The 72,089-nt window shown below is 45.3% G+C and overlaps 1 long non-coding RNA gene across 1 annotated transcript; it reads left to right on the top strand.

Moving 5' to 3' along the window:
• Positions 1–17,849: 17,849 nt before the first annotated feature.
• LOC131512291 (uncharacterized) lies at positions 17,850–42,447 on the top strand. The gene is made up of 3 exons (XR_009262071.1): positions 17,850–18,178; positions 39,257–39,359; positions 42,313–42,447. It is a non-coding gene; the product is annotated as an uncharacterized LOC131512291 (long non-coding RNA).
• The last annotated feature ends 29,642 nt before the right edge of the window (positions 42,448–72,089 follow it).

The following is a 72,089-nucleotide window of genomic DNA, read 5'->3' as shown; positions in this document are numbered from 1 at the left end:
GCCTGCTGGGCTCAGAAGGGACCCCCCCTGCCCAGCTCTCGGGGGACAGCAGTGGGTGGTGGGTGGTCCTTCTAGTTGGAATGCTCCCACCGAACAGATGGGGCTCTCGGAGCTGTTTGAAGGTGGCAGCTTGATGTATATTAACTGGCAAACTGCTCATCCTGTAGGGGCGGCCTGGAAGGAGGCCCACAGTTGTGAGTGGGCGAAGGGGGCCGCAGGGGAAGTTGGCAAGCGGGGTGGCATGGTGTGGGCGGAGGCGAAGGCAGTGCTGTGGGCTGTGGGCAGGACGCACACAGAGGTGAGGAGGTGAGACAGCTCAGCAGCAAAGCCAGCCTGGCCCAGCTCCTTGCCAAGGAAGCACGCCGGGTAACATTTGCTTCCCTGGTCTCCTAGAAACAGCGTCACGGGAGCCTGAATCAGAGTGTGGTGCCCTAAGGAGGCCATGCAGCCCCTTTGCTGCAATCTGCAGACAGGAAACCGTGGCCTAAGATGGAGAGAGGCTTGTCCAAGTTGCTCAGTAACCTCTCTTCATCCTGGTCAATGCTCATAGCAGTCTCTAGAAATACATCCAAGCATTCAGACCTCATTTTGCTCTTTTAAAGAGTTTTAAAAGTATGATGATCAACACAAAAGAAGTTTTGAAAGGAAAAAAAAATCATCCAATACCCTAATTACGATCATTTCGTGCTTTCATTTTCAGGCTTTTAAAAATATGTGTTTTTTTTGTTGTTTTTTTTTATGTAGTTGCAATCACAGAGGAGAGAAAATTCTGCTTTTTCGTTTAATGGAGTCATTTTTCCTCATGTTGCAGTCTTCACAGTTGTCACAAAAAAACCACACACTGTAGTTGGACAGTAAATCAAATTTCCAGGACACAGAAATGAACACAGGCAATTTGACTGTTTTGAGTTATGACTTCCTTGGTGACCTGTTAGTGTCTGTCTGGTGTCCTTCCTGTCCTAGAAGGACAGACCAATTTTACAAGAAAGAATCTATCGCCAAAATGAGAAATGGGACCTGGCAAGAAACTGCCTGGGTTTGCCTGGACCCCCAGGCATGACCAGGGTTTTATGTCCTGCTAGAATGGGATAGGACCTAGGCGTGAGTCTCTTTTTCAAAAACTTTCCAGATTCTTAACATGCGGCCAGGATGGACAACCCCCGGTGTAACAGGCAAATCCTTAGAAAAATCCTCACCCGTGTCACATAGAGGATAAGGGCAGATTAATTAGAATCCTGTCCTATAAGAGAGTTGAGACTTTGTCATCTGCACAGTGTGACAGCTGCAATTTGAATAAGACAGATTTAAAATGTTTGGCATAATATGGCTGAGAATGACGGGAGGGTTGTCTGATGGGAAGGGAATGAAGATGACGGAGGGAGGTCTGGGAGTGTGGTTTCAAAGGGGTGGGTGGTGGCCTACAGGATTTATTCCCCGCCCACAAGAGGACTTTGATGGCTTTCTGGTTCTGAGGATCCACAACAGTTGCAAGACCTGGTTGGCATTGTCCAGTGAACTAAGTATGCATAAGAGCCATCTCGGCTGGGCCCATGGTGGACACCCTGGACCACCCTCCTGAACCGGGACCGGCAGGAGCCTTCCAGGCTGCTGGGGAAGTGGGCTCCGGGCACAGAAGACTCCGATCCTCAAATGTTTGTCTCTTGTCAGTGAGCAAGGAATGACGGCCACCTCTGGCACTTCCATCTCTCTTTGGTTCCGTTTTTTGAAATTGTCTCCAAAGTCTTCCTTCCTTCTGGTTTGGAAAGCTTTGCCAAGACTGATTTGGCACGTTCAACTTCCCTAGTCAATGCCGTGAGCTCTGGGGTTTCCCTGGTACTCTGGGTCTCCGTCATCTCGTGGCCTCCTGCCTCAAGCGGCTGGAGGAGAGAAAGGAAATCAGATCAATTCAGCAAGCACCGTTTGAGCATCTACTCCAAGCCATGAACAGGGATTGGCACCAGCCCCAGGTAGATGAGTGAGCAAAGTCTTTGTCCCTCCTCAGTTGTGTGTCAGACTGCACTACATCCCTGGTGGTCACGAAGGGATGGGAGCACACGGGAGAGGGCAATTCATTCTGTCCCAGGGCTCAGCAGTCTCTACAGTGAGGAGAGGGCATTTGAGCTGTACTTTAAAAGAAATTGTTCCAGAAATCAGTTATTGTGTAACAAACACACCAATTCTTAGTGGCTTAAAATAACAATTGGGTATATTCTCTCAAGGTTCTGTGGGTTGGCTGGGCTCCCTGGGGAAGGGGGGGGGTCATTTGAGGTCTCATATGTGGTGGCAGGTTGCAACTGGGGTTGGAGCCATTCAAAAGCTCAACCGGTCGAGGCCCCCCAAATGGCTCCATCACTCACATGCCTGGCATCTTGTCTGAGATGGCTGGAACAGCCTGGGCAGACAGGATCTCTCTCTCTACATGATACTCCTACGTGGCCGAGCTTCCTCACAGCATAGCATACTCAGAGTACTCAAACTTATCACATGACCCCCGACTTCTCTCAGAGCATCATTCCAATAGACCCAGGGAGAAAACTCAAGGTCTTTCCTGAGCTAACCTTGGGAAGAACACAACGTCATTTCTACTGCACTCTGTTGACCAGGCCAGATCCCAAATGGAGGACTACATGAGAGCCTGATGACCAGGAGGCATGGCTTCCTGGGGAGACGCTTTTGAATCTAGCTGCTACAGAGGATAGGATTTCAACATTCAAGATGGGAGGAGGACCAGATCCTTGGCAGAAGGGACCACAAGAGCAAGCACAGGAATATGTGGGGAACAACAAGTGGTTTTAGTTTTGATCATTTCATATCTAAAGCAAAGACCAGAAAGGTAGATAGAGGTCCAAGCACAGAGGAATGTGGACTTCATTTTACAGGCAATAGGGAGCCACTGCATATTGCAGGGTTGGGAAATCCACATGATTAGATCGGTGCTTCGTTTTGAGCACTCTTGTCGCAGTCTGGAGGACGATTTGGAAAATGGCGGAATTTCTGGGGGGAAAGAGACCACTCAGAAACTGAATGCAACAGGCCAGGTGGGAAAATAGGAGAGTTCTCCCAGGGCAGGGCCGTGGGGCTCAGTGGGACAAGGGGAGCGGATGGATGCAAGGGATGGTTCGGAAACAGAATTAACACACTGGAGCAATTGATCACGTGTGGAAAATGAGGAAGAGGAGGAGACGGAGATTCCAGACCAGGTGACCAGTAGGAAAGAGGGCTGAAAGCTCTAACAAATCTGCAATCCTGCAGGTGGCAAAGTGGGGGCTTCGGAAAGGATGGGGCGCCTGGAAAGCTTTGTTACTCTAGGGATGTAAGAATCTCCTGGGAAACTTATTAAAATGAAGTTACTAGATTTTAAGAGCCTGGGTCATGTGCTGCAGGGAAATTACAGGGGGTGGAGACTGTTCTCCAGGTTTTTTTGTTTGTTTATTTTTTAACGAAGTCTCTTTTGGCCTAGAAGTCAGAGTGCAAGGGACTAAGGGAAAAATGAGGGTAAGAATAAAAGTGTCAAAAACTACTCTTTCCCAGCCACGTGGGGAGGGAAGAGACTGGGAGACAAAAGACCAGCTCCAGGAAGGGTACTTGTCCCCATGAGGGGAGCCTGAAGAGGAGGGAGATGAAGGGAAGACAGAAAAGGAGAGTGGGAAAGAGGGAAGACAATAGCTGAGCTTATCGGTAAAGACCAGGGTCTGTTGAAATCTGGCTTCTAATCCTGATTGTCCGTCACTAGCTGTGTGACCTTGGGCAAGTGACCGTCTCTCTGAACTCAGTTTTTTGTCTGTACCGTGAGGATGACGGCATTTACCCAGGGCTCTGGGGGGAATGAGCCCCGGGGCAGGGTTCCTGGTCTCGCTCAGAGGACGTTAGTCTTGCTGCTGCTGAGGATGGAACAAGGGAGCCCATGTGACAGCACGAATAATGACATCGGACACTGGAGAGCAAAAGGGGCCACCTTTTTAAAAGCTCTATTAGAAAGATTTCAAACGTGCACAAAGTAGGGAGACTAACATAATGAACACCCAGATTTAGTTAATTCCTAACCTTTTGTCACACTTGCTTCAAGGATTGTTTTTTGTTGTGGCTGAGATATTTTAAAACAAGCCCCAGGTCTCCTATCGTTTCACTCTTTTATGTATAGAAAACACAGTGCTTGAAACATTTCTTACATGGTTGCAATGTAATTACACACCTAAGAAACAGGCATTCACTCGTTGGTAGCCCCTAATGTCCAGTCCACAGTCAGGTTTCCCCAGTGTGTAAAAAAAATGATTTGGGGGCACCTGGGCAGCTTAATCGGTTAAGCGTCCAACTCCTCGTTTCAGCTCAGGTCATGATCTCACGGTTTGTGTGTTTGAGCCCCAGATCAGGTTCTGTGCTGACAGCATGGAGCTTGCTTGGGATTCTCTCTCTTCCTCTCTCTACCCCTCTCCTGCTCACACTCTCCGTCTCCCCCCAAATAAACTTCAAGACAATGGTTTAATTCAAGACCCAAAGTATACACATGCACTGGACCTTTTAGGTCTTTAAAGTCTCAATCTAGAACAGTCCTTCCACCCCCTTTTGAAAGCCACTGAATTATTGGAAATGTGAAATGAGTCAGTTGCTTGGCAGAATGAGTCACAATGTGGATTTGTCTGGTTGCTTCCCTGCAGCACCACTCGACTTGTTTCTCTATCCCTTGAAATGTCTTTGACTAGAGATTAACGTGAAAGGCTCGATTAGGATCAACTTTTTCAGGGCAAGCACAATTCATGGGTGTACTTCGTGCTTCATAGATAACACCTCACATGGCAGAGACCGCGGCCTTGGCTACTCTTTAGAACCAGCTGGGGCACTTTGTCAACATCTCCGTGCATAGGCTGCACCCAGACCTTTTAAATCATAACGAGTGTGGATGGATCTGGGCATCAGTACGTGTTAAAGCTTCCCCAGGTGATGCCAATGTGCAGGTGAGGCCCAGCCCCTGTGTTTCATCTCATCAGGAGGTACACGTGTTGTTCGCTCTTTCCTAGTGATCTAAGATGGAACAGTGGGGGTCAGGTGCAGGCAGCCTTCCCTGTCCATGTAAAGTGCTCCATTAACATACCCTCTGATCGTTTCAGCCACTGATAATTTTCACCTGAACCAAAGGGGATTGCAAAAAGGGGACTTTCTAATTCTGTATTCCATGCACAGTTTTGTTTTGTTTTGCTAGAATACTTCCATCAAAAAATGAATTCTCCCTTATCCACCTGGGCTATTGTGTCTACCCCAAAATATAATCCATCTAGGCAAGGGAAGGCAAATGGTCAATCTTAAGAATGATCACCTCTCTTCGGAGACCATTTGCAAGAGATGAGGGTTGAAGATGCAAGCACCCTCCGAGGTGGAGATCAGGAGAGAGGAGGTGGGGTTCACACTGTAACAGGAGGTCAGGTCACCTCAGGGAGTGAAGGAGGCAGGGAGAGGAGAGAAGCTTTTGGGAATGCGGCAGGCAGTTAACCTTCGCGGAAAGGAGTGCTGAGAGGACAAGGGTCCAGCTGGGATTAGAGTGTGAGCTTGTGTTAGGATTTCTACAGCCAAGTTCAGCAGTGGAAGGGGATTCAGCCGGGGCGGCCAGCACTGGGGCTGGCGAGGTGGGTGCTGAAGGACAAGGGGGTGCCGGAATCAGGATGCCGGCAAGACCTTCGCTATAGCGGCACCCGTGATTTCTCCGTCGGTGCCTATGGCTCCCCATGGCTGGACCTCTGCTTATTCAGGTCTTGTGTCACACGCTATCTCCTGCAGAAGCCACCCCTGACTTTCTAGGCGAGGAAGCCCCGTCTCCCGGCAGGCCCCTCTTCTGTGCCCCCACAGCCTCTGGACCGCCCCATCCCAGCCTGTGTTGGCAGCAATGCAATGATTTGTGTGGTCGTGTCCCTTCTTTGGCCCTAAGTTCTGGTGGAAGGGTGTGGAGACACAACATGAGCTATGACGGGAGGGAGCCGTTGACAGAGGCAGTGGGAAGAGAAAGGACTTCTCAGGACCCCAAAAGTCGTTATCCATCTGGATAACTGGGTAACACACACAACCCGAGCTTTCACATTTTCAAACCTGGGTCAGATCAGCCCCTCTGAGAGTTTCCAACACACTTGGGATCAAGCCTGCCACGGGCCTGTTCGTGGCCCCCAAAATTCATGTTGAAATCCTACCGCCCAGTGTGAGGGTACTGGGAGGTGGGGCCTTTGGAAGCTGCTTAGGTGGAGCCCTCGTGAAGGGGATTCGTGTTCTCATAAATGAGGCCCCACAGAGCTCCTGCCCCTATCCCCCACATGAGGGCACATTGAGAAGTCTGTGACCCAGGAGAGGAAACTCACCGGACCATGTCGGCACCCTGGTCTCAGCCAGACAGCCTCCAGAACAGCGAGAAATACGTTTCTGTTGTTTACAAGCCGCCCAGCCTGCAGTATTTTGTCAAAGCGGTGCTAAGACACACCTCCAATCCTCCTCATGGCTCAAGAGGCTCTATAGGACCTGCTGCCACGGTCGCCCTCGTTCCCTCTGTTCCTCGCGCACGAGCCACCACAGCACGTGGCACCTACTGGCCCCTCTGCCCAGAGCGTCTTCCTGCAGGCACCAGCCGGTCTCCCTCACTTCATCGGGTCTCTGCTCCAGTATCCTATTTTCAGAGAAACCCTCCCGGATCACCCCGTCTCTCGTTCTCTGTCTGCCCTTCCCTACTCTGTTCCCCTTTGCAGCCCCGGTCATCCCTTGACGCTGTATCCCCACACTCCGTTGCTCTTTGTTTCCCGCCTGTGTCCCGGCCTAGAACCTTACTGCCATGATGATAGTGTCTGCTTCTTGTCACTATGTTCTCAGCACCCAGAACAGTGCCCGATTTGAGGCTGATGTCCGAAATTTATTGTCGAATGCATGTCTATATACAAAGTGCTTTTGTAAGGCAAAGAAAAATCGAAACTAGGGGGTGGGGATACATGCTTGTCCGTATTCCCCCACACCTCCTGGCCGCCCACAGGATGAAGCACGAAGCCTCAGAGAGGCAGGACCGGGACAGGAAGCAGGACCAATATCCTCGGCACAGAGAACAGAGCCAGGGATGTGTCCCGAGGGAACTGAAGAAATAAGGCATAAAGACGTGCGCAGCCATGGGAAAGGACTGGTGGCCCAGGGCGTCAGACGCAACACATTCTTCCAGTCAGCAGCGTGGGGCCCTGTTGTGGTCCAGCTGCTGTGCCCTGCACAGGGACACCGGAGGAAGAAGATGCAAGCCTTCTCCTCAAGTAGATCACAGAATTGACGGGGTAGGGGGGGATGGGTGGGCGGAAATCGGCAAGTAAAACCAGGTGTGACTGGTGCTAGAGGCCACGCGGTACAGGTTAAGAAGAGGGATCTAGAGCCTGACTGAAGAAACCCAGATTCTGGCTCTGCCGCTTAACTAGCTGAGTGATGGTGAGCAAACTAGATACCCTCGCGCTCTGTTTCCCCATCTATATAATATAGTGCCTCCCCTACGGGAGAATAATGACGCCTATTTCATAGCCTATTTCATATCTGTGTTGTATGCATACACACCCCTATACATACTACGTATATATGCACACATATATACACACGTATATAGGCCTTAGAGTGATGGTTCAGAGGAAGTACTATATAAATGTTAGCTGTTATTATATTAAGAGACTTGCGTAGGGAGCTGGTGAGGTTATACAGTGAGGAAGGGGCAATGCTATCTGGGGTCAGAAGGAGGCAGAAAAAGCTCACAGAGCTGAAGGCGAGGGGAGGTCTTTGAGCCGAAGCCTTAGAGGTGAGTAAATTGGCTCCCGACGGAGGGCACTGTGTGAGAGGACTCGGGATGGGGGGCTTCCAGAGCACTTGCTCTTACGTGAAACATCAGTTCAGAGGAGACACGGGTATGACAGAATGTCACCGACCAGACCAGAGGGTCTGGAGAGAAGCAGAGTGCAGGACTTGACATGGCCTCAGGCCCCCCCGCCCCCATTGCGGGGGTCCTGCCTGCCGCTGCCAGCCCGTCCAGGGAAGTGGCCACAGGATGGCTCTATGTCTCCAGAATAAGCCAGGGCCATTTGTGATTTTTTTTTTAAAGGAAGAAATACAATTTGCTGGTGCTGGAGAAGACATTAATTTTGTTATGTGGGCTGCATGAGTCATCCAGAAACAAAGCAAGAGATGTAAGTACAGTTTCCACAACCTTCTGTGTGTCATTTTGTGCCTGCCCAGGCCTGGTCATTACTTCGGGCAGCTCAGATCTCTCCCCTGGGAAGGTCCAATACTGGAGCCCTTTCTGCTGGAGAACTGGGTTCTAGACCTCCTGGGTTTACACCATACCTCAGTCCATTTTGCAAGCCCAAAAATGGGTGGGGGGAGGAAAAAAACACCCGCCTCCCTCTGCTCTGCAGTGGGATTTGGGAGACAGCTAGGTATGTGCCCCTTCCTTGGCTTTTTCTCATTTGACCTTGGGCATGTCCCAGGATTCCTCGAGTTGTCAGATTTCTCATCTGAAAGTGGGGTGCAGGAGCCCTAATCGGGGCCATTTTGGGGATGACACGTGACAATACCAGACAAATCCCTACGGGAGACGTGCTGGGTGAACCCTCATTCTGCCTCTTCAAGTAAGTGAGAGCAGGAAGACAGGGCTCTTCAGCTGTGCTTTCTTGAAGCCCCTAGGCCAGCTCCTTCCCCTTTTTGAACCCCAGTATGGGATCTGTAGGAAGTTCTTATCTGCCAGCACTTCCAGCCTAAAATTCTGTAACTGGGGCAAGAACAAACTTGCTTGAAGGGAACATAAAGGATGTGTGTGTGTGTGTGTGTGTGTGTGTGTGTGTGTGTGTGTGCGCGCGCGCGCACGCGCGCTCTCAGCCAGTTACAGAGTTGAACAGGGCCCCCCAGTGGGGGCCACATCAATCTGGGTTGTTGGTTCCAGTGGCCAGGCAGTACTATTTGCATTGACAGTGTGGTTATTTATTTGGGGTCGAGTCACAGGTAGAGGCTGGAGAGAACTCGAAGGGCCCTTCAAGCCATGAGGCTTCCTCAGCCCCTTGTGGGAAGAAGAGGGAGGACATTAGCTGTGTCTCTGAGCAGGACTCGCCTAGAAGGAACGCCCTACCCCCAGGAATAAAGTATCAACCTTCTTTCAGGCCCACGTCAAATTCGGCCTTCTCTAAGAGGTAGGCAGCCTGGCCTCTCAGGAAAAAACATGTGTTTTGAACTTAGGTTGTTGTCCTAGTTCTGCCTCTTACTGGCCATGTAACTTGGGGTAAGTGATTTCACCTTTCGGCCCCTCAGTTTCTCCAGCTATAAAACGGGCACGGCATCAGTCCCATTCCTCACAGAGTCGTGTAGCTTAAATGAGATAAGGGAAGTACCTTGCACACATTAGATGCCCAACAAATGGCAACCGTAATAAGCCTCTCTAGGCCCCTTGCGGTTGCAAAGTCTGTTCTCCGTATTTATTTCCACAGTAGTTGCTCTGTGCCATTAGAGGCTCAAAACTATTCATGGATCTGCCTTCACCTCCTGGTGAGTTAGAAGCTTCTAGGGAATGAGTACTGCTTCACATCCACGTCTGATTTCCCAGAGTGCCTGGCACAGAGTAGCTGTTCAATTAAAGCATCCTGAATCAAATGGAAGACAAACTTGAAGAGAAGAAATAGCATTTCTTTCTTTGCCAGCCTCCCTCCTACCGGCCAGCCAGGTGCCTGAGAGCATGTGTGACGGCACAGGCCTGGCCCTTAGAACAGAATGTGCCAGGGAACCCAGGTCAGGGAACAAAACTAAGCAGTGGGGGAGAGGCAGGCCAGCTGCAACATGCCCAGGGGCCTATCTTCTGCCTCCGAGGCAGTAAATCACCAAGTGAAGCGTCCCACCCGCCAGACCCTGCTTAGGCCAGATCTGCTGTTCTGCTCGTCATTCGTAACGGAAGCCGCCAGCAGAACATCACAGTTAATTGCAAAGAAGGGTGAGTCACACCAAGCAGCCTGAAAGGAGAGGGTACTTGCTGTAAAAGGACAGAAAGATCAGCCAGAAGGCTGCTGAAGACCAGCTCTGGTGTCTGGGGAGCCACAGGGCTTTTGGGGAGGAAGGGAGTCGTGATCCTGCGTACTCTACCCCCATTACGTGTCAGGGACTGCACATAGGTGATCGGTCTTATGGAGATTTTTAAAATACAAGAAGAAAGTGCAAACACTAAGGTGGATGTCTGTACCCAGGATTATTTAAACCTCAGGACGATGGGTCAAGCGAGAGACCTCAGCCTTATTTACAGATGTGAAAACAGACCTGTCGATTTTGTGCTTTGCCCACAGTCACAGTGGTAGGAACCCGAGCCCTCTGCCACCTGAGCCCATCTCGCTTTTCTGCAACGTGGTCTGGCTCTGTCTCCACGGACCTCTAGTATCCCCGAAACTCGTCTTGCAGCCCAGGTTCAACCACTTCCAGCAAGGAGATCTCGCCGCCTGGAACGCAACCTAGTCCTAGTGAATACCTAGCGCTTAGGTAAGTGTGCGCATGCGTAGGCTCTAGGCCCTAGGCCCTTTACAAACGGACTCCTAGCCCTGACAGGAGCCCCAGGAGGGAAGTACCAGGATTTCCTTCACTTTGCAGAGGAGGACAGAGAGGTTCAGAAACTTGCTAAGGTCATACGCCTGTTGATAGAGCGGAGACTTGACCCGGGTGGCTGCAACCCCTCCACCCCCACTCCAGGGCACACCCCCAGCCCGCTTTGCCGCTGCGTTGCTGTTTAAAAGATTTTCCTTACTCTGACGCAAGTCTGCTCCCCTAGAATGTCTACACGCGGGTTGTAAGTTTTGTCCTCTGGTGCAGGCCAGCCCCTCTTAGACGCAACGTTTTTTGAACCGCCCACTTCGCTCTGCCCCACCATCTGAACCTAATCTCGTTCCTGTTCTGATCTCCCTCCATTTTCTGCTGTCAATGCGCCTCGGTGGTGCTCACCAGAGCTTCTAGACCACCCCTGGGGCCTTGTCTTTTCTGAGCTTCCAGTTGTCCTCGAGGCTCTACACTGGGCGTCCTGACAGCTAATCAGAACAGTGATTCACAGCAGGAACTTGGTGTTCGCCCGGGGCCCAGAAGCAGAAAGGCAGTACAGTCAGCCTCCTGCCCCTGCTGTGGCCCAACACCCACCCCAGTGGGAGTCCCCTAGAGTCCAAAGTTGTGACAGGCTTTGTGCAGCAACTCCAGGACAGGGTTGTAGTCATTGTCCTTTTAGGGTCCCCGGTGGGGTGGGGGGTGCCGGCAAGGATTATGCGGGTTGGGTGGGGTGCTATAGAGGAACTACAAAGCCGACGGGGCTAAGTCAAGTGTTCTCTATGCCTACAAGCCTACCACCTCCCCGCCCCCCAGCCCGGAGGCAAGGAAGCCCCAACAGGAGAGAGAGGGCCTCAATTTTCAGCTGGAGACCCCAGGCAGCTCCAGTTGGACCCACTGTCCCTGGGGGCAGCTCCAGTTGGACCCATTGTCCCTGGGAGGGGGGGGGTGCTATCAGAGGTTCCTGTAGGAGCTGCAATCTGCATTTCATTTTAGGGACTTATAGCTGCTTTGTTCTTTTCCCCTTTGTTTTCCCAGAGTTGCCTTTGGTGTAAATGTTTCTTTTAAAAATTTCTCAATAACGCCAAGGAGAGAAGGCGTCCTCCCCCAGCCCTGTTCTATCCTGATGACTCCTAAGCCGCAGAGACTAGGCAGCCACACCCTCCCCCACCCCAAGCAGAAGGTGAGCTAGAAAGAGCTGCAGGAGAGAGGGGAAGGGGAGGGATTACCAAGCCCCTTTTAAGAGCTAGGTGCTCCCTGTGCATCAGACTTTATTCTCCCCCACGCCCTGCAGGTAAACTTGATTTTTCTCATTTCGTTTCTCTGATGAGGAAAGGCTGAGGCTCGGAGGGGTTGAATCACTTGGATGACCCCCAGCTGGCTAAGTGGCAGCATCAAGACTGGAGCTCAGGTTTCACCCCAAAGCCTCTCTCACCTCCACGGTGTGCCTGGGCTCAAAGGGGAGAGGCAGGACCACTCCAGCTCTTTGGCTCAGCGTTGACTCCCCCAGGAGCCCTTCTTTTCTCATCCCTTAGAGAACCATGTGTTCTATGTCTATGGGCTCATCTCCTCCCGGGCGGATATATGAGAAAGCATCCTCAGAAGACATGCCAGTGGGAGAAAGAAAACAAAATGTTGTTTCTGGAGGACCTGGCCCAACTAGTCAGATAGGCCCATTGGCCGGGCTCTTTTCTCAAGACCCCGGGGAAGGGCACACATGATGGGAAGCTGTCAGTAGGCATGGGTGTTCGACTGAACCAGGCACACATCTCCAGGTTCATGTGCAGGAGGGAGTACTGTCCGGGGAGCCCTCTACAGGTGGAGTTAAGTGTGGCCCATGCCCCTAGTCACTCTGTGTGTGTCTGCTCAGCCAAGCCAATGGGGTCTGAGTGTGTGAGACTCGCAGAATGACACCACCGTGAGATGACAGAACTGGGGGGGCCGCTGGGACTATGCCATCCAACCAACCTCCGTATGTAGCAACACATGAGGAAGTGAAGTCACACAGCTGGGCCACCCAACCTGCTCCAGATTCCAAGGGTCTCAGGAGCAGCCTATTCCTTTCCCAGGGGCTTCACAGCTTGAGTGTCAGCCACATCACCTGGTTCTCAATCAGACTATTCCAGAAGAGGCCAGGAATTCACATTTTAGCCGCCTCCCCCAGGCAATTCTAATGCACCTTAGAGTTGAGCCTGGTGGCTAGGCCAGGATTAAACAAACTTCAATTTTTGGGGTGTTTCACTAAGCTGGGCTAAGGGTTTGGACTTAACCTGACTTTATCTACCTTCCTCTGGCCTCACCCACAGGACGTGGAACGCAGAGGAGGGTGGTCCTGCCTGTGGGTAAGTAGGCTGGATGAGGTACAAAAGGTTGAGAAGTAAGGGTCACCTTTAAAAGGGTCTATACACCCTAGCTCAACACAATCCCCACTAGCCACATCACTCCTTTAGGCCACCTGCCTGGAAATCTAAAGTGTGCCCCTTGGAATAGAGTGGCAAGGATCTTTCCAGACTGTCCACGGAACTGGGCTCTAGGTCCGGCTCTGGTACTCACCGTGGAACCCCGAGGAACCGAGAGACGTCCCCACACGGGCCTCGTTTTCTCAGGTATAACGAGAGCTCACACTGATGGTCTCCTGCCCTTTCTTGCTCCCACCTTCCGGAGTCCTGGGACTCATCAGTGGTAGACCTGTCTTAATCGGCTGGCGTCCTCTCATACAGGACCTGGGATGTGGTCCTTAATCGAGGTTTATTATCAGAAGAAATTAATGTGGAGGTTTAAGCAGGACTTGTGGGAATTTGTTTTGGTTGGAGACTGACTCAGGGGCCATAGGCAGAAAAGATGTTCTCCTGGGGGACGTGTTACATGAACAGCTAATTTAAAAGCAGTGTCTCAGAACCTTGTCTTCTCCCAGACACGTGGCCCTGTGCAAGCATGTGCTGAACCAGCCTATGGCAAGGTCTCCCCATCGAGTGTGGGGACCATTCCAGAATTCAAGGCAGACCCTGGTGCATGCAGGATGCTGCTGGGTGCTCACGGGCTAACTGAAGACCACAAAGTCTGTAGCTGCCTCCCCAGGTGAAGGAACTCCAGTGGGTTTTATTTAAGACCGAACCACCCCCCAGCTCTGCATCCCTAGCTCTGGGACCCACCAGAGGGGAATCACTAAACGGCTCAACACTGCAATATGCTCTCCAACTACGCAGTAACATGGGGATTTACTTCCTCTGTATTCTTTTGGGTCTTCTCCGAATTCTCTGCCTTGAAAGTAGAGTTACCTTAGACTCAGAAAATAGTCCATATTTTAAAGAACTTGTTTTCAAATGAGGGAGACCCCACTCAGATAAAGACAGTGGCTTGTAACCACCCAATCGTGAAATAGGTCAAGAAAACCACCGTCTTCCTCCTTTCTCACACAGCCATGCTCTACTCCAGCTACTGACTGAAAACTTGACACTGAGCAAATGTGTCAAAATGTGCGGAGAGCTCAGAGTAGGAGATCTTGCTCTCACCCCAGGGCCTAGCCCGTGGGTCAGGCCTATGTCGCAGCTGCACCAGCCGTATCTGGAAGGCAAAGGAAAGACCTCACTGTGCACTGAGTTGGGTGGCTCACATCTAGAGTACCTGGGAGTCAGTGATAGCACATTGCAATCCCCTGGAGCTCACACACACCTGTGAACCGAAATCCTTGGCAAAGCAGAGCTGCGAGGGATACCTGCACATGGCAAAGGAAGATTCTTGGGGCTGTGCCTGCATTAACCCACCAAGGCACCCATGTTGTGCTCTTCTCAAACTAGTAACAAGGCCCCAATATCCAGGACTCTTTGATGAGTTAAAACTCTTATGGTCACAGGGTCAGCCATACTAATAGCTAGCACATTGCACACTTCCATGCTGGTTGATAAATAGCCTACTGGCCCAGCTGCTCAGGACCCTGTCCATAGTTTGGCTGGAGTCCTGTGCACCCTAGCTCTTATGCTAAGGCTAAGGTCCGTTTTCATTGCTGGCATGGATGTCTGTCCTCAGAGTCCCGCTGGACACCACCTTAGCTTCCCCAGGTATCCAGAAGACCAACCTATGTGTTGCTTATTCTTGACCCCCGGGAAACCCCAGGCAGTTACCTCATGGGAGTTACTTTGGTATTCACCAAACTGTTGGCCCATGAGCCAGCCTGCTACAGCTCTCCTTTTTGTATCTCTCCTGGCAGAAATGGGCCCAACCCAGCTGACCCCTGAGTCTGCAGCTGGACATCACCAGCCAGTGTTCTCTGGAGTCCTCCTTAGATGGCAGCCCATTGCACAAAATGCAGCCTCTGAGAGACTTGGGTTCTGGGAGAACTCGGGTTCAGGAAGAGAAAGAGGGAGTTTCCATTCTTACGCTTATATACATGGGAGTTTTGCTAGTGTAAGGAATAGAGGTCCGTTCACACTAGCTCAAATAAAGAGGATTTATGTAGAAGATAAAAGGGACCTTCAAGGAAATCTAGGCACGGGTATCATATTAAGGTCTTGCCTCCATAATTCTCAAGCTTTATTAGGTGACTGTATTCAAGGCAACTCTGGTTTCTGAGAAGCAGTTGTCCAAGGACGTTCCCTCTACCTCGGGAGTTGCAAGCACCAGTACCTACATTTGCCAGGCAGGTAGCATGAGCCTGAGGCTGGCCAGATGGCGCATAGTAGGGCCTGGTGGAGGCTGGTAGATGGGAGAACACGTGGCTCCCATAGACAGGCAGCTGCACCCCGGCTCCAGCTTACTGTAGCTGTGCAAGTCCTGGGTTACAGAGTCTGGCTGTGTTTTTACGTGAACTCTCCCAAATTTTAAAGACTGATAACAGATTCACAAAAATGTGGATCATGATGTGGTCCTACGCCATGACTGTCCTCTTCCTGCCGATTGTGCACCTTTCCAACCGCTCTGCCATTGACCTGACTGGTCCTTTACCAGCCGGTGAGTTCTTTTTTAGTTGCTACTCAGGATCCTACAAAAAGAAAGCTAACTGGCCTGGCTCAACCTTTTGGATCAGATCAGGCCATGCCTTTAGGTCAAGTGCCTACTCCTGCCTCATCCAACCAGCTGTGGCCAGCCAGCAAGAGGGGATCCGGGGACAAAATGTGGTCTCTCGGCCACGAGGGCTTATGGACAGACCGGTTCCCCTGTACACAGGCTGAAGCTGGGGGTGCCCCACAAACATGTCGAGGACACACGTGTTACCTCAGTCCGCAAACAGTCTGTATTTGTCGGGGTTCTCTAGAGAAAAAGAATACACACACACACATACACACAGACAAATTTATCTTAAGGAACTGGCTCATGCAATTGTGGGGGCTAGCAAGTTCAAAATAGGGTGAGCCAGCAGGCTGGAAACTCAGGCAGAAGTTAATGCTGCGGTCCTTTTTTTTTTTTTTTTAATGCTTATTTTTGAGAGAGAAGGAGCGCACGGGAGAGAGGGGGACAGAGGATCCGAAGCAGACTCTGTGCTGACAGCAGAGAGCTGCATGTGGAGCTTGAACTCATGAACTCGTGAGGTCACGACCTGAGCTGAGATCAGCCGCTCAAGGGACTGAGCCACCCAGGAGCCCCACCGCTATGGTCTTAAGGCAGAATTTCTTCTTCTCCAGGAAACCACTGGTTTCTCCCCGTAAGGCCTTCCACTGATTGGATGAGTCACCTTCTTAACTTAAGGGTAACTGATCACAGGTGTTCACCACATCCACAAATTACCATCATGGCAACACGTGGAGTAGTGTTTGATTACACACGTGGGCGCTGTAAGCTCGCCACGTTAACACTAAAGACCAATCACGGTCCCATAAGGGGGAGGCTTCTCCCAATTTACAGATGGAACAAGAGAGGCTTCGAGAAGTCAAGTAATATGCCCGTGGGCGGAGGAGTGGTGTGGGTCAGAGTCAAGTTCTGTCCTTGGTTCTGTGTAGCTCCAAAGCCCACCCCTTAACTCCCGTAGCCTCTGCCTCTCGGGTCAGAAATCTGAACAAATCGGAGCCGGCTATGCAGACTACTTTGCAAGAAGGGCTTTGGGGGGGAAGTATTTCAGCTTCCTTCTGAGGTAGCGTTTGCTTCTCCTTCTTGCCTTTCTTCCCATGGCTCCTCAGATTGCTCCTAGCCTCCACACCAAACTGGCCAAGTGGTTTCCTTGCCTACTAGTAAAATGATAAAGACAATTTAAACTGCTCTCTTCCTCTCTTGAAAGAGCTTTCTTCCCATCAGTTAGAAGTGGGAGGAAGAACGAACGAAAACAGGTCAGCATTTGTAGCTTTTTAAGCTGCTTTTCAATAATAAGGGAGAGGCAAAGAAACCCTCAGGGATGGGCATGAATCGCGTGAAAGATATTTCTTCTGGGAGAAAAACCTCTGCTTCTCGTGGCGGGGCGGGGCGGGGCGGGGGGGGGGGGGGAGGGAGGGGCGGGGCTCATTTATGTATTTAATCAGCTTGTTGGAATACCTTCTCCAGTAAGAGATTTTGAGTTGGAGTGGCCCTGAAGCTGGAGCCTACTGTTTGTTTAGTGGGTGCTGTGCTAATAATGGGGTGATAACAGAGACGACACTTGTACACGTGCATGTTTCAGGACTCAAAAGGCATGGACTCATGCAGTGTAGACATGCCCCCATTTCACTGTAGGGTTTCTCTCGTCCCGGGGTCCTGCGTTCCCAGCAGGCATGCCAAGAGAAATCTCTGGTGCCTTTGGGAGATGGGAGATGCTGCATTCTTGATTCATAAAAATTCCTAGAATGTAGAAGCCAGAAGGATCCTGCACCCAACTCTTTTTTTTTTTTTTTTTTTTACAGATGAGGAAACTGAGGCCCAGAGAGGTGAGTTACTAACATGTACTGACTGGGAGCTGCACCGCAGGATAGACTGGTCTTCCCTTCCTGTAAAATTCTCCTGTCAGACCTGCTTTGGGCTGGCAGAGAAGAATTTGCACCCTGGGCCTCCAGGGGCAGGCAGCAAGCTCTATAAAAAGGACGATCTGTGTGTTTATTCTGCCTCCTGTTATCTTTGGCGTGGCTTTGCATGCCAATCCTTAACCCTTTACAGAGCCCTGGGCAGAGTCTCCACAGTAAATTAGGATAACAGCAAGGCAAACCCTCAGAAGAGCAGGAACTATGGAAAGTTCTTAAGAGAGTGTATAAAAGGAGGTGAACAATGGAGACTGAGGAGGAGTCAGAGGGAGAACTGGGGGGGGGAGGGACAAGAAGGCCATTTTTCAGGGCTCCCCCCCCCCCCCATGCAGAACAGCATTTCTGACAGATTTTCCTTATTTGTCTCTGAAGGGGATTTCGGATCATTCAAGATGGACTCAAGCGGTTGCCAAGGCAACAGTTTTACAGTCGTCACTGCCATGGAAACCCTTTCTGTGGCATAATATAAATATTTTCCTTTAAGAATGAGACGGGGAGGTGAGTGGGTGACAAGTTATTTTCTAATGCTCACGGGCTGCGGCCAGAGCCTTCGGTGGATGGGAGGAAGGAGAGGACCAAATTAGCTCAGATTCTATATAATTCACAGAACAGCCTGGTGTTATTTGTTTGTTTTTAGATATAAGAGCCAAAGAGATGGAGGTGGGGGGAGCAAAAAATGTCGACAAAAATAGTCCATAGTCCTGAAGTGGAGAGAGGTAAGAATTTCCCCTTCTTTCTTCTTTTTCTCAGGGACAGTCTATAAGGCTAGATCCTCAACAGAAGTGGTGAAGACAATTTAAAGTTTCCAAAGCCTCCTCTTCCACCTCAAACCTTCTCCAATGTAGGATGAAGCCTTAGGGGACGGTACAGGAGGACCAGAGACTTCTAGAGAACAGTGGCTCAGGAAGTGACCCAAGAGAAGGGACATTCTTTGCCCTCCTGTGCTATTTCGGAAGTTAGAGCCACAGAAATGCTGCTTACATTTGCTACCTTGGGCATGTCCCCACACTCACAGGATATTGTGGCCACACGGTCACCACACTCCGGTTTCTCCGAAGAGTCACCTTGGTGGAGAAACGGGACCACATGCTCTCCGAGGTACCTTCCAATGCAAAATTCTAGGAGTCCCTGGTCCTGCCCTTGAGGATTTATGATTGTCGGGGTCATTAGTGCTGTATTCAAAGATGCTCTGATTTTATTATTCTGATTGCCCGTCATTTTAATTGAGTGGCAGAATGAGCCCTGAGAACAGCAGCTGTGGGCCGGCTGGAGCCACCTGTGCTGGTCCCTCTATCTTCCCTTCCTCCTAGAACACGAATGTCAAGGCCTCTGCCTGGCTCTCCTCCAGGTGGTTTCTGTTGTGGGAGATTTACTGGCTTTAGTGGTCAGAGAGCTTATAGTGAACAGGCTCACAGGGCACCATCAGGCTGCAGTGATGCTGGGGCTGAAAGCAGGAAGCACCATGACTCCTTAAAGCTTGCCGGCTGCAAGAGGAGAAGGATAGTAGTGGTTCTCTAGTCAGGAAGCATTTGGGGAGGGGCCTGGCCCTGCAGCTGACCTTGCAGCTGCCCTGCAAGATCAAAGGGCAAAGAGGAAGGATGGCTTTGCATGGACACTCGCGCTGCAGCAAGATGAAGAAATTAGCCTAAGAATGTTCAGAACTGCCATTCTCTTTATCTCCAGCTTCTGGGGGTTGTGCCTGGGAGTGTGCTCAGTTGTGTGGTGTTAGGATGGGGGTTTTCATCCCCTCAGCCCCGGGTTCCTATCTGCAGCAGGGGAGTAGCACAACTGATGGAGAAGACGATAACCAAATCTATGAAATGATTTCAGGTTTAGAAATGGGCCATGGGGGGCGCCTGGGTGGCTCAGTCGGTTGAGTGTCCGACTTCAGCTCAGGTCATGATCTCACAGTTTGTGGGTTCGAGCCCCGCATCGAGCTCTGTGCTGACAGCTCAGAGCCTGGAGCCCACTTCGGATTCTGTGTCTCCCCCTCTCTCTGCCCCTCCCCTGCTCATGCTCTGTCTCTCTCTGTCTCAAAAATAAATAGAAACATTAAAAAAAAAAATTAGAAATGGGCCATGGATATTTAGCAATGCTCAGAGTGCCGAGGAACCCTCATGGCAAGAACGAGGGAACGTTAGAATATATGTAAAAGAAAGACCACCTCTTTCATCGCGTAGTAAAACAAAGCACCATGTCTGCTCCAGGACAGGGCTGACTTTGTTTTAAAGAAATCATCAGGTAGGCTCATGGATGATGGATCCTTGGCAAGATTTTTTTTTTTCCTTGCTGTGAAAACAGCTTTTATTGCTGTTTAGGGTTTATATAACGAACACATGGTCTTTGAAATAATTTGAACAGCAGACAAAAGGATAAGAAAAAATTTAAAAATGACTTGAAATCCCACCACCCAGAGATGATCCCATTAACCATTTGGTGACAATATTTTGCATATACGTAAGTGTTGTGCACACACACACGTATCATCTGACATAAGTGAGACTATTTCATGCATGCTGTTTTTATTTTGGAGAATTTTTTTTAATGCAGTCTTTTGCTCTCTGACCTCCCTTTTCCCTTCTGCCTTCCTCTTCTCCTACATCAACTTCCTTCCCATTGCAGGTAACCCTTGATAACCAGCTTGTATACCAGGCCCTAGGCTAGCCACCAGGGAAGGGGGAAAATATGAAAAAATATACTCTACAAAACTCCCTAAGTCTTCTGATAGAGATCTAACTCCAACTCCTTCTTTTATCAACTGAGTTCCTGGTAAATTGTTGTTTTTATTTATTTTCCTTTTGTTTGGATTTTAACTGGTTTTTGTTGGCCACTGAAAAAAAATATCATCAAATATATGGTTATTATATCCCCACGGATTCTTCTATTTCTATCAGATAGATTCCAGTGGGAGGGAGGGAAGAGTATGCATATTTTTTTTTTTTATTTTAAAAGATAGAGCAGGGGTTCCTGGGTGGTTCCATCGATTGAGTGGCTGACTCTTAATTTGGGCTCATGACATGATCTCACAGTTGGCGAGTTCTAGCCCCATGTCAGGCTCTGTGCTGACAGTGCAGAGCCTGCTTGGGATTATTTTTCTCCCTCTCTCTCGGCCCCTCCTCAACTTGTGCCTTCTCTCTCTGTCTCTCTCTCCCTCTCTCTGCCTTCCCCTGTGCACATGTGCTTGCTCTCTCTCCCTCAAAAGAAATATATATTTTTTAAAAAGATAGAGCAAAGTTGATCTCCAAAAGGGTTACTATCCCATTCCTACTGACAATGAAAGATAGCATTTGTAGGGGGAGCCTCACCCCTAACCTTCTCATAAGTAGTAGCTGTTTTCCTTCTCTTCTACTTTCTCCCATTCTGGTGGGGCTAAGGCGGTATCTCATAATTTTTAAATATTGTATTTCTCTGATTTTTAGGGGTGCTGGGCATATGTTCACATGTCTACTGGCCACTTTGTGTTTCTGTAAATTGCTGTCTCACAGATTTTGCTGCTTCTCTGTACTTTTCAAAACGTTTTTTAATTTGAAATAACTTGAAACTCAGAAGAGCTAAGGATACCACTGGGGATGTCAGCCTTGATCACTTGGCTTAGGTGGGGTCTGCCAAGTTTCTCCCCCACAAGGTTACTATTTTCCCCCAAGTTAAGGGTTTCTTTTGACCTCAGCTGAGCCACAGTGCTCAGCTCTCAAGTCAAAGCTAAGTATGGTAACTGACACAGGAGAAGTCCCTGCCAGTTGTAGACAAAGACCAGTCATGGACAGGTAATGATGTTGTAAAGTCTGCTGGCTTCCCTACTCGCTGCTATAGTGAGAATAATTGAAGATGCCTCTTGAGTGCTTCCTACGTGCCATGAAGAGCCTCTGGTGTCTTTTTGTTCATTGATTTCAAGTAAGTCTGTCCCAATCCTTAGCAGTGTTCTTTTTATCCATAATTAATTTTATAAATCAAAGTAACATGTGTTCGTAACTTCAAAGTCAGATGACATTAAAAGGTCCATGTTGGAAACACCAGTCTCTTTGCCATTCTTTGTAACCCTCCCATCCTCCAGTCCCGATCCCTGGAGGCAACTACCCACAACTGTCAGCTAGCTCTTCTAGAATTTGCCTCCAGTTCTCCCTTAATTCTTTATCTAACTTTAGCCACTTCCTATACTTCCTACTTTGGTAGGTAAGGATTTAGCTCTTCTATATGAACACTCCTTCCCGTTTCCTTCACTATCTCCCAAACATGTTTACACTGCAATGTTTTGGTAAATTTACACTCCATATTTCATTATTTTGGCTAAGCAAATATTTTTCACCATTGCTCCAGGTAGCAAGTTAGATTATGTTTCCATTCTTGTATGGCCCTTGGTTTTTTTCTTAGCTTTTATAATTAATTTGTTTTGCATTTGTCTGTTTTACTACAATCTACTTTCCCCGTCAAATGTTCTGTCATCCCGAATTATCCAAGTCAGTCAAAGTTCTTCTAAAGTTCTTATGGTCTTATTTCGTGATGTGTTATCATTTCTTATGTGTCTTGTATTGCCTGTTTCCTCCAATTTCCTTTTGTTTTCTGAAGGTTTTGTCTCTCCCATGTTAGAAACATTCCTTATGTGTCCTATCTTGGGCTATCTATTCCTTTAAAAAAAATTTTTTTTAAATGTTTATTCATTTTTGACAGAGAGTGCAAGCAGGGGAGGGGCAGAGAGAGAGGGAAACACAGAATCTGAAACAGGCTAAGGACTCTGAGCTGTCTGTCAGCACAGAACCTGACATGGGGCTCAAACTCACAAACCTTGAGATCATGACCTGAGTTGAAGTCGGTCACCCAATGTACTGAGCCACTCAGGTGCCCCTATCTATTCCTTTTAAGAGCAAAGCACTGTAAAGCCACTAGGAAGTTCCATGGTATGTGGATAGAGCCTGTCAATTGGTTGACTTTTCCTTAGGATTTTCAAACACTGAGCCAGATTTTTCACTAGGATAGTTGCAAATTTCAGTTTTGTGGCCGTGTGGAATGGGGAAGGACATGGGGTCCCAACACACTGTATGCAGACTTTCAAACAACAGCTCTTGTTTTCAAACCAGAGCCTAATCCTTCTTGTGAAGCAGGGCGTCCAAATCCTGAGCCTCTCAGCAGTCTGTAGGTTCTATCTAATGTCAGAATTTTCTATGACAGACTCTTAAGTTATAATTTGTTGTTTTTTTTTTCTGCTAAGTCAGAGGATGCTTTCAGTCCATCAAAACTTCATTTAGATGTCATGTCTACTGCTTCTTCTGTACATCCTTATATCCATTTTTATTCCTTTACTATCATTTTGGCGACATTTGGGTAGGGCAAAGAAATGAACACCTGTGGCCAATCAGCTTTTTAAAACTGAAATTCATCACATGAGTTCTAAAAACACTGAGCCTCAAAAAAGAAAACAATCGGGTTTTGATTCCTTTCTCCCAGAAAGCTCCTTGCCACTTACACAAACCTGTCTGTTTACTTCTCAAGGAGATAATTTCCCTAGACCAAAAGCTATGAGTGAGAAGACTTTAGCAACTCAAAGACATATACTGTTATACTGACAAATGGAGGGGATTGGGTGGGTGAGATGGGGAGAAAACGAGATGTTGGCAGGCACTGGATGTAAGGGAGCTAAGGAAGCAGTGAGAGATTACATAGACTAGAGGAGATGAGAGGAACAAAGAGGTCAGTACCAAAATCTCTCCTACTTTCTATTCTTACGATCACTGTCCTAATGTACTCTTATATTGTCTTATACCTGTACTGTCACAATAGTCTCCCAACAGGTGACTCTCCCTGCACTCTTGGCTCCCATAAATCCATTCTCCATATGATGTGTCACTCCCTTATTTAAAATCCTTTATTGGCTTCCATTGTCCTCAGGATGAGGTCCAGGTCACTCCCATGACAAACAAGGCCTTCTGTTAACCTGGCCCCTGTTTGCCTTTCCAGGCTTATCTTTCTCTACTTTTTGCCATGAACTCCTTAGAGCTTTTTCTTACCCGATTCTGCTCATGTTTTCTCTTCATCTTAGGATGCTCCTTGACTGGTTAATGCCTGTTCATTCTCTAAGATGCTCAGACATTGCTCACTTCCTTCGGGACATCTATTCCTGGGTTGCATGCTCCCCATTGGACACTCATAACAACCATTGCCTACATGTCCACGCTTGTGCGCGCGTGCGTGTGTGTGTGCATGCGTGTGTGCATGTATTAAAATGGTCATTTGTTTACTATGTGCTTCCAAGCCTGTGGGGGTTCTCGAGGGGAAAAACTGGATGTTAGTCTTTGAGTTTCCTCTCTCACTTAAAGTGCCTTGTGCATAATAAGCACAGTATTGAATGAATGAATGAGTGAATGAATTAATGCATTCTGGAAAGAGTCATCTAAGTGGGGTGCCTAAAAAAAAAAAAAAAAAACCTTTCAATCGGGGCTTGTCTATAGGTGTTCAGCCCTAAGTTGTAAAGTCAAACATGAAGAAACTTGCTGAATAAAATATTTCCATATCTTATTCCAAAATAAATTTCTGATGGGTCAAAGACTTAAAAAGAGAGAAAGAGCCATAAAAATACTAGAAGAAACCATGTGAGAATTTTGTATATTGGAATGGAGAATATTCTTCTAACCAGGAAATAATATCTAGAAAACTTAATTCTGATGGTTCATCTATATGCTTTTTTTAAATTGCTTGAGAAAAAAAAAATGCCATAAAGAGAACAGACTAACTGGGAAAACCATTTGCAGCATGCATAACAAAGGGCTAATTTCCTTATAATAGAGTTACTACAATGATAAAACTTATAATCCAATAGAAAAATAGGCAAAGATCATGAACACATAGTTTGCATAAAAGAAAATATAAAGGACATTTGAAAGATGCTCAACTTCACTTAAATAAGAAAAATATAGGGGCACCTGGGTGGCTCAGTGGGTTAAGCATCCAACTCCTTTTTAATTTTTAATTTTTTTAATGTTTATTTGTTTTGGAGAGAGAGACCGAGCATGAGTGGGGGAGGGGCAGAAAAAGAGAGAGAGAGAGAGAGAGAGAGAGAGAGGTATACAGAATCCAAAGCAGGCTCCAGGCTCCAAGCTGTCAGCACAGAGCCTGATGTGGGGCTCAAACCCATGAACCATGAGATCATGACCTGAGCTGAGGTCAGAAGCTTAACTGACTGAGCCACCCAGGTGCCCCAAGCATCCAACTCTTGATTGTGGCCCAGGTCATGATCTCACAGTTCCTGAGATCAAGCCCCATGTTGGGCTGACAGCATGGAACCTGCTTGGGATTCTCTCTCCCCCTTCTCTCTCTGTCCCTCCCAGACTTGCACCTGGGTGGCTCAGTTGGTTAAGCATCTGACTTTGACTCAGTCATGATCTCACAGTTTGTGAGTTCGAGCCCCACATCAGGCTCACAGCTGTCAGACTGTCAGCGAAGACCCCCTTTCAGGTCCTCTGTCCGTCCCCCTCTGCCACTCCCCTGCTTGCCCTATCTCAGAAATAAATAAACATTAAGAAAAATATGGATGCAATATTTGGTGATTCCATCTTCAGTTAGGTTGGCAAAGATCAAATTGGTTTGGCAAAGGCGTGGAGAAACAAGCGTTTTTACACATCGTTGGAAGGGATGTAGATTTATATAACTTTTTAAGAGGACTCTTTACCAATATCTATTAAAATTGAAAATGTACATAATTTTGATCTGGCCTTTGCACCAGTAGGTGCATTTTAGGTCTAGGAGTATGAAATTAGGTGCACCAGGATACCTATCACATTAATTAACAAATATTGAGTGCATGGGATGTACAAAGCACTGCGTTAGGTGCTAGAGATATAACAAGGAGCAAAAAAGATAAGGCTCCTGTTCTCGGGAAACTTGTAGTCTATTGGGGCACAGAGACATTGGTTAAACAGTTGGATTATCTAGATGAGTGCTATGAGGGTCGACAAGAATGGACCTAAAAGGAAACTGACAGGAGTCCGGGAAGGCTTCCTGTATAATTTGCCACCATGAGCTACATTCAGAGGGTTCAAGTTTGGTGGGAGACAAAGCAAACAACCACAGCACAAACTTTCAATTGTGGTTCGACATAACATAAGGGGCTTAAGTAACACACATTCTTATCCCCACCCTTTTCTACCTTTTGTAGCTTGTCAAAAATTAATGCAATTTAAAGAAGGAAGGAGGGGAGGAAGGAAGGGCACTTAACTTCTTTGAGCTGCAATGTCATCATCTGTGAAATAGGAATAATAACACCCTGGAGGGTTAGTGTGAAGGTTGAATAAAATAATGAGTGGGTCTCTACCAAGGAGGAGCAGTGCAGAAAGACTAGACCTGTTTATCCAAATCATTTGAGGCAGGATAATTAATTAAGAACTAAGAACTCCTCCTGTCCTTAGATAAAACCACATTTAAGCCATCCCACGCAGGGGACAAGTTTTCTTTCTTCTAAGGTCTCAAGAAGAAAACATACAGACAGCATTTTTGATAAACCAAATCCAGGGTTTAAAAGTAAACAAATTCTCTCTGTGTTAGAATAATAGGATCTTAGACCTAAAAGCCTAGGAAATAATAGAACACAGGGAGCAAATCCAAGGACTTGCCTGACGTATACTCTTGGTGAATGGGGGCATTCTTTCTCCATTAGTTAGCCTAAATCCTTCTGCCCGACATTTTTTCTTTTGTTAATCCTGTCTAGTCACCATTCCTGTAATCGTCCGTATGCCTAGGCATCCGAGGAGGCTGAGGGCTGGAATAAGATTAATATCATACACGCAGCCTGCCCTCAAGGCTCTAAGATTGCAGGTGCAAGATGCAGACATGGGGACAATTAGAACTAAAGAGCTTTCTTATGTGGCATGGGAAAAATCTTTGAACGTCTTTCTTTGTGGAATAGACACTATTTTTATATGTTTGATATACTACCTAGCTTTAAGTTAATTTTTAAAATCTGGCTTAATTTATCGTTGACATAACCTGCCTGACCCTTATAGACATTTACGTTTGGGCTCACAGCTAACAGCTTCTTACTGACGAGGCACAGGAAGATCTGCAATTTCCCTCTTCCTATCTGTGAGGAAGGGAGGGAGCAGGTATGACTAATAACCACCATTTCACAAAGCTCTGCTGAAGCCAGAGAAAAAGCGGGGGCGTTCCCAGCTCGGCGCACTGGGAATAGCCCAGGGTTTGAACCCGTCCTCCTTGGCTTGAGTCCTGGCTCCACTACTTACTCTGGGATTTTAAGCAATTCTCTGAGCCTCAGTGTGCTCTTATGCAAATTGTGGATGGTACCGCCAATTTTGTTGGGCTGATGTGCAGACCAGACATACATATTAAAAGTGGAGCGGGGGAGGCATTTGGTGGGGAAGTGCACTGTCCCACAGCTCCTTGCTGGACTGGCAGCGGTGGTCAGCCGCAGGCCGAATCATCTTCTTTGCAGTATTTTGAAAGCTGTGGGGAAAGCTGCTTGTACCTTTGAGTGCTTGCGATGGTTTGGATTGCAAAGAGAGATTTAAAAACATCCTTAAAGTGTTTTTGTGAAAATCAGATTTAATTCATGCTAAAAGAATTAGTAGGAGACTCACTCCTTCCCTGGCTCATTTTTCTCCTATTTAATGTTCTGGCACAGGGGCCCTGAGTGGGTTGCAGCCTCGGGGATTCTCTGTGCAATAGTTGCTGGTGTTTTTGCAGGGGCAAGGGGAACAATGCTGGGCTGTGGGCATCAGGTTTCAGGGCCGCAAAGTCCTTTCTATGTAGTTCTCAAACTTGAGTGCATATTAAGATTGTCTGGGGGCATGTGTTCAAGTTGCAGATTCCCAGGCCATACCCAGACCTACTGAGTTAGAAATTCCAGGGCTGGGGGCGGGAGGGGAGGGGGTGGCACCAGGAATCTACATTTCAACACCCTCCCTGCTGAGTGCATCTGAAGCAAGCCCCCCCCCACCCTCCCCTAGAATGGCTCCTGCAGCTTCTGCCTGCAACTCCCTTTGCAAGGGGCTGGGTCGGGTGCCTGTCTCTGGGGCTGAGCTAGGGTCCAGGTACTGATCCATTTCATTCTCCCCTGCCCCTCCCTTCTGAGGTGCAAGCTTCTCTGTGCATTCGATATAGGAAAACCCAAGCAAATTGACGTTTGGGGAGCATTTTACCGCTCAGTTATGCATGTGCAGACGTGCTGAAGTCCAGCCTCGGATCCGCATCATTTACCTGACCCTCTCCCACAAGCAGGGTGTGTGACCTGTGTGGTCACACAGGTAGCACCTCACAAGGGGCTCTGTGTTTGGTTTAATGTCCTGCCGTCACTGACTCAAATTCTTAATCATTTTATCTTGGAACTCATGCTCCGTAAGTGAAGTCTGATGGGACAGTAGAGCAGAGTATGTGAGCGGAGGAGACACCCAGAGGGGGCACGGTCCCAAGTCGGCTGCCACAGGGGGCAGTGGGCAGCACGCGTGCGGAGCAGTCGGCTGGGCAGCCTGGGGCAGAAGCTGGGCCAAGACCAGTGGTGATGACAGTACCAGCAGTGGCAGAAGCAGCAGCCACCAGGCTCAGGGAGGGAGGTGGGGCTGTGCAGGAGAGCAGCAGGGAGACGGCTGGTGGGAGGCTGGCTTGCCTGTCTGTCCCCAGGACCCATCCTGGCAACATCTGCACACACACATTCACTCTCTGGCCTGAACCCCAAGATAGGGGCTGCCAAAGCTAACCCAGTAAACTCTGTCAATAAGTTATTACAAGAAAAAGCATACACATTGCAAGAAAGTGTATCATGTAGCTCATAGCCCACCCCCCCCCCCTTACCAGAATTCTTCAAAGAGCCTGACTCTCTGGTTTTGAACTGCTACAACGTTGCAAAGCAAATATGCACGGCCTTAGAGGAGAAATTAAATTTAAAGATTATGCATTGGATGGAAAAGAACACTATTTTCACATGAGGCCATAGATGAACCGATTTTCAATAAAGCAGACAGTTGTAAAATTAATTTTCCTTGTAATGGAAGAGACAGAGATAGCATGCATAAACAGATGCTCTGAGTTATATAAAATCATGAGGCCACTTTCAGTTTCTTGTATGACTTTCACAAGTTACAGGAAATGTCAGAGGAAACCTTAATACAGGGGCATCTGGCGGGCTCAGTCGGAAGAACGTGCAACTCTTGATCTTAGGGTCATGAATTCGAGCCCCACATTGGGTGTCGAGATTCCATAGATAAATAAAACTTAAAAATAAAATAAAATAAAATGCCGTTGTATAAAATGCCTTCAAAGTTAGATTCAGACAACATGAAACTGATTTGTAGCAAAAAGTAAAATTCTTTAGAGAAATTGTTTCATGTGAATCATCAGCTCTAGGTGTACTAAAATATACTTTTCAAAATAATTCATCAGAAAGCTATCCCAATGTTGACACAGCCTATAAAATACTTTTAATAGCTCAGTAGCAGCTGCATCATCAGGAAGATTATTCTCAAAATTAAAAAGATTAGTTGTCAGCTCCTACTCTCACATTTGCCAAGAGTAACTCATGTTGCCTTTAATTACACCGAATGGGAGTGAAATCGCTGCAAGTTTAAATGAATCTGCAGAGAAATCTTATGCTCGGTCAATACGTCACATTAATAAAGTTATCTATTGTATTATATTAAATGGTGACATCAAAATGTTAGGCAAATTACGAATCTCGGTTATCACCCCCATGTTTTATGTCTTTGTAAGTAAAAACAATTTTATTTTTATTTATTTATTTATTTTGATGAGGAACAAGACATTTAATAGTTTTAAAGTATCTCCCTCCAAAATATTGTTACAAAGAACAATGAGTAACTTTACAGTGGGAGACACCACTTTAATCAAGTAACCAAAGCGATTATCATCAGTAATGGGACAAATCAAAATCTTATGCCACATGAGAGGACGGATCGAGAAGAACACAGCACAACTTCTGGGATATTCCTGCCAAAGATGTATAACCTGGATCTAATCAGGAGAAAATATCAGACAAGCTAAACTGAGGGTCATTCTGCAAAGTAACTAGCCTGGAATTTTCAAACGTGTTGAGGCTTGAAAGTTAAGGAAAGATTGAGCAGCTGTGCCAGATTGAAGACTAAAGAAACAGGACAACTAAATGCAATGCATGATCCCGGACTGAATTCTTTCACTATAAAAGAGACATTATAGAGACAATTTGCAAAATGTGAATGGTTCTGTGCATTAGGTGATAGTAATGTTTCCCTGGGAAACTTCCTGATTTTTTCTGGTTGTGTTGTGGTTCTGCACAGGTGTGTTTGTAGGAAATACAGAGTATTCTGGGATGATGGACCATTGTGCTGGCCAATGTGCTCTCAAACTGTTCAGAAAAAGTTGTTTCTGCAACTCTCTGTTTCAAAACTTGATAAAAAAATTTTTTTTTTAATTTTTTAGTAAAAACAATTTTAAAAGGAAAAGCTTCACATTGTAGTATCTTTAACGACCCTTTTCTTTTCCTGCTCCAGGAACAAAGGGTGCTACCTTTTCCTTTTGCGCTGGGTGCCGAGAATTACACAGTTCACCCTGTCCACAGCTCTTCCCTGCAGGGTGCATGGCCGGGTTCTCGGGTTTTCTCTGGAGCGCCTGGTGTGGAACCCTGCTCCCACTTTCCCGCTTGCTAGCCCTCTTTTGTGGAAGTCCTTCCTAAAGAACCGCTTACAGGCCCCCTGTGATGCTCCTGCCAGGGTGGAGAAGCATACTCCTAACTCGCAGCCAGCACGCTTCTGATGACACAGCAGGAAGTCCAGGCGCCCCCCCAGCTTGCTGTCGAGCCGTGCCTTGCCCATTCTGTGTCATGCGACTGTGGTTTTGGACCCTAGTGAAGGCCTTTCCGTTTCTGATTAAATTCCAACTTTACCTAGTTTGTTGCGGTGAATTTAGACCCCAAATCTGCTCTCTGATGCTTTAGCTTTTCCTGACAGTTCTGCGGTATCTCAGATTTGATGGACATGCCTCCTGTTTTTATCTTGGCCACTGATAAAAATGGACTGGAGCATGCTACCTAGTACCGGAGAGCACAGTACCTGCAATGACTTAACTAGGCTCGGGCCCTCTGCCGCTCTGCTCCCTTCTCTCCCTCTCTCACCGTTTCCATTAAGCGAATGGACACGGTGCCTCTCTGAAGGCCTCTCTTTCATCCTCTTCCCCCACCCCCACCCTCCCACCACCCCTCCTCCCCCACCGTTAGGCATTCCACTCAGGATGCCTGCACTGAGGAATAGCTCTGGGGGAAAATGGAGGTGGGCAGAGCTCTCCCTCTCTCCTCTTGCTTCCCTTGTTTTCAACCCTCCAAAGTCATAGGGCAGTGTGGAAGGCACCCCGGGTCTTGTCCAGGCTGGGATACGGTTTACCAAATTTGTGGCAGCAAGTCAAATGCTGAGGTCCTCAGGGTTTAATTTCCCTCCTGGGAGCGCTTCCTTCGGTCCAGTAATGGTGTGCAGAAGACATGGCTTTGGGAAGACCATCTTATCTCTCTTATTGGATCCCTGACAAGTTGGTTATGTATCTCACTCAGGTAACAAGAGTTACGGGAAGATAAGAGCTTGGGCTCTAGATAGGGAGTCAGGAGAGAGTAAGATTTAATTTCCTGTTCCTTTGCACATTATGATACCCCCTCTTCCAGGGAGAAACCGTTGCAGGTGAGCCCTTGCTTCCCGCCTGACCTCTGGCTTTGCCTTCAGACATGCAATCTTCTTACCTCAGAGTTAGAGTTGACCTTTCCCACACCTATAGGTCTGGGGTTCCTTGGCTAACATTGATGACCCCTCCAGTCTTCAATTTACCTCTAACTCTAGTTTCTGAACCTATGCCTGGCTGAAGTCTCAGATCGCATGAACCCCCAAGTTCACCGACCTCAACACCACAGCTGTGCTTTATAATTTGGCTTCCATGAATCCCCTGGTTCTTAGCTGCTTGTCTGGTTCCTGGACCATGACCCTCCTCCAGGTGTAAGCCTTGTCCCCGCTGCAACATACGCCTGTCCCCATTGTCCTGGTCCGTCTTGAACAGCCTCTGTCATCTTCGACGCTGATGTGACATAATAGTGGCTGTTCCTTCCTCTTAACTTTACTTATAAGCCACACGAGCTCCTCGTCTGTACTTGTCGCAGTCGTGGATTACTGGGACCGTCTCTTCGAGGATAGATCCTGCTAAGAATTCCAGGAAAGGTGCTCCCCTGAGTCAACTGGACATTACCCTTGCATGAGGGTATGAGCAACAGATTCTCCTTTCTTCTCTAGCCAAACCAAATCATTTCACTTTTACATTGTGTGTGTTGTGACCAGATGGGCTTTTTGTAAATCAGACTATATTGTAAGTGATCCAGAGCGACTCTATCAAAAGGAGTCCCGAGAAAAATCTTAGAAAATTTAAAGCTTCCCTTCAGTAATTTAGCTGCTTTACCAAAGCTGAATTTTCATGCATGGGTGTCCTTTAAGTGGCATGTGTGTTCTCTGCCACATGACTGCTCCGCCGGCTGCTCTTTGAGAATCTTTGCAGTGTGTTCATGATAAATGTGTCTCACCCAAGCTGTATGCTTCAGCTACTTCATTTACATATTTAAGGAAAGCCACTGTTTTGGATGCTATGTTTAAAAGTTGAAGGTCCTTGGGGCATCTGGGTGGTTCAGTCGGTTAAGCATCTGACTCTTGCTTTTGGCTCAGGTCATGATCTCACAGTTCATGAGATTGAGCCCTGCATCGGGCTCTGCACTGACAGCATGGAGACTGCTTGAGATTCTCTCTCTCTTCCTCTCTCTTTGCCTCTACCCCATTCACGCGGGCGCGCTCTCTCTCTCTCTCTCTCTCTCTCTCTCAAAATAAATAAATAAACTTAAAAAAAAAAGAAACGTTGAAGGTCCTTCTGGAAATATAGCTTTAAAAATGTTTAAATTAACTATAATTTCAGATGGAGATTTTGCTGTTGTTGTTGAGCACCAGGAAAACAGACGTTATGAGTTACAGGTGAAATCTGACCAGAGAAAATGCAGTGGCTGCTCTGCTTCCAGTAATGTCCCCCTTGGGGTTGGTTCTACGGACTCTTTGAGGAACAATCCTGAGTCTTGAGTAGGCATGGGGGCCGCCTTTTGGACGGGTCACCTCTTTGCTCAGGTCCATGCTCTGTGGTCTGTAGCTGCGGGCAGGTTGAACACCAGGAGCGGGGACCTGGCTCTTGTCAAGCTGTGTGCTCTCAGTCCTGAGCTCTTCTGGGGCCTCAGACTTAGAAGGGCCCTGGAGGGAGCCCTATGGCGAAGCTTAGAAACCAACAGGGACTTACAGACTGTGCCTCTGGCTGAAAAGTCTCATTTTCCCAGCAACTTTGTATTCTACTCAAATAACACCACCTCTCAGAGGCTGGCCCTTTTCCTTCCTTCTCCTTCAACTCAGAGGTTCCTCAGAGTCCAAAGATAAACATTCAGGACAAGCAGGCATGGAGGTGAGAGGAGCTGGGAGGCCCCTGCTTTTGCACAGAAACTTCGTGCAGGCGTATTTATTTTGAAGAGTCCCAGGAAGGAGCAGAGGGAGGGCTGAACAGCTGGCTCCTCTTCCGTATCCTCCCAGTTCTGCATTTTCCTCCTGTCTGAGGGACCATCAGAGTCACAGGGGTTGGGCTCCCAATATAAACACTGAGAGCTTCCATTCCTATAAGAGTTTTCAAGAAAGCACATCTGAGTCCTCCCAGATACATCCTTTTCCAAATGGGATGGCAGACTTCTTCTCTACCTGTGCCCTCAACATGTGGACGTGTGCACGCACACACACACACACACACACACACACACCTCTTTTTTTCCTTCCGGTGCAGGACCATGACCACTTGAAGGAGAAGACTCGTCTACACTTGTATCAAGAGGCCTCAGTGGTACTATTCTCCTTCCAAGGGGCCTAAGCGGGAAGTGTGAGGTTCTGGAGAAATCCAAGCCAGGAGCTGCTTCCCAATGGGGCAAGATATATCCAGGTTTTATACTTACTAACTGTGTGATCTTGAACAAATTATTAATGTAAAATGGGAAAAATAATGACAATAGCTGCATGTATTGTCCTCTTACTATGTGTTAATACCCTGGCTAAACAGCTTTCCCCCATTATCTCATTTAATCTTCACAACAGTCTGGTGAAGAAGACACTGTTTTGATCTTTTGCTTTTTAATGGTGGAAAAGTCAGGAAATAAAAATATATTATCAGGGACAAAAATATATCAATTAATGTTTCCACATATGATCTCACTGCACATAAGAGAAAAGAATAAGTTATTTTCATGGTCAGCAGGGTAGGCCCTCATTCATCCATCCATCCATCCATCCATCCATCCATCCATTCATCTACCAACCCAACCACCTAGGACCCCACAAGCCCCTTGTTACTGTTCTGCAATGTTCACCCTACCAATTAATGCTACTAAACTCTAGTGTCTTAGGTTAATGAACAAGATTGAGTGATCCAAATATAAACTTGATATTTGCCCAATGGCCAGGGCTGGACTGGCTGGCTCCCTCAGAAACTTCACCTAGTTGCTCAGGGCAGCAGCAATTTGCCACAGGTAAGGAAAGTCATCCCTCCTGCCCTCACACCCAGAAGAGCCTCCTAAGTCCTGGCCTCTGTATGTACGATGAGTGGATTTAAAAATTCTTCTTGTCTTCTCTTCATCTTCCCCTAAATCTCTGGTGGGAATAGAATTGTGGTAGGTTTTATATAACAGCCTCACAGCCTTAATTTTATTTACCTCACAAGCTTGACTCTGGAGACGCCAGCTGTATGGTTACGGAAAATAGCATAGAAATTATGAACTTTTCAGCCAAGGGCTCATAACAGGGCCACAGGGCTGAATGTAACAACACTGTCCTCAGGACTTTGGGGAGAAAAACTCATACAAGCCTCACACAAGAGACTCCAAGAGAAAACTGAGCTTGAAACCAAATCTCCCAGGGAACTTTTCTCCACTGGCTTTGCATCCCTCGCCATGCTCCCAAACCAGTCATGGGCAGTGAGTCAGCTCAGGAGCAAACACCTCCTATGGTGGCTGTGGGCAACATGCCTGTTCTGCTATTGATCAGACTTTCTGTTCTCTGCTCTGGGGATGGCAGGTCTGGAGCAGGAGAAACAACTGGAGACAAAAAAAAAAAAAAGATTAAAATAAACTAAATACAAGTAAAGGAGAGAGGGTAAAAATAGAAATAAGTGAAGCTCTTGTTTCCCGGGGAAGGTCGAAGCACATAGGTACAAAGATTAATGAGCCTATTATGATCAGAGGCTAGAGAGACTTGAGCTTGAGATGCTCTGATAAGGATTGGGCAGGGAAGGGTTAATCACCAAGGCAGGGAAAGTGGGCCAGGTGCTAGGGGGAGTTGGGGACATAGGGAGAGCAGCCAGGCTGGTGGGCCCAGGGATCCAGGGAATCTGGAGGACCTGGTAGAGAGGTGACAGGTGTCCCAGCAAGTGGGAAAAAGGGTAGAAGCCCCAACAGGTACTCTCAGAAGAGGGGGCAGGATAGGACAGTTGGGGGACACGCAAGAGACCAAGGCAGGTCCAAGACTAGGGAAACAAGGTAGATTCCTGGAGCAAGAGAAGGCACAGGAGATAATCAACAGTGAAGGCAGGGTCAGATTTATGAGAAGTCAGAGTGGGGTGTGGATGCCAGGCCATCACAACTGCCCCAGAGTTCCTCAACCCAACTTTCCAAACGGAGGTGCCTGGCTGGAGCCTAGGGCCAGGGCTGAGCTCGTGGTGGGGAGAGGGCAGGGGTTAGCCAGCTGAGATGGGGGGCTTCAAGCCTGTCACCTTGAAGGCTCTGAAGACTTTGGGTGCAAAGTGCTATTGCTTGGAGTATGTTACACATTGAAAGCACCTTGGGAGCTTTCAAATATACTGACACCCAGGCAATCTCTCTCCGCAACCCTAACCCATCCCCACACCAATCAAATGAGAATCTATGGTCCTCCAGCGATTCCCGTGTTAGCCAAGTTGAAAACCACCAACGTACGTGCAAGATGACTCTGTCAGTGTCTACGAAATGGGTACCGTACAACATAGCAACCACAACCAGAGTGTAGTATTAGGCACGTGAAAAGAGATCAGTTTGAATTCATATCTGCTGTAAGCCTTAAACACACTGGATTTTGATGACAGCCTGAAAAAAAAAGTGTGAAATATCGCATCAGTAATGAGATATTGTTGAAATGATAGTTTTGGACCTATTGGGTTACATAAAATGTATTATTAGAATTAATTTCACCTGCTTGTTCTCCCCTGCCCTAACGTTGCTCCTAGAAAGTATGTCTGCCTACGAGGTTTGCATGCTACACACCTATTTCTTTTGAGCAGGGGTGCTCTGGGACTTCTCAGTTCCGATTCACCAACCACACGACTGAAATTGCTTTTCCAGTATGGCGGCTGCTGATGGTACTCGACTTTGGAAAAAAGGCCTCCCACACCATTTGCAATTATGTATTTATTTGTGTGTTTACATGTTTAGTGTCTGATTTCCTCAGTGGGCCATCTGTTTTGTTTACCTAGTTCAGCACTTAGCTGGGTATCTGGGACATAGTAACAGTTGAATGAATATTTGTTAAGTTAATGAATGGGGAAGGAAGGAAGGAAGGAAGGAAGGAAGGAAGGAAGGAAGGAAGGAAGGAAGGAAGGAAGGAAGGAAAGGATGAAGGAACACACAGATGAATAAAGTAGGTCTCTTTTCTACTGCTGTGTTCCCTGGGACACACAGGCTCATCAGCAAGTCTCCAGCTTGGGCTGGTACTACAGAAGAGAGGGCTGTCGCAGAGGTGACGGGAAAGTGTTTTGGAGCCAGGCTTGGCCAATGCAACTCACCAGCCTCTTGGACTCTGATTTCTTCCATCTGTAAAATGGAGGTAAGATTATCTCCCAGGGTTATTGTGTTCTGCAGGGTTTAACAGTGACTGTAAAGCAGTCATTGGTTTAAGAAGGAAAAAAAGAGGATTAGTCCCTGGGACACAATCTGTTCTCCCCAGGGGGTTGCAGGAGCTCCTGGCCTCCTGGGGGCAGACTGCTGGATACACCTAGTTCTTCAAAGCCCGACACCCACTGTGCCTTTGGGCAGTTTATGAGGATGGAAAAAACGAAAACTTCTGATGGCTTTACCTTGTATAAAAAGGTGTTTGCTTTGGCTCATAGCCCAGCCTTGGCCACTGGCTACTCTCCTACTGCGGCTCCTTTCCAACATCATGAGTCTAGCACTCTCCTCAGGCAGTACTTTTGGAAGAGGCCTCAGATTCAGATCAGAATCTTTGGAGACGGGCAGAGAGTCTTTTGCCCCCATATCATGCTTGGCACAAAAAGCATTGCCCCCTCCCCTTGCTCACCCATGACCCGTGACCCATGACATGACCCATGGTAACAAAGGAGGGAGGCTAGGACACAGGAGGCTCAACCTGTTTGTCCACAGTGTTCTCCATCTGGCCAGACAGCACACCAAGAACTGCCCTATTTATCAGGCTCACAATTGAAAAGGGAGTATGCGCTGGCTGTCAAAAAAGAGAACGCCATTTATTCCCTTCTCTGGGGGCTATTTGTAATTAAAATTCAAGCTCAATTTATCCAGATAAGGAGAATGCTCTCGGCATGCACCTGTTTTAGTAATTTATGGTCTCTTGAAGATGGGTAGAAGCACGTATCTGTCTGCCAAGGCTGAAGCAGTGGTGATCAGTAAAAGGCCTCCATGAACCTTCATTCCCAGATTCGGAATACTCCACAACCATAGAGACATGCATTTGACAGGTCAGGTTTTAAAGTTGTAAAGCCTACAGAATTATTCATGCTGTCAATGCCCACATTGTCTGCAGTGAACACAGGGAATGAAATATCAAAATGGGATTCGAAATAATAAACGGTCAAGATTTGTGCCGAAACTAGATGCAAGAGGCCAGATGTATCACTTACGGCTCTTAGGTTGATGAGGTCAACGACACACAAATTCCCAAGACTTCACTTCATGAAATATTAACAAGCTTCTTCCTCAGCTGCTTCAGAACATTCCTGAGCCAGATAACATTGTGTTATATGGCAAGGCATTCACACGGGCGTCAAGGACACATTCACGGGCTCAAGAAACTCTACCACCTACCTGGAGGTCCTACAGACAGGACCATGATGTAAAGCCTCGTGACTAGTCAAGTTCAGTCAGCAAAACCATTGCTTACATCTCTTTGGAAAGGACTCTAACAAATTCTCTTGTCTATGAACGCACTGTCTAGTGTCTGGACCTTTGTCTAAGATCCATAACTCCTGTTGGATGAAGACATGGAATGCAACTCTGAAGTATTGATCTTTATTTTTCTCACAGATACAGGTATCAACTCGCTTTCCACTGGAGTCCAGAACCCTCTGGATTACCCACAAAAAGTTCTTGGCAGTGACCTGAAACCACATGGACAGCTGGCTAACCTACTCTAACCATGACGTGCTGACTAGTAATTCATCTTCATGTTCCAGACTTATCCAACAACCACCGCAGGCAATTCTAAGTGAATTCCTTCCTACAACTCTCAGTCAGCCTCCAGAAAAGCTCCACTGAGCTGACACCTAGCCTCCTTGACTTCATTTCTCTCTTTCCTTCTTGATTCTAATTTGTCACCCATAAGCTCAGACCTACATTTGCTTCATACATTGAGGTTTGGCCTGGGCCACCTCTAAACTGGGCCCCAAATATGCAAAATTTTAAAGACACAATCACTGTATTGATTCTGTATCAGTCTGGATGGGTTTGATTATACCGTGATAACAAGCAACAGTCACAGCTTAGTGGCTGAAAACCACAAATTTTACTTCTTGCTCGCCCTCTATGTCCACGTGACTCTTCACATCACCCTCCCCACCCCCACCCCCATCTGTAGTAGTTGGGACCATTAGGTGTGGGGGCAAGCACTCCTACTCGTGTCAAGAGCATGAAAAAATCGGGAGTCTTGAGTCAGGTTCCTTGAGAGACAGCTTGCAGCAGGTGTTGGTTTGCAGGAAGTTTGTACGCAGGGTGATCGTTTCTGAGAACACCTGTAGGGGGGTTAGGAAGCAGGAGTGAGCACAAGGTGGGGTTGCAGTGTGGTGAAGTTGCAACAGAGGCCTCAGCCAATTCTATAGGGATGGTCCTCTGGAATTGACCCAGACTGAGGCAATGGAGCCCCGGCCTGCTCCCGAGACCATTCCCTTTAGGGGAGGGCAATTCCTAGAGGAGCTCAGATGTGAGCAGTCAACAGCCAACACTCATGGCAGCTGAGGGAATGGGAGCCTTGACCCTAAATGGAGGCTTCTGGGTGAGGCACCAGATTATCTGCCTTAGTGCACTGCTTGGACTTTGGTAGGAAGCTCTCTATCTGGGAACAGCTCTGTGAGAATTCTGTCTGGTCGCCTTTGCCGCTTTCCACAGGAAGATTAGAGAAGGATGATCTATAACTCAAGTGGGTGCAGTTGGTCTCAAGGGCACAGTTACCCATTTTATATTCTTCTCACTGTTGACTTTGCTAGGATGACCCAAACCATCATCCCTGAGCTTCTGGTCAGTATGCTGTTCTCTGGCCATGCCTGCTGCACTTGTCAAGTTATCATTAGATGAGGCAGGAGAGTACCAAGAAAAGCCCCAGGATATCATCTGGTGTCACAGTGTTACAGCAGCCCTAACTCCTCCTGATAGTCAAGGCCAATTACCCTGCACGTATGAGGACTCCTTTTCTCACCTCCTTCTTTTGGTACAAGAAGCTTACAGTAACTAGGCAGCAGCTGAGGCTTAAAGTTTAATGAGGCATTTACTATGTTTCCAGATACAAATGTTTCCTTCAGGGAATCAAGACCTGTAGACTTACAGAGTCGAATGTTGCAGTAGTGAGAAGCATTACATGCCCAGGCAAGACACTGGAAATGAAGGTATGCAAAGCCTTTTCTACTTTTACCCCTTGGTTCCTGGACTTATGTATTCTACTATTTGGGGATACCAAATTATATAATAGTCTTTGATTGGGGGTATTAACTACATCCTAGAGGATAGCACCCCCATTTTCACAGAGTTTAGTGCTTCCTCCACGGTAGATGCTCTCTGCTGGGCATTAACCTGCAGTACAAAGATCATCACTCTGCCTGTCCACTCCCATAGGCCCACCACCATGCTCTTCTCAGGCTCCAGTCCTGTAATCTTTCTCTTTTCAGGCCCCCTGGCCAACCGGCCTAGTCATTTTCCACAGCCCTGAGTTATATACCTACTCCTATTCCATACAAAGTAAACAACCATGTGTTCCGTCTAATGAGAGGATTCCTTTAACATTGTCACTCGGGACTGCCCCATGGCCACAACAGTCCATCTTTGGCTAGCATCTCCAAACCAAGCCAATACATCCAATCTCAGCCTCTTTCTGCCTCCACTGGCTTGGCTGATGGAAGGCATCCCCCATGTGGCAATACGTTTTATCTACGGGAGAGAACTTGGTACAGCAGTGGTGGATGACATGGGCATCTGGGCCATCTACCAATGCAGCTTACACTCCCCTCTGGCCCTGCTCGTGCCCAGTCCCAGATGAACCACTTCCATTACATACAGATTACTGCTGAGTCTGCCAACCCAATGACTTGGTAGGTTGGATGCCAACCAACTCATGATGGGAAGCTTTGGTCACATGGTCACTTTTCAGATGCTCCGTCTCTATCAGGACCAGTAGCATGCCAGAAGCTATGTTTCAAATGGTATATAGATGTTCTTTGCAGATGGCATGGCCTTGCTCCAGAACCCTCTGGGTCTACATTGTGATTCTCCTATTGGGGCATGCCATAAGCTCCACATGGTGTTTTATTTTCCCACCACAGGTAACTCTAATATCAATAGAGTCTGCTCAATCATTTGGTCTAAGCAATATGGGTTTTGCATTGCATCCTAGTTTTGCTGTGACTCAAAGTTTTGCCTGGACAGCTTTCTGTGTTACCTGGTAAATGGGTCAGAGCCTTATCACTAAGTGGCTTTCAGATCCTGAAGAGGCCTACCAGGCATTGGGCTTCTTTCTTAGTGGTGAGAGGTGAGGGATACATTAATCTGTCCTTTATTTCCAAGAGATGTCCCCACATACCCCCAAACCAATAGATCCCTAAAGAGTTCACTGACTTGACAGGGATGTTATGTTCTTCTTGGACATTATATCAGGTGGTACCTGATATTGATGTGTCTTATTTCTGGTCCTATTAACTTTGACCACTTGGTTAAGGTGTCTGTGAGGCTTCTCCTCTGTAGAATTTTATTCCCCCACCTCTGCCACCCCCTAGGAATCAGTAAGGATCTGATGAAGAGGTACTTTGATACTATACAAATATTCTGTTTATCATCATACTTTCACCCACTTTAGCATCCATTGATGATTCTTGCCTGCGATAATTATTGCTATGTTATTTGCCAATTGGTGATTTTCTATCTTCATCCTCCTTTTATACAATTATTGATTGGAAACCTTCTATAGAGAGAAGTCCCTTCTCCCCCATTTCTTTATTACTTAATCAGTTATTTTATCTGTATCACCATGAACCAATAGATACTAACCTTTTCTACAGGTTAAGTCCATCACTATCATTATCCACCTTATTGCTCCCATTTTCCTAGATTTCGGGACTTCTTTTAAGTTAAACACTTCCTTAAAATAAACACTTTTTATTGCAGTTGGTACAGTCCATTATCTCTTTCTGCTGCAATTCCTTCTCCCTCATACTCCCCCTTATCCCAGGCAGTGTTGTGGCCCATGGGCATTTTGGGTATGTGGGCCAGGGGGGACGTTGAGTTGGGGGCTTACTTAATTTAGTTATCTCCTCTGTTGGGATATAATTGTGTGGTTTCAAATCACTATCACTTCCATGTATAGTTGAGTTGTTATTGGGTGTCTGGTATAGGAATGTCTTCCAAGAATATTTCTACTGTCCAAAATGTGTAGGACCAGATGTTTCGTTTCAGTATGAATGTGGCCTACAGTGCCCAGCTTTGGAATTCTGTAGATAATGGCTGGCCTGCAATTACAAATCTGTTCAACCTTGCAACATGGACACAGCAACCTTTAAAAGGCTCTAAAAACTATTTTTGAAGACTCAGAAGAGAAACTTGAATACAAATAAGAAGGAAGGTGCCTACTTAAAAGTTCATAAAGCTGTCTGTGCCATTTTAATTCAATTTGCAAGGGCACTTTTGGAACATTTCATTAAAAGAAACAAGATAGTATAGATTCCCAGTTGGGGCACATAGGAAAGGTACATTCTTTCGTCATCTTTACATTCACAGAACTGAGAGAAATTTCAGGAAAAAAGTTAATAGAAAAAGAAAAGCAATAAAATAGATAGAAATTATTCTGATTCAAGGATAGAACTATCATTAATCATATCAAAAGCAGTAACTCAGTAGGAGAGATAACTTCCAAACAGAATAATAATGAACAGACTTTTGTCTCGTTTAATAATCCAGTTAATGATGAAGAGTGAATCATATGAATACATTAGAGAAAGATTTACACTTCTTGCTGATAAATTCACACCAGTGAAAATAGCCTACAACGCAAGATACCCATCTACAGTGAGGACGTGAATGACTAATAAGTAAATCGATGAGTGACTTTCGATTTAAAGAGTTTTTAAGATTAGTCACTGCTGAAGAAAACTTGATATGCTCTCGGGTCATGTCATCACATCGGAAAGAAATGCTGTTGGAGGTTTTCCCCAAATCGACAACCATCCTAAAGGTAACATGTGGCACTTCCGATAATGAGTTGTAACGCTGAGAGAAACTTTTTGAAACAGCCAATAAGAAAAAAATTTTGATCGAACACATTAGAGGTAAGTCTGACTTGTCTTCCTCTGGCAGAACTGTCATCAAATTGTTGCCATGCGAAGAAGCAATCTAAAGAATATGTGGCCCAAAAAAAGGTAGGAAAAAATACTTTAGTCATGTGCCAGGCAATTACAAAACATTGTATCGTGTTTCTGGATTTTGTGATGTTTATGGTGTCGGTTAGCATTTGCAAGATTTGAAATTGGTTGTGATTTCTTTTCTCATTTTGCATAAATGGTAATTTTCAAATCTCAGTTCGTGTCATAATTTGGTATCCTTTTTCTTAAAGAAGGACCTCAAACTGCACAACTTTCAAGCCTCACAAAATCTGAATTTGTCTCTTCCCTGAGTTCGGAAAAAGGGCGGGTTTCGAAAAGCATGCCCCGTGCCTCAGAGGGGGCTTTCCCGACCTGGGGACCAGAGGCCAGACTTTCCCTCAAAAGCACCTCAAAAGCAGGAAGTGGGGGGAAAGCCTTGTTTTAGCCATTGCTGCCAGGCTCCCAGGAGAGGGAATCCAAGGGAAAGTAGCTCTCCAATCTCCCACCGTGCTGTCAGACAACTTCAACCCCCATTCATTAGGTGTGAAATGGTTGCTGTGAGTATTTCTGTGTGTTTATCCAACAGGTCTGCAAGAAGTGTGAAGCTCTGTTTGCTGGGAGTTTTATTCTTCAAACAGAAAGTGGTTGGGAGGGGCAGGGCGATGACAGGAAATTGTACGAGGTGGTAGGGTTTATTAACATCAATATTTCTCACCATGATAAATGAGTGTCCTGGGGGCTCGGAGGATCTGACAGTTTTCCTTTTCTACTGATGAAGGCCTGATAGGACCTCAGCCTTCACAGCCTGGATGGATTTGCTGCAATCACAAATGAGTGGTAGCCTCAAGCCCATGGTCCTTATCAATCACACGGTTGGGCATGGGATTAGACAAAAATACCCTCGTGACATTTCCATCTTTCTGTGACTCTGAGCATTAACTTTTCTAGGGCATGCAAAATGCTCAGCCAAGGTCCTGACACACAGCAGACGTTGAATAAATGGTAGCCAGGATTTTTGTTTCTATCTGAGCTTTAAGGCAGCTCTGATGTGAGCTAGACCCAGTAGGAAAGGACTGAGTTGTGACTGGGAGAATGACTCCTGAAACCAGGCTGCTGGCTTTAAGTCCTGCTCTTCCCTTTAATAGCTGTGGGACCTTGGCATGTTGTAACCACCATGGTTTCCTCATCTGTGAAAAGGGGACAGTGATGATGAGCTGTTGGGAGGATTAAGTGAGTTAGCACACATAAAACCCATACAACAAACACAACACACATTAAGTGCTATGTTAGTGCTAATTATTGTTATTAGTGTTACTGCTATTGTCATTATCTAGAGGTTCAGGACTGGTGTCCCTCATTTCCCGAGGCCTCTTGGTATCCAGTCCCTCTTGGGTTGGTCCCCAAAAGAATGTGGCCTAATTCTAGACTATGTCTCTTTTCTTTCCTTTCTGTTTTAATCTTTTTTTTAACGTTTATTTATTTTTGAGACAGAGAGAGACAGAGCATGAACGGGGAGGGTCAGGGAGAGGGAGACACAGAATCTGAAACAGGCTCCAGGCTCTGAGCTGTCAGCACAGAGCCCGATGCGGGGCTCGAACTCACGGACCGCGAGATCATGACCTGAGCCGAAGTCGGCCGCTTAACCGACTGAGCCACCCAGGCGCCCCTCCTTTCTGTTTTAAAAATGTTTATTTATTTTGAGAGAGAGAGAGAGAGAGAGAGAGAGAGAGAGTGAGTATGTGTGGGAGAGGCAAAGAGAAAGAGAGAATTCCAAGCACTGTCAGAATCCCAATCTACACTGTCAGTGCAGAGACCTATGTGGGGCTCAAACTCACAAACCGTGAGATCATGACCTGAGCTGAAAGCAAGAATTGGATGTTTAACCGACTGAGCCACCCAGGCGCCCCAAGACTGTCTCTTTTCCTGGGCCCCTTCTCCTTGTTCCTGTAGCCAGTGGAAGAGGACATGGGGGCAGCGTAATCTCTGACTTCAGGTATCTGAAGGGCAGTCACACGGAAGAGGAGAGGATTCGTTTTGGCTTCGCAGGGCATGCCTTGACAGGGTTGGAAGCTATTGAAGCCAAAACCAGCTCGTTGAAGGCAGCACTTAATAAGACCCAGAGTAGTCAAGCCATGCACTGGGCTGCCCTGGAAGAAGCAAGTGATGTCAGTGGGTGTGCTCAGCTGAGCCTGGATCACCTTTCATCATGGTTGCTATGGAAAAGACTGAGCGCCCTGTATTAGTTATCTATGGTTATGGAACAAAATACCACCCAACTTGGTGACTTAAACAACAAGGTTTTACTATCTTGAAATGTTCACAGGTTAAGAATTCAGAGGCGATTTAGCTAGGCTGTTCTGGCTCAAGGTCTTTCGAGGGGCCACAGTGTAAATGATGGCTAGGGCCACAGCCATGTTGTCTTGACTGGGACTGGAGGATCTTTTTCCAAGATGGCGCACTCACATAGCTGTGGGGAAGAGGCCTCAGTTCCTCACAATGGGGACTCCTCCACAGGGCTGCTCATGATATGGAAGCTGGCTTCCCGTAGAGCCATGACGCAAAAGAGAGGGCAAAACAGAAGTGCAATGTCTTTTATGACCTTCCCTTGGAAGTCATATTCTATCATTTCTGCTATATTCTATTGATTAAAAGTGTATAGGCCACACTCAAGAGAGGAATTAGGCTGCTTTGAAGGGAGGAGATTCAAAGAACTTGTGGTCATATTTTAAAACCACAAGCCCCTTAAGTGCTGAGTCACTGTGATTGATTTATGCATTCTTAAGCCAAAGTTTGTTTGTTTTTTTAAGTTTTTATTTATTTTTGACAGAGAGAGAGACACACAGAATCTGAATCAGGCTCGGGCTCTGAGCTGTGGGCACAGAGCCTGATGCAGGGCTTGAACCCACCAGCCATGAGATCATAACCTGAGCTGAAGTAGGATGCCCAACCGACTGAGCCACCCAGGCGGCCCCAGAGTTTTTTAATTAGCAGTGATGCTAAGTTTCTTTGCTACAGTTACTCAAAAACACAGAATTACCACCTGTTTCTTCCCCAGTGGGTAGCTTCAGCAGCTTTCTTTTTAATTTATTTTATTTTTTAGAACTTTAGAATAGAAATGTCTTTTTTTTTAATTTATTTTTGAGAGGGAGGAGGGGCAGAGAGCTTGAGAGAAGAGAGAATCCCAAGCAGGCTCTGCACTGTCAGCACAGAGCTTGTCGCAGGGCTCAAACCCATGAACCATGAGATTATGACCTGAGCCAAAATCAAGAATCGGACAGGACACTTAACCGACTGAGCTACCCAGGCACCCCTCAGCAGCTCTTTCTAGTCCAGAACAATACAGCCTCTCCAGTCACTGTCTCTACAGCTTGGTGGTGCCAGCCTAAACTACTCCCTAGCTTCACTCACTCTCATAACATCAGAAGGGCCCCTTCTCTTCTGGAGGCCAAGGCTCTGGCCAGCTGGGTGACAGTGGAAGGCGGGGAAATGGAATCCTGCTGCCCTGGCCCCTGGGACCCTCCTGGGACCCTCCTGGGACCCTCCTGGGACCCTCCTGGTACCAGTACCCTTCTGTCAGACAGATTTCCTGAAGGAAGAGAGCAGATGGAAGATATAGGAGGGAGCTGGAGCTTAAGAAATGACCTACCTAATGAGCAAGTATATTGTGGAGTGCTTGCGATCTTGAGCACCTTGATGACGGATCCATATATACGCTTATAACATGTGCCCCTCCTTCACTGTAGTGTCACATGCCTTGAAAATACTGGGCAGTTTCTAGATTGATAAGGTGGGTGGCTGAGTGGTCATTAGGTGGAAATCCTGGGCTATCAGGTTTAAAGGTGTGTTTAAAGGTTGGTTTTGTTGAAGACTCAAGTTCTTGTGGCCCATAGCTCAGAACAGTCCCAGGGAGGACATGTGTGTATAATGCAGTCATACCCGTTTACCATACAGTTTTCTATCTCTGTTTGGGGAAAGGGCATATTGCTGATATCCTCAGGAGAGGTCAGTAGGTAAAGGAGAGAGAAGTAATAACAGATAGGGTTTCCTTAAATGACATTAGTGGAGTGTGTGTGTGTGTGTGTGTGTGTGTGTGTGTGTGTGTGTTTGGGGGCAGGGGAATTAGATAATGTATTCCCTAGCAAAAGTGCCAGGTCTTCCCATACAGTGTCCTTACAATTAATGCTCATAACAACTATATGGATTGGGGATTATCATTCTCGATTTACAACAAACTCTGGAGATAAGCTTAAAGGAAACAAACTACATTGCAGGTAATTATTAAGTCAATAAACAGAAACAGCTCCTTGTTTACAAGCATCTAATTTACACTCTGCCCATCCTGATAGCAAATTCCTCATTCTTACTGCTGTGAGGGTTGTACGGGGACAAAAATGTGGGAGCTTTCAAAGGACTGGAAGGTGGCAGCACAATGCAGGCCAATTGACCCCCCAAGATGCCTTGATTTCCTCCTAGTCTGGCACTAAGAGAGTGACCTAAAGCACATGGATGTCCCTCTCTGTGTGGTTGGTTCCTCACCTGTAAAAGGTGGGTGTATGTGTAAAGGGGAAGGGGTGTTGGCTGAGTACAGGAGTCACGTGGCGAGGTTATGAACACACAAAGTGCCCACCCATCTGGGTCTGCCCTTTGAATCAGAATCTCCTGGGGGGAAGCACCTGCTCTGTTAAACCAAGTCTCCAGTGGTCACAGTCACACAGCCCTTGGCACAAGCCAGTGTTTGGGAACCACAGACCTGATGGTCTCTAAAGTCCCTCCAAGTTCCAGCATTTAATTCCATTTTAGGACAGAGAGGGAAGAAGTCGTGAGAAGCTGAACAGTTGGGGGAGCGCTGTTCCAGTAAAGAATACTCTGCTCACCATCACACTCTGGCATACCGCCTAAACTCTTCACTTCATTTGCTCTTAACGTCTTATGTGTACTATTTGGAGACATATTTGAATGGAACATCCACCTCTTTTAAAAATCAAATAATCCAGCCAACTTGACAGGGTTTCTCATTGGTCAAATCTGAGTTAATTTGGGCATCAAAATAAATAATGGTATCAATATATTACAACCTATTGCGTAGAGTAGGAATTTGAGTCCATGTTTATATACATAAACAAACAAACAGGGGAGAAGGAAGAGCTCTCCCTTCTACCAGGAGACCAACTAATAGGTATGAAGAAATGATAAAATCTGAAAATCCTCACTTGGCAACCATCATAGTAATCATGGATTCAGGCAAGGGTCATCAATGGTTTCTAAAAGAAATAGATGAAAGTTCAGGACCAGGATATATATATGGCCTCATAGTATATTCCCACAAAATGCTTACCGGTTTCTAACAAAACACTTTTTCACTTTACATAGAAATTGTCTTATCCAGTGGTAAACGTTAACAGCACCATTAATGGGACAAGTGGACACAGCACGACAGCTGGTGGGATGCACTGAGAGCACAGCATCACTTCAGTGGGGTTCCTGTAACCCCAAACTAGTGCATAACCTGAATCTGATGGTGAGAAAACATCAGACACACCCAAGTGGAGGGACTTTCTGCAAAAGAATTGGCCTGTGCTCTTCAAAAATGTCGAGGTTGTACAATGCAAGTGAAGACTGGGGAAATGCTCCAGATTAAAGCAGATTAAGGAGGCATAACAGTTGAATGCAATGTGGAATCAAGTATCACATCTGGACCAGAAAGAAAAGGTATAAAGGAAAGAGATGCTGTTGGTGGTGCTGGTGTTGTCTTTCGATAAAAATTATTATTGGGATAATTAGTAAAAGCTGAGTTGGGTCTGTAGGTTAGAGGGTGGATTGTATCGATGTCAATGTATTAATTTTGGTGTGTATGTTATGGCTGTAGGAGAATGTCCTTGTTGTTAGGAGGTATACACTGAAGAATTTGGGGGAAGGCTTACAACTTACTCCTGAATAGTTGAGAAAAACAAATGTGTGTGTGTGTGTGTGTGTGTGTGTGTGTGTGTGTGTGTGTGTAGACAGAGAAAGAATAAAACAAATGTATTTCAAAAAAGTATATAGGAAATCTTTTATTTTTTTCTTGTAACTTTTATGTGCATATAAAATTATTTTTTAAAAAAATATTAGAAAAACGTTTAAAAATCAAATATCCTTAGGTGGGTAATGGGGTCATCAGTCATTTACATCTTGGTGTAACGTCACCCAATCGTATTGTTTTCCTTCTAATGTAGGTTTGATAACAGCTTCTCTGGGGAAATGGAAGTTGGTGGGGTCTTGGGAGAAGATAGGCTGTGTGAGAACTTGAAATACATTGGGGAAGAGAATAGTCAGCAAAATAGAGGTACTTCCAGGGGGAACTTAAAACCAATAAAAACACAAAGAACTGAGGGACAAGGACCCACGGAGGTACAAGAGGAGTTCAGATAATGAGGTACGAGGGGGCACTAGCCCAAAATTAATTAAATCAGAACCGCAGGAGGGGAGGGCTGGGCACCAGTGAGTCTTAAAAAGGTAACTCTGATGTACAGTCGGGGTGGAGCACCTCTGAGCTGCACTGGGGGTGAGGAGGGCACATGGCCATCACAGCAGCTCTCATCTGGCCCTCCCACTTCTAGCCTCTCCCACTCTGACCCGGTTTTCCCGGGCTGGGTCTTCATCAGGCTGATCTTTCTAAAGCATGTTGGTACATAGGCACATGCTGGAAAGATTTCTCTCATCAGAAGCCTTTCCTGGATTTCTAATGTCCTGACCCTGACATACAGGCTTCCTGTTATCTAGCCCCAACCAGCCTTTCCTCCTCCATGACCTTGATGCATAATCCCACGCCATTCTCTTCTTTAAAGTTAAACCATCCATTCTTTTATTTTAGTTGTTTTTAGTGAAGCTGTATTGTTCTCAGCTCCCCAGGACTCTATAGGACCTGTCTCCTGCCTCCCTACCAGCATCTGCCTTGCTCCCTTCCCTGATCAGTTCCTCCCTCTGGCTTCTACTCTGAGACCATTGAAATCCTCTCATTCTTCAAGACTCATGTCCAGGAGCACCTGGGTGGCTCAATTGGTTGAGTGTCTGACTCTTTTTTTTTTTTAATTTTTTTTTCAACGTTTTTTATTTATTTTTGGGACAGAGAGAGACAGAGCATGAACGGGGGAGGGGCAGAGAGAGAGGGAGACACAGAATCGGAAACAGGCTCCAGGCTCCGAGCCATCAGCCCAGAGCCTGACGTGGGGCTCGAACTCACGGACCGCGAGATCGTGACCTGGGAGTGTCTGACTCTTAATTTCAGCTCAGGTCATGATCTCAGGGTCGTGGGATCGAGCTGCAAGTTGGACTTTGTGCCGACAGCATGGAGCCTGCTTGGGATTCTCTCTCCCTCTCTCTCTCTGCACTCTTCAGCTCAGGTTCTCTCTCTCTCTCTCTCTCTCTCCCTCTGTCCCACTCCCCTCACTTTTCTCTCTCTCTCTCTCAAAATAAATAAATAAACTAAAAATAAATACATTCATGTCCAATATCACTTCCTTCCTGAAGTCTCCCAGATCACTCCAGTTGGACTTACCAGCCTTCCCTGGAACTTTCTGGACCTCAATCATACCACACAATTATGGCCTGCTTTGTTTTATTGCTATTCATTAGAAGACTGTTTCATCCTTACATCATACAGTTACCCAAAGGTGAGGGTAGGCCCAGAATGATTGGACAAGCCAGGGCTTTGGGAGTCACCAAACTTTGGTTTGCCCTTGGGATGGGCTTACACACATGTCCACAAGTTCATTCTTTCTCTTTCTTTCTTTCTTTCTTTCTTTCTTTCTTTCTTTCTTTCTTTCTTTCTTTCTTTCTTTCTTTCTTTCTTTCTTTCTTTCTTTCTTCTTTCAGTGTTTATTTTTGAGAGAGAGAGACAGAGTGTGAGCGGGGGAGGGGCAGAGAGAAAGAGGGAGACACAGAATCTGAAGCAGGCTCCAGGCTCTGAGATGTCAGCACAGAGCCCGATGTGGGGCTTGAACTCGTGAGCCGTGAGATCACGACCTGAGCCGAAGTCGGGTGCTCAACTGACTGAGCCACCGAGGCACCCCCACAAGTTCTTTGATATTCTTTCCTTCAAGAGGCACAGCTTCATTCCCCTCCCTTTGAGTGTGGGCTGGACTTAGTGACTTGCTTGTAACAAATAGAATAAGGCAGAAATAACAGTGTGACTTTGAAACTAGGTCATAAAAAGCACTGAAACTTACTCCTTACTGCCTCTCATTCCTCTCTCTCTTTGAGGACTGGATCTAGGTGAATCAGCCACCATGTCATGAGGTTACTCAGGCTGCTTATGGAGGGAGAGGCCCATGAATTATGATCTCTGGCTAACAGCCAGGGAAGAGCTGTCAACATACCTGAATGAGCCACCTTTGGCCTCAGTCAAGCCTTCACTCCTGCAAGCTTGGGATCCTGTGAGCCAGGTACCAGGCCAGTTTTCTGGGGAAGGCTATATAAATATAAATATTGGCCTCCTAAGTTCCATTAAATAAGCATCATTCTCAAATATGACATTGGTTGCATAACTGGGACCAATTATATTCTGGTTAAAAACCAAAAAGGACAGAGGTGCCTGGGTGGCTCAGTCGGTTAAGTGTCCGACTTCAGCTCAGGTCATGATCTCACGGTTCGTGGGTTCGAGCCCCATGTCGGGCTCTGTGCTGACAGCTCAGAGCCTGGAGCCTGCTTTGGATTCTGTGTCTCCCTCTCTCTCTGCCCCTCCCCTGCTCGCGCTGTCTCTCTCTGTCTCTCAAAAATAAATAAATGTAAAAAAAAAAAATTAAAAAAAAAAAGGACAGATTTTTACTAAACCTATGCAAATAATTATATTGCCATGAAAAATATGGCGACTTGGTTAAGAGTTTCTGATTTTAGGGCTGGATCAATGAGAATCAGATGTAATTTTAAAATATTTTGATATTTAAAAGCATTTCATCACTATGAGTTACAGAAAATTTAGAAGGAAACAAGTATTTGCTTTTATATTTGGAAAATCAAACATTAAAACATCAACAATATTCTACAAGTAACCATATTCAAACAAGTAACCATAATCACATTTTTTTCATCAGTTCATTCAGTCCTATGTAATGAATTCCTCTTCTATTGGATCTTGAGTTAGCAGTCTCACGTGCTTTTTAATGGAAAGAGTTCTGAAAATCCGGACCCAACCCACTGGTATGACCTGAAAATTGTCCAGGGGATGCATTAGAAGCCTATACGTAAGAGCCTGTTCTTTGAAGTGCTAATACTTTGTAGTACCTCATATAGTCCTTTTCCATGGGGCTCTGAGATGGTCTTTCTTTGTTGAAGATGCAGGAATGATATTAATGATAATAATAAACTGACAAGGAAACTTGATTGCTTTTTTGGCATGCAAAACAAGATAAAACCATTCCAAAGCAAGTTTTAGACAACTTGTTTCTAAGAATAATGATAAAACCTAGTTTCAGAGAAGTCAGAGAGTATCTGATTATATAAATGGATAAAATATAATTTTATAGAGGAAAAACCTGGAGACATAATAAAATACTCTTGAGACATAATATACGTTGTATACTAAGATTATGCCAAGCATATACAAGAATATACCAAGAATATAAAGAGGTTCAGTGAATTTGGCATGGGTCTAGACATCCATATTTTTTTAAAACTCTGTAGGTAAGTCTGATGTGCGTCCCCAGTTGAAAATTGGTAGAATAAAAGATACTAACTTCAAATAAAAAAAAGACTGTGACAATGCTAACATTTTAAATGTTAAATGATGGAAATGATGGCTAACATTCTATAGCTGTCGTCTAACACTGCCAGGATTCCGACAGATATAAGAAAACCAAACAGGGGTGCCTGGGTGGCTCAGTTGGTTAAGCATCCAATTCTGGATTTTGGTTCAGGTCATGATCTCACAGTCTGTGGGATAGAGCCCTGCCTTGGGCTCTGCATTGACAGTGTGCAGCCTGCTTGGGATTCTCTCTCTCCCTCTCTCTCTCTGTTCCTCCCCCACACTCACACTCTCTGTGTCTCAAAATAAATAAATACACTTTAAAAAAAGAAAAGAAAACCAGAGTCTAGGCAATGTTTCCTCTGAAGTTAAGAGATATGAAAAGTGAGGACGCTGACAAATATCTAGGGACTTCCATGAATTCTATGATGTCTGAGATCCTTGTATTAATAATATTTTACTTATCCAAATTGAAAGTCAGCTACCTCTTCTGATTTGACAACTTTTCCCATGAAACTACAATAGTAATATATCCAGAAAAAAACTAATTATTTCTAGCATCTTTTTTTTTTTAATTTTTTGTTTTTTTAATGTTTTATTTATTTTTGAGACCGGAAGAGACAGAGCATGAACAGGGGAGGGTCAGAGAGAGGGAGACATAGAATCTGAAACAGGCTCCAGGCTCTGAGCTGTCAGCACAGAGCCCGACGCGGGGCTCGAACTCACGGACCGCGAGATCATGACCTGAGCCGAAGTCGGCCGCCCAACCGACTGAGCCACCCAGGCGCCCCGCATCTTTCTTTTTATAAGATGAAAGAACAAGTCTTTGTGCTTTTTCCAAGGGTCCTCCGGGAAATCTCAAAATAGATTTTGGTATAAAAGATATCTTGAAACAATCTTTTTTTCCCTCCTGTATTTCTGTATTTGGATTTGATTGGAGAGGAAAAAATCAAAAAGCTGTTAGAGGAGATTTGGACGTTTGATTAAGATGGGATCGTGGGTACCTGATAATATTTAGTTATGTATTTAATCAAAATAGCCATAAATTAAAAAAAAATAGGTGTTAACATGATTGTAAAGAATATGTAAGTTCTTTCACAACTGAGATTCTTTTCCTAAACAGAGATATAAAAGATTAACATAAAGATTTTTGCCATGTAGGCAGATTACACAGAAAGTTAAGAATAATCCTTCATATTGTTGGTAAAGGTATTAATCAGTAAATCAAGAAGGCAAACCCATTAAAGTAGACCAAACTTTACTTAAATTTTAACATATTCCTTAGCTTCTTTTAAGATTCAAGTATTATAGGGGCGCCTGGGTGGCGCAGTCGGTTGAGCGTCCGACTTCAGCCAGGTCACGATCTCGCGGTCCGTGAGTTCGAGCCCCGCGTCAGGCTCTGGGCTGATGGCTCGGAGCCTGGAGCCTGTTTCCGATTCTGTGTCTCCCTCTCTCTCTGACCCTCCCCTGTTCATGCTCTGTCTCTCTCTGTCCCAAAAATAAAAAAAAAAAAAAAAAAAAAAAAAAAAAGTTGAAAAAAAAAAAAAGATTCAAGTATTATAAATCAGGGAAAGTAAAATTCACTTACTAAATTTTGTTCTTTATCATCCTCCTTCATATTCTGGAACATTTTGACACATTAGGCTGGGCCTCAGGATTCCAAGAGGTCAAAAGTAATTTCATAGTAATTACACTAAGGTGTTATCTCTTGTAACATGTAATGTGTTCCTCATCAGTATCTTCAAATGAAAAGTATTTCAAAATTTTCTCAATTCTAATTTCTTTTTTAAATTTTTTTTTTTGAGAGAGAGAGAGAAAGAGAGAGTGGGGGGAGGGCAGAGAGAGAAAGAGGGAAATCTCAAGCAGTCTCCGCACTGTCAGCACAGAGCCCGATGTGGGGCTCAAACTCACCATCTGTAAGATCATGAGGCGAAATCAAGAGTTGGACACTCAACTGACTTAAGACACCAAGGTGCTTCTCTCAGTTTTAATTTCTAATACAATATTGGTAGTGATCACCCACATAAACAAAACCTCTCTGGGGGTCCTCTATTATTTCTAAGAGTGTAAGGGGAGGTCCTGAAACCCAAAGTTTGAAAGACGTGAACCAACTGCCATAACATGGCACTGTCTCCTCAGTAGGTAGAATACGTGGGTCCAGAACCTAAGAGACAGATTTAGGCATTGCCCTGCTCACCATCATTCCTAGCGACCCCCTTGTGGACTTCGTGTTTCCCATTCCCATAACTCTGAGCTTTATGGGTTTAGAGATTCCGTTTTCAGAGAGAAAACGATTCCACCAGGGGACTCAGTGAATTTTCCAGTAAACTTTTACCTATGACTGTCAGGGGCCAAGTTTTGACCCCTGGTGCAGAGACAGCAGCAGAGAAGGAAAGGAGTCACCATCCTGGCAGGAAATTGGCTCAATCATAAGGAAGATTATAAGGGGCTGCTGTTACTCCATGGGGGCAGGAAGAAAATATTCAGCATCCAATTTTGGTAATAAATGGAAGTGCAGCAATCATGACTGTAAGTCTCAGACCCCTCTTAGGGTTTAATCACCAAATCAGTCAAACCACCTGGACCTACAGAGCTGCTGGTTGTGAACGAGGGGAACCTGAAACAGTCGTTAAAGGAGACGAATGTCAGTTGCAACCTCTACATGAGCTACATCAGTGGGGCTGTTGTTCCTATTTCCTTTCTGTTGCATGTTTCCTCAAGTAAAATGACCAATCAGAATCCTGGAGGAACTGTTCCCAGACATCGCCCAAACCCAAACCAAGTGGTGCACAGTGGGATGTCATAAATGCTGTGGTCCTCCCCCAGATACCTCTTTAGGATTGATGTACTTGATCTCCCAATTGGTGATGGCCTAACAACTGGAGACTCCAGCAGCATCCTTCTCCAAGAACTGCCCTCAGCTGAAGAGAGCTGTCCAACCCAGGATCATGCCCTGCCATGGAGGCGGCCTGGTCATGAGGGGCACAAACACCAGCCATCCTCCCTCAAGGTGAGACAACTTTAAAGGGCCACCCAGCTTCAGAGAGTCCCCCTATGATGGCATGAGGCCTTGGTGGCGATGACAAAACAGTTCAGCTTCTCCCTCTACCTGTGTCTATGTCTTAACACCCCACAGGTATTGATCCTGAGGATCCCACCTGGTAAACTTTCCACACTCAAGTCCTTGTCCTGGAATTTGGTTCCTAAGGACCTGATTGGAGGCACAGTCTATACAATGTCCTGTTCCATTTCAGTCCTACACATTTTTCAAAATTATACATTTGACCTAGAATTTACATAGATCAATACATCCTAAAATGAGGATCTAAGGAAGCATGAGGCAAAATCAAAAACATTTACGTGTTCAGGTAAATCTGGAAAATCTTAGCTAACTAAAATAAATTTATTTAAAACATTTTTTAAATGTTTTTATTATTTATTAATGAGAGAGGGAGAGAGAGACAAAGTGTGAGTGGGGTAGGGGCATAGAGGGGGGGAGACACAGAATCTGAAGCAGGCTCCAGGCTCCGAGCTGTCAGCACAGAGCCTGATGTGGGGCTCGAACTCACGAACCACGAGATCATGACCTGAGCCAAAGTTGGATGTTTGACCGCTTGAGCCACCTCAGCGCCCCTAAAATAAATTTCTTTAAGATGAAACTTCTCAGAGCTTCAAATATTCTTCTTGGAGAGTACATGTCCAAGAGGAGGTCTTGTGGTATACAAATTCTTCCCAAAATTTTTTGACCATGGATTTAAAAGTTTTTATTTATTTACTCATTTTTTTTTTTTCCAACGTTTTTTATTTATTTTTGGGACAGAGAGAGACAGAGCATGAACGGGGGAGGGGCAGAGAGAGAGGGAGACACAGAATCGGAAACAGGCTCCAGGCTCCGAGCCATCAGCCCAGAGCCTGACGCGGGGCTCGAACTCACGGACCGCGAGATCGTGACCTGGCTGAAGTCGGACGCTTAACCGACTGCGCCACCCAGGCGCCCCATTTATTTACTCATTTTTGCTGTGTATCTATTATAGTTTCTATAGGGCACAGTTTGGGAAATACTAGTTCACATTTCTAGAAACTTAATTAGTAGCCATTTTGTTTGGCACCTTTAAAAGTTAAAATGGCACTGGGGATGCTTTTTTTACAAGTCACTTACAAAAACTGGCATGAAACTTGGATCTAATGTCTGCATTTCCTTTCAATAAATTGCTCAGTAACAGAGATACTGAAAATCAATTCACTGAACCACAAACTGCCTCAAAGTTGGAGTCATGATTTTGAAAAGTTAGCTCCACCACGACTTTAGCTGTAAGGGTTTATTAAAATGTTCATTGAAGGGCATCTGGGTGCCTCAGTCAGTTAAGCATCTTATTCTTGATTTCTGCTCAGGTCACAATCTCAGGGTCATGAGATAGAGCCCTGCGTTGAGCTCCATGCTCCGCACTGAGTGTGGAGCCTGCTTGGGATTCTCTCTCTCTTCTGCTGTCTCTGTGCCCCTACCCAGCACGTGTAGGCATAGTCCTTCACCCTCTTTCTTTCTCCCTTTCTCAAAATAAACAAACATTAAAAAAAAATGTTCCCAGGGCTCCTGGGTGGCTCAGTCAGTTAAGTGGCCGACTTCGGCTCACGTCATGATCCCAGAGTTCGTAGGTTCCAGCCTTGTGTTGGGCTCTGTGCTGACAGTATGGAGCTTGCTTGGGATTCTTTTCTGGTTCTCCCCCACTCAAGCTCTCTCTCTCTCTCAAGACAAATAAATACACTTAAAAAAAATTTTTTTTAAATAAAAATAAAAAAATGTTCTCTGAGAATATTATACAGAACTAGTTGAGGGGGTTCACTCATGAATCCATGACACCTTGATGCATGCCTGGCTGACTTTGGCAAAAAAAAAAAAAAAAAGACTTGCATAGGCTGCCGTCTGCATCAGTTGCTGTGGTTCTTGCCAAGTGAATCGAGTGGCACAATCCAGATGACCTCACCGCACATGATGGGTGCAGGGGTCAACTGAATATAAGGAAGGCTAAATGCTGTGGGGCGGGTTGGCATGAATCACTTTTCAGTAGAGGCACTTCATCTGGATGGTGGCCATCTGACTCAGTCAAATTTTCTATTTTAGGAAGTATAAATGCCAGGGCAGATCTCTCCAGCTAAGGTTGTAGCCCAAACAACACTGGGCTTTTGTTCTGCTTCCCCATTCTCATTCTGAGCAGCACCGGGATCCAGATGCCCAGGCTGCCAGGGAGATGGCTTCCCTTGTTGCTTCACCAGTCCCCATACCAACGGGAATCTTTGCAGTCGCATAAAAACCTGACGGTTACAGAAACTAGTATTGAGAGTGGAGTTGCAAGATGCCCTCAGTGCCATGGACCTGATTAAAATGCCACCGGGCAGAGGAAAGAAAGAATACCCACATCTTACAGAGGAAGGCTAGCAGGTCTGTGACTTACAGCAGTGAAGCGGTTGATTACGCTCTCACATTTTGGTCTCAGGGTGCAGGTGAGGTGCCCACTAAAGATGAGGCTCTGAGGCAATGACAGATGTCATTTCACGGGCTGGGGAGAAGTTTGTAGGCAAGGACAGGTAGGTTGTTTCTAATGGCTCAGAGTAACCTCATTTGGGAAAGGAATTGACTCTGGCTCCGGACTGTACTGCTCTAGGCAGATAAAGAAGCTGACCCCACTCAGGAAGAACCGTTTCCTTGTGATTTGTCTTCTTGCTGTAAAATGAGATCAGAAGCTGATTCGATTCAGGGGCGCCTGGGTGGCTCAGTCGGCTCAGGTCATGATCTCGCCGCTCATGAGTTCGAGCCCCGTATCCGGGACACTGTTCTCAGTGTAGAGCCTACTTCGGATCCTCTGTCCCCCTCTCTCTCTCCCCCTCCCCCGCTCTCTCTCTCCCTCAAAAATAAGTGAACATTAAAAGAAAAAAAAAAAAGAAACTGATTAGATTCAGAACTTGAGAAGCTGGATTCCTAGACACAACAAGTGTCTGTGTCAGTGTTGTGGCCCTCATTCTCAAAAACAGGAATTGTGAAAAACAGAGGGATATCTGGGAAGTCTTGGGTGCCTGAAGAATTAGATTATTCCCAACATAGGTGGGGTTACTTCAGATAATTTGCCACCATTACTCCCGTTTCCACTGGATGTAACAGTCCTCCCCAGCAGGAGGTGTACCTTGTGACCATAACGTAAGTTCAGATTCATCCTCAATGCTTTGTAAATTCCACCATGGAAGAGAAAAATTAATTCCAAATTCAGGTCAGGCCAGAGATAGTGCACACTAGATCCCAGGAGAAACACGCGGAGCTGGGCATTAAGATTAAGGCAGAGCGACTACATAGTAGGATTGAACTGATTTTAAAGGTCTAACACTGCCAGCAAATGTTGACCTTGATGCTTGCTTGCCCGGCCAGAGTCTTTGTTTATGTGGGTTATATCTATTAATATTTCCCACATTACAAATTATTATAAATATGGTTTCAACCTGAGGACCCCAGTAACACGTCTCAGGGACCTCGAGGGATCTGCAGACCATATTTTGAGAACCACTCAGCTAAGGGCATTTGGGGGGTTTCCTGAGATACCCCTGAGGATTCAGAAATTTTGTGCATTCATTTTTATGATAAACTATGTATGCAAACCCATAGAGGACCACAGTTGAAACAGAGCCATTGTATGTTGGGGCCCACATTGATATTGTGTCCAGTTACGTTGGGATCTCCTTTTGAAGTAGGGTACACAGGTAGCTGTGACTACAAAGTGCACAGAAGCCCGGGGAGCCTGAACTAAAGGGAGAACTTGGGCCATGGCAATCAACACCATATCCACGGCAGAGGGGATTTACCGTGTGAATCTTAATTTATGAGCAAGCGTATTTGAAGGTAGTCAAAGAAAGAAATTTTCATTTCCAAGTCCAAAATCTAATGGAATTAGCTGCCCACTTCGGATATCAATAATGCTATAATGCAGCCCCCTTACCTAGATATAACCAGACAGCTAATGGAGTTAGCAAGGAGCACCTCATTAAAACTGGTGCTCAAGGGCAAGGCTTTGGTTAAATGTGAGTCCCAATTAAAAAAAAAAAAAATGTGAGTCCCAATTCTCCTAACTAAGAAGTAAAGTTTGTTCTTAATATGATTTTGCATGGGGCATTCCCTGTATTATTAAATTTAAAGTACAGAAACATAATAAGCAAAAAACTGACAGCAAGATAATAACTTTTGACTGTTAAACTCAGCATTGGCAACCTAGCTTCCATAACACATTATCACATTAAATTAATGTTGCTGGGTTTATTTTTATTGACTGCAGTTTTGCAAAAGCCTATTTGAGCTTTCTAGTTGAATAAGTACTATAGGCATAAGGAGTTTATGCCCTTTTACTTGTACATTTCTATGTGAGATTATAATAAAAATGATGCTGGGAGTCCATGAGAACTTTTCACCCTCTAGAATGGGTGCACACATTACTCAGGTGAGGAGTGGAGAGAATGAGCAGGTTGCTAGAGAAAGGCATAGTGGCTGGTAGCTATTTTGTGGGTCAGACTTCTCCCGGACAGCACAGCACAGCAAATACTGGGTAGACAGGATTGGGAAGGGCCCCTACAGGATCTGAAATGCATCTCTCAGTTGACTGTGAACTTCCGGGCAGCTGGAGCTAGGTGGGCTGGGGAGTGGGGGTTGGGGTGGGTGGGTAGGAACCTGTTACCAGCAGAGGCCAAGTGGGGTGGTACTCCAGGGGCTTGAGAGCAGTGACCAGTGAAAGTGTGCTGACTCCTCTCTTTGCAGGTGGATGACTTAGGGCGGACAGGCCCAGCCCTGACATTTGTGAGAGCTAGGGGCAAGTGTTCAAATGGTGGCTTCCATTTTCATAAGCTGACACTTAAAAGTTATAAATCACAAACAGTTAAACAACTTTCCACACTCCCTTCTTGACAAATATATCTTCATAATGATTAGACAGAAAATACATGGGGTTGCCTGGGTGGCTCAGTCAGTTAAACATCTGACTCTTGATCTCAGGGTTGTGAGTTCAAGCTCTGCGTTGGGCACCTACTTAAAAAAAAAATGAGTAAAGCTGAAGGTTTCTATGTTGACAAAACATCAAAGATGACTGGACATAATTATTATTGCATATTCTGGGAGTTCTGTTCATGGGCCTGTGGTGTTTGGATAAGGAATAGATAAGATATTTATAAACTGTAAATTATTATTTTTAAAATAAAATTTATTTTTTGCCTTTATTCTAGCAAACTCACTAATTATGTAGTTATACTGAACACTTTCATGTAATTTCTATTCTAGGGATAGTAGGGTTTAAAACTGCATTTTCCAGGAAAAGAGCCACCAGCTAAATGTGGCTATTTAAATTTAAATTGATTAAAATTATATAAAATTAAAAATTAAGTTCCTTGGTTGTACCAGTCACATTTCAGGTACTCAGTAGCCACATGGGACTAGTGGTTAAACAGCATGGATATAGAACATTCCATCATTGCATAAAGTTCTATTAGACTACACTGATCTAAATGATTAAAACATAAAATATAATCATACAAGGGCTCCTGGGTGGCCCAGTCAGTTAAGTGTCCAACTTGATTTTGGCTCAGGTCATGATCTCATGGTTCGTGAGTTTGAGCCCCACTTCGGGCTCTTTGCTTACAGCATGGAACCTGCTTGGGATTCTCTCTCTCTTTCTCTCTCTGTCCTCCCTTGCTCACATGTGCTCTCTCTCAAAAATAAATAAACATTTAAAAATAAATAAATAAAATGTAATCATACTGAAATTATTCAAAAATGGAGTATGTTTAATAAAATTATAAAGTAAATGTAAAAGATAAAAAGCTAAAATTACTCTCCATAAGTTTTTAATGTTATATTTTCTAAATTATTCAAAATTATTTAAACTAAAAGACAACATACAAATAATAATAAACAGAATATCAGGGTTTTAATAAAATACATTTTCATTATTTAATAAAATTTTTAAATAAAGTTGAAATATAACTTATTGAATTTAAAATGTTTAATTAAGTAGTGTTAAATTTTTATACAAATAAAACTACTTGCAATTCTAATGTTCAATGTCCATTTTGTTGCCAATGTAAAGAATCATTATCAATCTTCATACATATTATGTAAGAGACATACGCACACACAGTGATATGATAATACTGTAAAATGTTCCTCAGGCATCTTGTGCAATTGTTTTGAAGAGACTGCTAACTTGTGGGAAACTTTGAAACTATGAATTGGAACACAAAAAGCATAAAGAAATAGATACTGCGTTATGCAGTTATGCAAGGTGCTCCCGAGAAAAATTGTCACAAGGTGTCCTTTCCTCTTATATGAAGCTTGTACCATGCAAATGTTTTGCACATTTCAAATCAGTGTCCATCATAGTGATAGCAGCAACCCACCTACATAGTTTTCCAACGTTTGAACAAAGTTGCTTTTTGTTTCAAGAACATAGGGCAAGAGAAGTAAAGACAAGCTTCCCTGTGTTGGTCCTTAAGGTTATGGGTTACACTGGCCGTGCTGGTAACAGAGGCTCTCACTATTTCTTTATGCTTGTGATATATGGGGCCCACTAACCCAGGGGACCAGGGTAGAAGCCGTTTTCCCCAGGGCCAATGGCCAGGAAACTGGAATGTAGGGTTGGGGTTTTTCCTCTCACAGTATGCTATTAACCACTTTCAGTGGTTTTTCTTCTGGTTCACCACCCTCAGTGCCTGTTGGTCTGGAAAGCTTAGCACCTAAAGAATGGAAATTGGTTGGAATATCTAGAGTTTCAAAACTTATTGATTCGACTGTTTAAAACAGTACTTACATAAGACTTACAGCCAGGCACTGTACTTTATATGTACTCATTTACCTAATTCTCATAATAATTTATAATAATTCTATTATTATCCTAATTTTATGTATGAGGAAACTGAGGCACCAAAAGATTAAGTACCTTGTCCAGGATCAATCAGCTAGTTTGTGGAGAAGCCAGGATTCAAACCCAAGCAGTCCTGCTTCAGAGTTCATGATCTTAACCGCGTTGTCAATTTGCTCCTCTTTCTGCATGGATTATATCTTTCGCATTTTAAAAGCTATTTAATTTTTGATAGGTAATATATTCCTAGACTTTTAAGAAAGCAAAATGATATTAAAAGATCTGCATTGGGTGCTGGAACAACCATATATGCAAGTGCCCACATGCAAAAGAATGGACTTGGACCCCCTACTTCATACTATGTACAAAAATTAACCCAAAATGGATTAATGAACATAAAACTCTAAAACTCTTAGAAATAAACAGAGTCAAATCTTCATGCCCTTGGAATTGGCAATAGATTCTTAGATACGACACAAAAGCATGGGCCACAAAAGAAAAAGAGACAAATCGAACTTCATCAAAATTAAAAACTTTTATGCATCGAAAAGTATTCTCAAGAAAGTGAAGAGTTCCAGTTTCTGGTGCAGCATGTAAGAAGCTTGGAGGTCACCACTCTGTCTTACCGAGTAAAAACCTGAATAAACTGAAAAATTAACAACTCTTCATATAGGCAAAAGAGAAGTGACGTCACAGGGCAAACGTACAAAGAATCACAACTTACCAGGGCAGGAGCCTACAAACAGAAACCTTTATGGAGACCCTTGTGGAAGTAGGAAAACTAGAACTGAGATTGAAAAATTGCTGGAGGCTCAATGAGGACCATTCTGAGGGTCAAAAACTCCAGAGGAACCTTAGTCACGCAGGGGGGTCCCCACAGTTTTGTAAGTTTTACCTCCAGGAGATTGACCAGGTACTCACAGTGAATATCAGAGGAAAAATTCCCACATGCTTCTGGCAGGAGGAAGGGAAAGGAACCATTTTACAATACACAAGTGCATTCTGTTCTTAACAAGATTCTGTTTTTAAGAAGATGCTCACTAATCTCTTCCTGGCATCAAACAAGACTACATTTCCTCCTTTGCAGGTAGGTGGGACCATGTGAGTAATCTGGCTGATCAAATGGGGTGGATGCGATGAATACCAATTTCAGGCCTGGCCCTAAAGCTCCAGTGGGATCCTCCTTGTTCTGGCTCTCCCTGGTCACGTGACTAGAAGTGAAGGCTTCCGAGCTAATAGAGCCACATTATGGAAGCCGCCTGGATCTCTGAGTCACCACCTGGAGGACAATTGCTCTGGAAAGCCTTTTGCTTCACAGTGGACTGTGACATGCGCAAGAATTAAACCTTAATTGTGTAATGTCACTGAGACTTTGGGCCTATTTATTACAGCATAACAATTAACTTCCCTTACAGGGCTGGCCTTATGGTTGTTTATGGTGTATCTATCTTGTGGGTCAGATTCCTGTGTCTAGAAGGGAGTCTAGCTCATAATAGGTGCTCCTATGATAGTGATTACTACTTCTATTGGCTTCCATGAGAGCTATGTCCTTTTCCCCAACCTGCTGCTGCTGCCTTCCTAAGAGCCTGCCATGTCCCAGTATTACAGGTATTCTGACTATTTAAACCTTTTTCACATCACTTAGGAACATAAATCTCAAAATGAAAAGAATGGAGGTATGACCTAAGATATAGATGATTTTTACACAGCCTCAAATGAACAGATAAATGTATGACAGTACAGGTTGGGAAGTGCCTGTAGTCACTTAGAAATTTCTCCTTAATAGCCTGTAACCTCTTTTTCCCCTCTACAGCAAGTTTTGCTGTAAGCAGTTCAAAATATTTTTGCTGCGAGGCATCCAGCCTTGACATAAAGGAAAACTATTGCCCTCGGCTGTTATAATTAAGACATCTGATTTCTAAATAGGATGACCATAAATCCCAACTTTCCTGGGACAGTTCCAGTTTATTTATGCCTGTAGTCCCAGGACCCTATCCCGTTAGTACACCCTCTCACTCTCCAGAATGTCCTGCTTTGGATGATAAGTTATATGGCTACCCTGTTTCTAAATTAAAAATGTGTATTATTGCATGGAATATTATTTTCCTTAAATTATTTACTTTAAGTTGATGAACTGCTCTTGATTTACCTTTTGAACCATCTGTCTTACTCTATAGCATGTTTTCCCCTTTGACTAAAGATAGAATCATCAGAGGAAGAGAAGTTTAAAGGAGCAGAAGCTCAAGGATAAATAGGCACTAATGAAAGTAAAGAGTAGATGGGTAGGTATTCTCACTCCACGCCACACATATCTCTAGAAGCTTCCATCTCTGTATTTATTGGTAGCTTATCTAAACCTATAGTGTAAATAGGATGAAGATTCTGTATTTGAATGGTTGGCATATTTTTCTTAATTCTCTTTTCCCCTAGTTTTTATTGAGAAATGTATGTTTCTGACATACACTACTGTGTAAGTTTAAAGTGGTCTTATTTATATATATATTGTGGTCATGATTATGATGTGGTCATGATTTACATGATTACAATATATGTGAAATGATTGTGAAATGATTATCACAATAGGTTCAGCTAACATCCATCATCTCAAATAGGTCCAAAAAAAAAAAAGAGAGAAAAAAATTTTCTCCTTGTGATGAGAACTCTTAGGATTTATCCTCTAAACTTTCCTGTACATTGTACAGTGTTAGCTGTAGTTATCATGTTGTACATTCCATCCCTAGGACTTATATAAAGTACCGATTAGTATAAGACACAAGTATATTAGTATATATACTTGTAAGTGTATATATATAAGATATATAATATATAAGTCTATATCTTATAAGTTTGTACCTGTTGACCATTTTTCTCCTACTTTCCCTCTCCCCACCCTCTGTCCCTTGTATCACATGTCTGATCTGTTTTTCTATGAATTGTTTGTTTGTTTGGTTTTGATTCCACATGTAAGTGAGGTCAGACAGTATTTGTCTTTCTATCTGGCTTATTTCACTTAGCATAATGCCCTCAAGGTCCATTCATGTTGTCACAAATGATAGGCATCCTCGTTTTTGAAGACTGAACAATATTATCTCATATATATATGAGATGTATCTCACAACTTCTTTATCCATTTATCTATTGAAGGGCACTTAGGTTGTCTCCATATCTTGGCTATCATAAATAATGCTGCTAATGACCATGTGGTTGGGGGGGGGGGGCGGATATCTTTTCAAGTTATTGTTTCAAGGATGTGAGGGCGATCTGGCTGCGACATCTGTCACCCCAATGATCGCCAGGGTTGATTCAGCTGATCTGGCTGGCTAGGCGGGTGTCCCCTTCCTCACTGCTCCATGTGCGTCCCTCGTGAAGCTGCGGGCTCGGTCGAAGAGAACGACCTTCCCCAATAGAGGAAGATCGTTCTCGGTCAAGGGTATACGAGTAGCTGCGCTCCCCTGCTAGAACCTCCAAAGAAGCTCTCAAGTTAGTGTTTCAATTCCTTTGGACATATTTCCCAAAATGGATTGCTGGGTCATATAGTAAATCTATTTTTAATTTTTTGAGCCTTCTCCATATTGTTTTTCCTTGTGGCTGTACTGATTTACAGTCTATGCTAGCATTTGTTATCTTGTCTTTTTGATGATGGTCTAACAGGTGTGAGGTGATGTCTCATTGTGGTTTAATTTGCATTTCCCTAATGACTAGTGATGTTGAGCATCTTTTTCACATACCTGTTGGCCTTTTGTAGATCTTCTTTGGAAAAATGTCTATTCAGGTTCCTTTACCCATTTTTAAATTGAATTATTTGGGTTTGTTTTTGTTTTGCTACTGAGTTATATGAATTCTTTATATATTTTGGATATTACCCCCTTATCAGATATGTGGTTTGCAAACAGTTTTTCCCATTCCATAGGCTGTGTTTTCTCTTTGTGGTCATTTCTTTTGCTATACAGAGTTTTTAGTTTGATGGGGTCCCACTTGTTTCTTTTTGATTCTGTTGCTTGTGCTTTAGGTGTCATATCCAAAAAATCATTACCACGACCCATGTCTAGGATTTTATTCCTACCTTTTCTTTTAGGAGTTTCATGGCTTCAGGTCTTACATTTAAGTTTTTAATCCATTTCTACTTAATTTTGTTAGTGGTGTAAGATAGGTGTCTATTTTCATTCTTTTATATGTGTATATCCAATTATCCCAGCACCATTTATGCAAGAGCCTATCCTTTCTCCACCGGGTGTTCTTGGCTCCTTTGTCAAATATTAGTTGTCCATATATGCTTTGGTTTATTTCCGCGCTCTCAATTATGTTCTGTTGGTCTATGTGTCTGTTTTTTATGCCAGTACCACACTGTTTCGAACACTATAGCTTTATAGTATTGCTTGAAATCAGGGAGTGTGATGCCTCCCGCTTCATTCTTCTTTTTTAGAATTTCTTTGGATATTTAGAGTCTTCTGTGGTTCCATATACATTTTAGGAGTGTTTTTTTCTACTTCTGTGAAAAAATGCCATTGGAATTTTGATAGGGATTGCATTGAATCTATAGATGGCTTTTGGTAGTGTTGGTATTTTAACAATATTAATTCTTCCAATCCATAGACACAGGATACCTTTCCATTTATTTGTGTCTTTGATTTCTTTCATCACTGTCTTGCAGTTTTCAGAGTAGAGCTCTTTCAACTCCTTGGTTAAATTTATTCCTAAGTATTTTTATTGTTTTTGATGCTGTTGATTATTTCTTTTTCAGAAAATTCATTGTTAGGATATAGAAACATACTGGTTTTTGCATGTTAATTTTGTATCCTGCAACTTTACTGAAGCCATTGATTAGATCTAATGGTGTTTGGGTTGAGGTTTTAGGGTTTTCTGTGTATAAAATCATGTCATCTGAAAACAGAGACCATTTTACTTCTTCCCTTCCAATTCTGATAACTTTTATTTCTTTTTCTTGCCTGATTGTTCTAGCTAGCTAGTACTGCCTGTACTATGTTGAATAGGAGTGGCAAGAGTGGGCACCTTTTTCTTGTTCCTGTTCTTAGAGGAAAAGCTTTCAACCTTTCATCACTGGGTATGATATTAGCTGTGGGCTTGTCAGGAAACATATGCTCTTGTGTTTTCAGCTGAGTGTTTGTTGGGGGGAGCCTAGAATCCCATTTCTGTCTCCATGGAGATTACTGACAAGTTCTCTCCTAAGTGAGAAGTTAGGCTAAGCTAAACCTCCTTTGCCATAGGCTGAGGAACTCTCAGGGCTGGGAATAAGGCTGCATGAAAGGAGGGCCAGTGGCAGCCAGAGGCTTACTCTTAGGAACAAGTCCTTTTGCCTTCACAGGAACCGAGAGAGGTTCAGGCAGGACCACAGTAAAACTCCAAATCTAGGGGTTTGTTGACTCTGTCTGCAAAACCTTTCATTTTAGGTAGCTAGAAACAATATAACAACTGCATTCAACAGACATTTATTGAAGACTCCATAAGTTTCTAGTGAGCTAAGCTTTGTTTAGGGTATGAAGGTGATCTTTGTCCCCAGGTGGCTTTTATTATATCGGAAATTGGAAACTCAGATGCTCACAAGGGTCAGACAAAGTAGCATGAATAAGTGAAGAAGACTTGATGTAAGAAAGATTATTATGGGGGGCGCCTGGGTGGCTCAGTTGGTTGAGCGTCCGACTTCGGCTCAGGTCACGATCTCGCAGTCCGTGAGTTTGAGCCCCGCCTCGGGCTCTGGGCTGATGGCTCAGAGCCTGGAGCCTGCTTCCGATTCTGTGTCTCCCTCTCTCTCTGCCCCTCCCCCGTTCATGCTCTGTCTCTCTCTGTCTCAAAAATAAATAAAAACGTTAAAAAAAAAATTTAAAAAGAAAGATTATGATGGCAACTGCCATTCAGCCCAAGTCCAAGAAGAGATGGTAGGAAATTATGGGGACTGTGAGCACCTGGAAAGACCGTGTCCTTTTCAGAAGGGACAGCCGCCACTCAGATCCAGCAGGTTATTACCAGGAGGACCCAGTGCTGCCAGATTTTATGATTTTCTAAGATAATCCAGAAATACAGGTTTTTATTCCAAATGTGCCTATTTTTAAATATTATTAAGTGGGTGGTTTTTTTTTTTCTTTTTAAATTATTTGCCTTTATAACACTGTGAGCCAAACAAACCATCTCTGCAGGTTGGATACAGTCCTTGGGCCTTGAGTGTGTGCTTGGGTCCTAGATTTGTAGTTGATACTAGGGCAAAGATTGCAAAGGACGAATGGGGTCTGGGCATATCCAAACACTCGAGAAGCAATTGTTTACCTGCAAGCCAAGAGCCAGAAGAAGGCTTAGAGTTCATCAAGTCTATTCTTTATTTTATAGGAAAAGGCACTGAAGTCTAAGCATGGAGAGTAGGCACTAAGGCCCAGCCCAAGGTGAGATTTTGTCAGCCTGATCAGAGTCACCATGTACAGTCAGAAGACACATCAGACAATGAAGGCATTCCAATGGCCATCCACCTGGTGAGGCCTCAGCAGTCCCATGCCCCAGTGCCCTGGGATTCAGTGTCTGTGTCTGGGCTGCTGGTAGGGGGATGCCTGGCTGTGGGGCCCTTCTTCATCCCCGAGCCCACTAGGGATGTTTTGCAGGCCAGTATGGAGGGATTTAGTTTAAATGTGAGGAAGTACATTTTGATCAATGACAGGGCCAGATCATAGAAAAGGTTGTGAATACCTCCCTCTGGAAAGTTTTTGGCAAGTTGCCATTCAGTAGTGATTTGAATTTGGGAGCTAGGAAGTTCATCGAGTTCACCCCTCTGCCTCCAAGGAGTGTTGCCTTTGCTCTACATTCTCTGGGAGTTTCCTAAGGCAAGGGAAGGCCACTTCTGCCACCAGGCCACTATTCTGTCTTCTTATGGCTGTATCTAAGGGAAGAGCACACTACTTTTTCACCTTGGTAACAGGGAACTTTTAAAAATCACATTAGGATTTATTTTTGAGAGAGAGAGAGAGAGCACAAGTGAGCAAGGGACACAGAGAGAGAGAGAATCCCAGGAGGGGGAGAGGGAGAGAGAGAGAGAGAGAAAGAGAGAGGAAGGGAGGGAGGGAGAGAGAGAGAAAGCAGCCGGGCTCACCTGAAGCGGGGCTCATGCTCACAAACCATGAGATCGTGACCTGAGCCGAAGTCAGATGCTTAATGATTGAGTCACCCGGGCTCCCACATTAGGATTTTTTTAATGCCCCTTGTAGAAAATATAAAATAAGAAAAGCATAAAGAACAAAAAAATTAATATAATTGAACTACCCAGAAAAAATCTGATATCATATTTGTATTTTTATATACATATATAATCATATATGTACATATGGTTATATGCATAATACATGAAGATATAATACTTGTATACATATATCTCATAATTTAAAAAATTGAGATTTACATGCTCTTTGGTAACCTGTGTGTTACTTTATTGTGAATGCTTTTACATGTTTTTAATTATTCTTTTATGATTTTTTATAGCTTTACAATATTCCATGAGATGGAGTACCATAACTCATTTTGATGGCATTTCGGAGGGGACAAAAACTGCGTAACAAGGAAGTTTCTCACATAGTTCAATGCAAGGGTCTTGAATCTTTTCCTGAAAAAAGAACTGCTTTTGATTTAATCCCAAAGCCTGGTAATGATGACATACAGCCTCTTACATGGAGAAGGGAGAACCGGAGAAAGATCTAAGCCACAGCAGCTTTCTGGGACACCCACCGAGTAATTTTCAAAATCAGCCGGCCAGTTTATTGGGACAGTCGGCCTCAAACCCTCACACAGAATGGGAAAAGGTTCGTAAAGTTAGCGTGGCATCCGCCTGGGGGGTCAGGCTGGTATTACCACATGCGGGGCACCGGCCCGCTTCTGTTGACACAAAAATAGGAATATTCCTGGCGTGAAGAGGTGGTGAGGAGGTCACTGGCCCCGAGCTCAGCAGAGTCCCATGTTCCTCCCCCTGCACAAGGGCCCCTTCCTGATGGAACTACTGCAGCCTGGTCTGCCAAAGCTTCCCTCCTTGTGTAGGCAGAACGGTTGTCTGAACTTGAACCCGGAGGGTTTCTTCTGCAGACTGCCAGGGTCCTCCTGGCCGCTGGCCCAAGGAGTAAACAGGGCCTTCTCCAGATGCAGCTGGGTCCTTCCCAGAAAGAGCTCACAGGAAACCCTGTGCAGAAAGTTTGTCCTCAAGGCACGAAGCACAGTAAACTCAAGAGACCCTCTCAGTCCAGATCAAGTAAGTATAGGCAGGATTCCCGGCCTGCGGTTTTCCTGCAAAAGGCCACTTATCTTCATTCTTTCCCTGCCCCACCCCCTTCTTTGGCAGCAGAAGCTATTTTTAAATCGCCCTGGCAACCAGAGGACACAGGCAGGGCCTCGCGTGATGCTGTAGTCACCACAGACTGATGGGGAAGGTGGTACAAGAGCCTGTTTCTTTCTCCTCCTGCCAGAAGTGATGCCCTGAGAGTCTACCAAGTTCCCCGCCCCACCTCTGCCTCCGTTCCTAGCTTAGCCCTCATCAATTTCTTCTGCGAAAACTTCTCAGACTTTAGCTCTCGGGATGATTGTGATCGGTGTTCAGAAACTTGACCTAGAACTGTACCCTCTGGTGGTGGCGTGAGCTGGAATGAGTGCTAGCGGTGGCCAGCTATGGGCGTGGCCCGACCCGTGCAGTAAATAAAGGCACAGGTCTGCAGAGAACGCAGAATCGACAATGAAGCCAATTTAAAGCTGCTCTGCTTTTTACTATCGACATGGGCCGGCAATTTTTTTGTCAGTGATAAATACTCCTCGATGGTCCCCCTCCCTTTCAACCCCTGCTGCTGTGCTGCCTTTCCTGCCCCGATGCTCCCCCTCTACTCATGTCCCGTGATGACCCAGCTCATGGTGCCACTGCCTGGGAAACCAAGGCATTGCTCGGCTCACATTCCAAGTCCTGCTCTGGATTGAACGTTCGTGTGCCCCCAAACTTCATACGTTGAAGGCCTAATCCTCAAAGTCATGGCATTTGGAGGCATGGCTTTGGGGGGGAAATGATATGTTTAGATGAGGTAATGTATCACGATGAGATTAGTGCCCTGATAAGAAACCAGAGCTTGCTCACCCTTACGCGCGCACGCTCTCTCTCTCTCTCTCTCTCTCTCTCCCCCCCAAAATCCATGTGAGGACTCAGCCGAAAGACACCTAAACCAGTAAGATGATTCTCAAAAGAACCCAATCAAGCTGCAGCCTGATCTCAGACTGCCAGCCTCCAGAACTGTGAGAAGTAAATGTTTGTCACGGAAGCCACCTGCCTATGTTATTTTTGTTATAACACCCCAACTTGATGAAGACAAATCCCTCACGCTTGGCTATGAGAAACACAGACTTCCTGGCTGCATGAGCAGCCACAAGTAGGTCCCCGAAATGTGAAGTGCCCACTGGCTCAGCGACCTTTCCTGCCAAGCTCAGGGAAAATGAATGACAGTGAGCTGAACACACAAAAGGCCCTCTCCCACCCCCCATGACGGTGACCCAAAGCCTGCTGGTAGAGGTTCGCTCCCCTGGACCTTGAATGGGATGTGAACTTCCTAATTCCTCTGTGAAAGGGATTACCATTTAAGCAAAGAGCACTTGTCCCTCAGAGGGCTTCGAGGGATCACAGGAGAGAAAACAGTGGTATAAGTGGAGATGGAAGAAAAGATCACAAAAAATAAGCCATTTGCTTGAAAGTTTGGGGGGGAGGACGGGGCTCACTCCTGCATTTTTCAGTTCTGAGAACCGATGTGTAACCACAATAAATATATATGGAGTGAAATCTTTTTACGTGGCCAAATTTCATACCCGACTCCAAAGGGACATTTTTTAAGTGCAGGGAGCTCTGAGAGCACTCATGTGTGTGCTGAATTGGGGCCTTTGGTAGCATTTACTCTTTAAAGGAATTCTATGTTCTTTCTGCATTTTTTTACTACCCCATCTGGCACTGTTCCCTTAACCTCCCTTATATGTCCCTCAGTTGAGCTAAATTCCCTCTTGCTTTGCTAAGCACACCATTCACATCAAGGTGCGTAAGAAACAGGCGTTCAGGACCTTGGCAGTCTGAAAATACACTTGTGGTTTGGATTAATTTTCTCTTTCTATTTTTAATCCTCTTGCATATTTACATAGGACTTCCCTTCTCTGGGGCTCCTATTGCTT

Source organism: Neofelis nebulosa, chromosome 5 (assembly GCF_028018385.1).
Source record: "Neofelis nebulosa isolate mNeoNeb1 chromosome 5, mNeoNeb1.pri, whole genome shotgun sequence".
NCBI classification, from domain to species: domain Eukaryota; kingdom Metazoa; phylum Chordata; class Mammalia; order Carnivora; family Felidae; genus Neofelis; species Neofelis nebulosa.
Note: the sequence above shows the minus strand (reverse complement) of the source record. Positions and strands in the feature narration are given on the sequence as shown.